The 67515-nt window shown below is 39.8% G+C and overlaps 1 protein-coding gene across 1 annotated transcript; it reads left to right on the top strand.

The window, feature by feature from the left end:
- Positions 1-39040: 39040 nt before the first annotated feature.
- On the top strand, positions 39041-65548 carry odad2 (outer dynein arm docking complex subunit 2). Its single transcript, XM_088283305.1, has 21 exons — positions 39041-39057; positions 39343-39558; positions 39756-39916; positions 40410-40578; positions 40678-40784; positions 40985-41121; positions 41820-41936; positions 44546-44640; positions 45137-45247; positions 45460-45613; positions 48824-48970; positions 49186-49395; positions 49933-50166; positions 50254-50364; positions 50498-50652; positions 53995-54175; positions 54260-54321; positions 56775-56889; positions 59638-59826; positions 60542-60763; positions 65423-65548. Exons 2-21 carry the CDS (start codon positions 39347-39349, stop codon positions 65546-65548), a joined length of 3015 nt encoding a protein of 1004 aa, XP_088139431.1. The 5' UTR covers positions 39041-39057; positions 39343-39346.
- Positions 65549-67515: the final 1967 nt, after the last annotated feature.

Raw genomic sequence — 67515 nt, 5'->3', positions numbered from 1 at the left:
CGCACACTATTGCATTTATTGAAAAGAGGAAAAGCTGTGAAATTTACTTCGTTGATAACTCATACTAGAATTTTCTTTGTGGCACTTAATCCAACATGCAGTTCCCGTGACTGAAGTCTGTGTACATAGTATGAGTATGATACCTACCTGTATGAGCTCATGGATGCCAATCTTAACACTTGATGGGGGGGGGGGGAGGGGATGCGCGTGGGATTTTTCTCCCGGCCTTTAAGTCTTGCTACTGCCTACAAACGCGTGCACACACTTCAGTGTGTGTTTTCCCTCGGCCGCTGGTTCTGCAGTCAACATAGCCCTTGATCCCAACTGAGCACAGACAGGTCTTTGTCCAGGACAGTTAACCCTTATTCTCTATACACTCACACTATATCTAAAGAAACAGCCATAAATCAGAGCACAGACGGCCGAAGCTTTACTACAGAGCAACTTGTCTCAGAACTGCCAGACATTAATCATGGATGCACTCCAGTTCAGTTACAGTGTTAGGAGATGCTTTACACATCCACCATTGGTTCTTACGCAACTCAACTCAATTTTATTTATAGAGCACTTTAAAAACAACCACAGATGCATACAAAGTTTTGTATATAACGTAAGAAATCGGTTATGGGAGCAAGTGAGCCAGTTTTTAAGTTGATTGCTGTCCTGGAAGTTGCATAAAGCAGACACACATTGAAAGCGGTAAGACGCCAGTGTCACCATATTATTTATAACAGTATTAACACTTTTTATTGGTCATAAAAGATTTTAAGATGGTGATAGTTTGCATGCAGATTTTTGTTTCCAAAACAAATTTGTGGTCAACTAGTATACCGGAATGTAATGCGTTTGACCTAAGAGGGTCTTCTGTCGTTAAAATATTTCCTAGATTTTTTTTTTTAGGGAATGCAGAGTAGTTTGCGACACACTGAGTTTGAGTGTGTTTAATGCAAAAGTCACGCAAAAACACAAAACAGGGCTTTTATGGAGTTTTATGGCTGCCCGACAATTATTGGCGCTATAGACGACAATCATATGCGACTTGTTCCCACCACAGACAGAGAGTTTAAATATCGCACTAATAAGCACAAACGTTCTTTGAATGTTCAAGCTACGTGTGATACAAACGGGCTCGCAAAAAAAAAAAAAAAATTGAGTGACAAAGTTGACCTCTTCCACTAACACTTCCAATTCCATCACTTCAAACATCTGTTGCCAATTGCGCACAATTTTTGTCGATTACATGCCTCTGTCATTGAATGTCGTCTCTGTGTGATAGTAACTCTACCACTCTTAATTATGTCTCAAATGCTCCATTCTCGTAGTATGAATATAAATAAAAAAACACACACATTCATTTCTGAGTCTGACCTGTCTGTCACAACCCTTTTCCTTCTCTCTCTGATTTGCACATGAATAAACAACTTCGGACCATATTATCACCCGTTCAACAAGACTAATATCGACAGTGATTAAAGTGCCAATTATTATGGCCAACTGTTTCCCTAAGTGGAAGAGGTCGTCGAATGTTTTGCACTTTGAGTAATGTGTGCCGAGTTACAGCACTCAAACAGAGGGGGTGTTGCTGTACTTCAGAAGCTGAACGCTCACAGCACGGTGCCTCCCACCCAGAGAAAGCAGCTACCTGCTGATCCAGCGCCGCAAACTGAAAAACGAGCACATCGGTGGCGGAGCGAGAGGCCTTAAATTAGAGGCCAATGCCAGGAATGTACGAGCAGGTTTATTTAGCCAAGCACAGTGATCTGTTTTTCCAAGTTCCCCATTATCCCTGATGAACACAAACACATGGGTCCATACAGGACACGATGGTTGGAAAACAAGGGTGGTTCCACTCGCACATCTTCGTGTCGTTCGCTCGTTCAGGTTTCAGCACATCAAGAAAATAGAAAAACACAAGTATCCGCTGACAATGAGTCATATCAAGACGTGTGAATTACGAGTGACCTGATTGATTGAGTTTTTCTGAGTTTTGGGCAATCATTTGCCTTGTGAGCAAAAATTCGAGACTCGATCAGTAGATGATGGCAGCAAATGCAACTGAACTAAAAATGTATTTTAAAAAGAGGCCGCGATAAAAGCTCGCCGCACATCAGTGACCTGTACCTGCGTTGCTGTACCTTCATGTCTATGGTCAGCAACCAGAGAACCTACCATGTGCTACCTATTAGCATACAGCTGTTTTAGCGACTTCCGAGAACATTTGTACAAGGAATTAGCAGTGGCTCGGTTACGGGTTGTTAGGCACGGCTATGGGGGAGCAATGTCAGATTTAAGGAAGTGCCATCGACGAGTGGACCTTCCAAGGTCAGGATGTTAGGCCTGATAGATAATGTTCAGCGGTTTCAATGGAAGTAGCAAGGCAGAGGAGGAAAGCTTGAAATTGGAATGTGCGGCACAATAATTCTTTGCTGTGGAAGCACTTTTACATTTGTAGAAAAATAAATGAGGCATCCATAATTCAAATGGATCAACTTACAAAACCACCATTTTAGTGTAGTTTTTTTTTGTTTACATTTTTTTTCATTTTTGCTTTAATCTGAGGCAGTTTAGTATTGAGACGTTGTCATCGCGAGGGTAATGGATATATCGTTGACCTGCTCGTTGCTGCCACACGGGTCAGGTCATGCGATTGATGGGAAAAATAATACCATTCAAATGTCTTGAACCTAAAAAAAAATAAATAAATAAATAATAAAAACTTAATGGCACAAATAAGCCATGTTGAACACAATAGTTTCAGGACTTCTGGTTGAAATCCAATTTATTCTAATTTAAGAACAAATTTTCAGATAGAAAATAATGTAACGTGAATTCATTTATACCAGACTCAAACTCCTGCAATAATAATAACTGTTCAGAATCAAAGGAAATTTAAGCGTTGGTGAGAAGAGTAACTGATAATTAATGTCGAAATGTTCAACATTAAATTTTGTATGCGTGTGAGCGTGTGTTCGTGATCTCGCAGTGCTTCTGTTGCGACTCCTGCTCTCATCTGCTCCCAGTTAACATTTTGGAGCATGCTCTCGTGCCATGAAACACACACGACTCTCCTTCTGTTGTTCCTTTCTTTCTCTCCACTTTTGTCTGGCACATGGAGTGGAAGATGGTTTTTCACTTTCTCCCCCCCACCCTTTTTAAACCACGGAAAAAGCCCCACGCGTCCAGTTGCATCTTGGTCCGGCCATGGAGTCGTTAAATAGTTTGAAAAATGAATGTCTCAATGGCATCATTCTTGTCTGCGCCCCATCTCGGTTTTTTTTTTTTTGTCTACTTGTGAACTTGTGAAATATTTGAGGTGTCTGAGAACTTCATTACATTGAGCATGCCAACAAACAGTGCAGAACATCTTTTCTCTGATCTCCAGCTTGCCCTGGAAAGCATCCGTATTGGAAAAGGTTCCTTCCACAAGTCGTTCTTCCATTCCCCTTGTAAGTGGTGCCCCAGGATGGAGGCTGGATGTCCTCATGAGTGACTAATAGGTTTTATGTATCAAAGTCATTTTCAATCCATTTTCCATGCCACTTGTCAAGTGCAGCATTCCAAAATCGGGAATTCCCACAACTTCTTCATAAAATGTATCATTTAATTTGTTTATTTATATCACTGACTTAAAAAAAAAACTTGCTTTTAATCACTAAACCTGTATACGTGATAATCTGCCATCATCGTGGTATCTAACCCAAATTGGAGCCAATACCATACATGCTTTTGAGTCGCTTGCCTGTGTAAAACCCAGCCCACAACCTTGAAGTTGTAAGCGCACCAAAACCAGACACACTTACCCTGAACTTGGCCATGAGTATTTTCAGACAGTCTAGGCTTAGTGTCTGCAAATGACTTCCTTTTCTATCCCCGGTCTCTGTTGCTCTTTCATTGTAAGATGTCGTTAAAAAACTGCAATCTTGAGATATCTCACCAGTCATCAGCAACCACTTGTTTGTCTGAGCTTTTGGTCACAAGTGTACAACAATGTTATGCTGACTACCATCGTCATTATCTGCGTCTTCTGACAGGCTAATGCAGGGGTGGGCAAACTTTTTGATTGACAGAGGGCCAAAAAAAAAAATACATTTAGTTTTAAATGAAAGTGAACAAAAGCATTACAACAATATTTATGTCTTTGAAAAACCACAGTATTTAGAAAATAAAACATTAACAAGGTTTATTCATTTAATTTTGTTCAAGTTTGGCGGGCCGTGTTAAAACGTTCAACGGACCGCATGTGGCCCCCGGGCCTTAGTTTGCTCACGCCTAGTCTAATGGCATATTTACGATCAATCCAATTAAACCGAATAGATAATTTGATATACTTTCATTTTAGCTCTTAGTTTTTACTTTTTTTTCTTTTTTGTGTGTGAATCTTAATTTGATGCGGCAATGGTAAACACTCCACCAATCAAGTCCAGGGCCTGTCAAGGAACCTCATCTTTCATCACCGTACTTTGTTGTGTGCTGAGGCCCCGCCCATCTTTCATGTGTGCCGGACATGTCTTGCCTTTATTTTCACTTTGTGGTTTTCACCCTGACCACCATCTTGGCTCCAGGCCGGTTCACTCCTCTCACCACACCCTGGGGAAAGTAGCACACACCTAAACCATTTCAAGTTCCTGCCTTGGTCATGAGCTGGAGGGTTGCTGAATACCGTAATGTGGCTTTAGAGGAATTCTTGTTGCCCTTCATATACCCTGTTGTGGGCACTTCTTGACCCAGGCCTCTTAAGAGTCCGATGTTTGCTATCATACCATGAAACCACCGAGTGATTTGTATCCTCCCATGTGTTACGTTTTCACTTTCACAGATTGATATGGCTTCTGGGAATACCTGAAACATACATTGGGTGTATTTTATTGGGCAATATTTAGAGGTGAATTGGGCTGTTATTTGTCATAAGTGCAGATAGGTTGTAGTTTTTCAAGTGTTCTGATTTGAATCAAGAAAAGATTCTTTAGAAAAACTTAGAAGGGATCAAATTGCATCTTTCTTGTTTTTATGAACACTGGTCAGCATGACTAGTTTTTGTTTATTTGTCATTTCTTGAATATTTTTTTCTTTTTAACCTTCATTAGTGGAATTTGGTCGTCACAAGACCATGACTTTGTGCCACATATCAATGAAACTTTAAATCCAGAATTTTCAAATCAATGTCAGCAACTATTCCTATTGAATTCTGCATTAATTATTTAATTAATTATTTGCTGTACAATTAAGTTCATTGGCGGTCTTTGAATGAAGAAATATCGTTATAGTTTTGGTAAAACCGCTGCACAGGCCATAGCTTGAGGTTTTGTGTAAAAATGGAACCATGCTCAAAGTAACTCTTAATTTTTTTTTCATTTTTGTATTTTGGGCCAGGCTTATCAATATGCAAGTGAAATGAACATGATGTGTTTGATTACAATATGAAATAACTGAAGGTTTATGCATGTTTATGAGTCTACAACCTTAAAATATATATGGTACGTTTGTTAATAAATGACCGTGCCCACAGTCTCAGCTTGACTGCCGGTATGATGTGAGAACATTACGGGCTGACAAGCCGACTGTGGCTGGCTCTGTTCCTCTCATTTGGTTGTTCTCAAAGCCCAGTGACGTATATGTTAATAGCAGATTCCTCGATGCTTGCCGCACATGCCATGCTGGTTTCACATTTGTTTTGTACATCAGGTGTTGACGTGTTCAATGTGAACTGGTTGGTCCGTGCTCTCGTCACCGTTGGAATTCTCCCACTCAGTTCATCTTCAAATGTCCTCCTCGTAGCACGCAATCTCTTTCGTGCTCCCACTCGCTTTGTTTCATCTGGTTTTGCTATCAGCCATTTTCCCTCACCGTGCTTGTACAATTTTTTTGGGTGAAGGCTGCTATTAGTACAAATTCTCGCATATTAGTGCATGTATTAAGATAAAGGCTGAAGTTTTGTTTTACTTTGCAGGCAAGTGCTTCTGCAATTTTTTTTTTTTTACTGTAGAGGACCGGACAATGACTCAGCATGGACATTATTCAAAACAGAGTATAATTCAGTATTAATTCCTTCCATGACCATGATCGTTATTCAATTTACAGGTCTTTCATATCAATAATCTCCATTAAAATGAATTGAAATTCTATTAATTAAGTACAAAAAAAACCACCAAAGAAGAGATATATCGTGAAAAAAAAAATATATATACGTATATATGTTTTTTTAAATTTCCTGTGTTTTAGGCCTAATTGGAAAAACACAAAAACAGTTGTAGTCTTGCCTGTGTGTATTTGTGTGGCTTCGAGAGTGACGTCAGTAATGTGGCTTGTTCGTCTTCGCGTGGGCGTCTGAACGTGACTTTTGGCCTACTCTCGTGTTCTAATTTTGTTTCTGTGTGTTTTGTATCATTCAAAAATGTATGACAGTGCATCAGCAACTATTGCTTTCATTTTTCCATTCCGTTCTATTTTGTAAGTTAAACACAAAGCCACTTGAAAATCTTTATTTTTTTTAAATCTCATTCACAAAGGTGCAAATGACGATGAACCAAAATGTGAAAAAAAAGGATAATCTTAGTGTTAAGTATGGTTCATGCTAACAAAACCAAATGCATTTATAAATTCTGTTTTCTGTTATTTCAAACATTTCTTCCACATGGTTTAAGAAATTTACCTGTATGATGGCTTTATACTGCATCCATGATTTTTTCTTTGAAGGTCAGTCAGCCTCTGTAAAAGTTCTGTGTTAGTGACATATTAAACTGCAAAATCCATCTCATTTCAAGTTGTGCAAAATTTGTCACATTCCGCAAAAAATAGTCAGTTCTGACATTCCAGAAACTATATTTTTAACTACATTGATTCTCATGTACCAGACAAAGAGGCATGGCTCCATGTTTTTTTTCTGAAGTGAAAACATTCTTTTCATCAAGCACTGGAAAGCACTGAGTCATGTTCTTTAATGGCCTTTTAATGAAGAAATATTGTCAATTCTTGCATTTGTGACATTTAAACCACACCAGAAGCCACTGCTACCTTTCTGTTTAAAACATGCGAAAAGGTTTGGTCATTTTGGACCGATTTTTTTTTTTTTTGTGGTTATAAACCTCCACTTTCTTTCATGCAAGACGTATCGTTGATTGTTTGTTCAAATGCAAAGGTCGATGCGATTATGCACAGTGCCCTGCCTGGCTCCAGCTAACTTCAATCAACATAGCAATACCACTTGTGGGCCCAAACATCCAGACACCCCAGCCGCTGGATACCAGTGGATCAGATGGATTTCCCATTATAGACCTACAAATAACATCAGTTCAGAGCTACAGCAGTTGCAGATGACATAGCCAGCATTATTATTGTAAACGCTCCAAGAGGATGATTGATGTCTGTGGATTTTCTTAATGAGGGAGTTGATAATTGTGACGAGTCAGGAAAGTCTTTTGATCGATACAGTTCGTGATGAACTTAGAATATGTTTTTCCATGAATGGTAGTCATTGGAATGAACTATTGGCACTTTGACATGCCATGCTTTTCTCATCTGTGGCAAGCGGGCTTCCTCTCTGACACAATTAGGGCAGTTGAATCACTGCTTCTCTGATTCCATTCGCCTGGGCGTCTTTACACGCAAACACTTACAGGTTGCAGACTGTCCTGTTTGGATGAATTGAATTACACGACATGATATTTTAGTATGCCAGATATATACGATGCATAATGTCTATGTTGCCTGTTTACATCAGCGTGTGGAAAAGCAAGGGAAGAAAGTAATGACACAACCAGAGAGCACCTAATGAGATTAAAGCAGGCAGCACACATGTTTGTGTTTTATAAATCAACTCTTGCTTTCAAAGCAATACATCTTTTGCTTGATGGATTAGACCTTGGTGAAATGGGAACATTGCAGAGCAAGATGGAGCAACATACTTAAGAAGAGAGAACGCTGTGGGTGCACTGTTGGGTTTTTTTTGTACTGACTACTTTTATGCTTGTATCTTTCATATTACTGGATCTATAAGGGAACAGGATGCCTTTGTTCACTGAAAGGCTCATTTTCGTTTCTTATTCTCACGGATGCCCGCTGAGACGCTGGCAGATAATGTGAAAATGAGCTACTGTAGTTATCTGTGACAAGTATGGGTACGTTTCAGTGATAGCAGCATTGGGCTCCTAATCTCACCCTTTGCAAACATGATATGAATATAAACATGTCCCTAAACATATCCTTTCCATTAATTAATCCCAGAGATTTTCACAAGGGGAAACCCTTCAATTCCAGTGTTTATCTGGGTTTTGAGAGGCCAACACAATATTGTGTTGCAATATTATAAAAACACGGAGCTATGACGTAAAAAACAAAAAACAAAAAAAAACAAAGACGTATAAATACGTCTTTGGGAGGCGCAGACTACTTTTTTTGAAACCGTATATGTATGTTTTATGGATTGAGTGAATTAACGTTGGAGCACTGCGGAGGCCAAGGGGTTCGCCCGTCCGCCTCACACCTGATTCAAATGATCAGATAATCAACGAGGTCTGCACAAGCTAGATAATGATGCTGATCATTTGAATCAGGTGTGTTGTATGTAGCAGGGCGATATTGAAAACGAACAGGACAAGGGCCCTCGAGGAACAGGATTGCAAGTTTAACGAAATGAGACCCTAAATGGAATTTTCTATGGCTATGTGTGACTTGTGATTTGCTGGTGACTAATTCAGGGTGTAACCTGCCCAAAATCAGCTGGGATAGGATCACTGTGCAAGTCTATTGTAACGTAAACATGAAAACATGTACTGCTTTTATAGACACATCTGAGGACGTTGCCAGGTCCTAATCATACATGCCTCTTAAATAAAATGTCTTCCTCCCATCATGCGTAATCATTAAGGCAGACACACACCTCTGCTCTTTTCCACTGAGCGTAAGCAAGCCCGAGGCTGCATAGCTGAATGTGGGCATTGTTTCCTGTTGGGCCGGTGCTGCTTCCTAAGCCACTTTGGAAATGAAAAGTGACACGTGAAAGTGCTGTTTTCATTTCTCAGGATAACTACAAGAAAAACACTAAACAATCTCTCAACAGAGATAGAACTCTCTGCATGACACAACAGTCTCTTTGCATGCACTCTGTTTATGCTGGACCGCGCGTCTGGCTTGGTCACGCTTTTAGCTAGCGGAGGATGACTCGGCTCACTTTACATGATGATTCATGGGAACAGTATGGAAAGTAATAGACACACCTTGACGCGAACAGATTTACACACTTGTATTCAGTAACACTTCAGAAGGTTGAAGTGGCTTCCTAAGTGGGTTTTCATAGCAGCTGGGTAATAGTTTGCTTTAACATTAGGCTTTAAAGAAGAAGGGGAGGGGGTGGTAGAAGACAAATGAACGTAAGCGGCTCTGTCACAAGGACGTCTGCGTTACGTTACCTGGCAGTCTCTCCTGGAATCCCTCTGGCTCATTGTAATTATCATAATAATGACCTACAATTTTCCTTTTTCTCAGTATACTTGTTAATTACCAGCAGAAGGTCAAGTCCAGGGTTAAGGAAATAAAAAGGGGAAACCAGAGCCCGGTTCAGTGTGAGTGGGAGTCTTGGTATGAGGAAAGCGAAGGGGAGGTGATTTACTTTTATTCGTTGCAATCAGAAGTCATTTAATCAAACAGGTGGAAATGCATGCGACGGGTCTCTTCGAGGCAACTGGCTTTTGTGAATTGCATCACCTGGTTAAGAAGTCTCTTGCCTTTCGTAACTGTATTTTCATCTGGTGTTCTGCTGATTAGCAAACGTATTAAAAAAATGCTTATTACAGTAAATTATTTATTTATTTATTTTTTTAGGAAGTACTACGAAATAATTTTTTTTTTAATTAAATTTTTTTTTTTATGAGCAATGGGTGGGAGGTTGCTATGCCATCCCAATGAGGTAAGATGAAATGACACACTCCCAACACCAGATATGATTGGACATAATTGTATTTTAATGTCCAGGAGGCCCATAACCACTTTGTATTTGCTTTTTCCATGGTCGACATCTGGTGTGAAGAATGCCAACATGTGTTTCCACTACACTCGTATTTATACCTCTATACGTAGTGGTCAACACAGCAGTCGGCACGAGTTTATTGTCGCCGTTACACTTTTGCTGTTAAGTGACACCATGTCAAAACACGTCGGCTTCTTTGCCGATGCCGTTTGCGTTTGTTTTGCCTTGTCGCTCTCAATTTAAAGGGAGGAACATGTTTGTCAAATGCCACAGTGCTCAGCAAAGTTCATAGGGTGATGTTATGAGTGGTCGTTATGCGCCACAAGCGAAATGGAGCGCCGTGCTTAATTTTGCTTGCGGGTTTGGAGTCATCGAAAGGCTTTAGTTGTGGTATTGGATGAGGTAAGACGATACTGTACAAGGATATTTCTGTTCCGCTGTTCTTTTCAAGAAAGGCCACACATAGGAAGCACCAAACACTAAAATGGGTGATTAGCTAACACGCAAGCCCAGTTGTAACAAATACCCTCCTCCAAAAGTTTTGGGACACTCCTAAAGATCGCAAATATTGGGTTTGACATCAACACATCAATTTCTCTGCCTAACCAGGCAATTTTGCCCTTTTGCTTGAATTAGCTCGTTTTTTATGTGAACAAAAGTATTAGAACACGTTTGCTTTCACGTGCATTTCGTTGCCCACTTGTGTCCAATAATAGTCCAAACAATAAATAGTAATCGAATGTTAATAACTCATCAGCAAGCTCTGCGGAAGCCTAATAAACGACCATGATCATTTTTTTTGTCTCGCTTTTTGAATTTTACGCAACATCTGTTCCCCTTACACGCAGAGTGTCCAAGGTTTCCATTCTGGGTCCCATTTTATTTTCTATGTATCAGCTGCCCCTGGGTGTTGTTATTAAAAATCCATCATTCCATCTCTATGCATATGATTCTTAAATTCACTTGCTATTGTAGGAAAATTAATATTTAGTTGAAAAAAAAAAAACTTGGATGTCCCTAAAATTCCACAGTCCAACAAAAGCAGAGTTTTACGGGCTATTTTTTTGCTTGTCGGTAGATAGGTAGGTGGGTCGGTCGGTCTTCAGGCAGGCAGGCGAAGATTTAGCAAAATAAACAATCTGCCCATGACCCTTAACATACACGCTCATCTGTGAAACTCAGTGGTGGTAATATCATGTCTGCTTCTGGGAAGGACTCATCCATCTTCTTAGATGACACAACGCATGGTGGCAACTGCAAAATATACCGAGAAGTCTCTAAAGATATTTTGCCTCCTAATTCAAAGGATGTTTGAACCAAAAATAACAAAGGAGTTGATCAGGGGTAAGACGAGGAAGGTTTGATACCGACCGTGTCAGACCTCCAGACTTAAACCCTATAAAGTATGCATTTTACATGCTAGACAACAAAGCAAAGGATTTGCAACTAACTATTCAATCTTTGCAATCTGTTGCGATATTTTTGCTCTCCTAAAATGTGGTCGAAGTTATGAACCGCATCCCGACTGCTGATCTCTTATCTCATATTCATATTTTGATGATTTCAGTCCACTGCAAAAATAAGGGAATTGGCCACATCGTTCAAATACTTTGGGATGGGAGCGCAAAGATTAAACATTTGTGTTAAAATCTGACCAACATTACCACCGAGAGGCGAATATTTATAAGCAACGCGAGAATAAAGCGGCCCGCATTAGCTGCATATGGAACTGATTCTACGACTAGCTGGCCACAACTAGACAGCCCTCCACCGTCCAAGATAAACTACTCTCGCCTCTTTTGGACTGAGGGTTTCCGTGCATTCATCTCTATGCCCGCCATCGCTTGTGATTTGCTTTTTGAAGACTTTTTCTATTCTTGTATCTTGGAACTGCTTTACCAGTAGCCAATGGGAATCCGTCCCTGAATCTTTCAGTAGTGTATATATATTTTGGTTCTCCTTTTCCAAGTATATTTTAGATTTGAGCCACTTGATGTTAAATGGAGTCTCATTTCTGATTGCTAACATAGCATGGCCAAATCATCAGGTGTACTAATTGTAATCATTCAGGTTTTTTTTTTGAGGTTCTCAACCTGAAACTTTGAGTTTTGAGCTCCTCTCCACTTCCAAAATTTAAAAATGGCTTCCATGTGCTTGTTGATGTTGAAGGTTTGGTGTAAACCTTGTAAAGCCTTATCTTAATGAATCTATCCTTGCATTGTTTACTTGAAAAAAAAAATCTGATTAGATTAGATTTTGCTTAGTTTAGAACAGATGTAGCTATACTTCATTGATCCATTCTCTGTGCTACTTGCACACTCTGGTCGAGGGCTTTCTGGAATTGATCCCAGTTAAGAGGCGGAGTACACCTTGAACTGGTCGCCAGCCATTCACAGTACTTTATTAAGCCCATGAGGGAAATTAAGAAAGGAGTATATACATTCATTTAGCAACCAAACAACTTTTCATTTATGTAGAGCTAGATGCCCAAAGGGGTCGTTGATGGCAAGTTCACAAAGTCACGGTTGCACCCCTGCTGCTTCTCAGTTCTTCCAAAGCATTTGTCAGCCCTCTAAGAGAGGCAGATGTATGAAGAGAATGAAATTGAGGTGGTGGGATATGTAAGACTACTTGGGCACGTTAAATGGTTGGTATTAGAATGTGTGACAAATTTGGTGATTATTCCAACTTCTGTCATTCTTATACGTACATGTATACATAAAAACACGAAAATCTTCTGTAATATCTTTTTCCATGTACGATATCATTTTCAAAATCTACATAGAAACCTTAAACAGGGGTGGGTGAACTTTTTGATTGGTGGGCCACAATGGGTTCTAAAATTTGACAGAGGGGCCGGACCAGGAGCAGATGGATGGAGTGTTTTGGTAACCAAAAAAATACATTTAATTTTAAATGAAAATGAAGTAAAGCAGCTCAACAAAATATTTGTTTGAGACACACCAGAGTATTTAGAAAATAAAACATTAACAAGATTTATTCATTTCATTTTTTTCAAGTTTGGCGGGCCGGATTAAAACATTTAACGGGCCGCATGTGGCCCCCGGGCCGTAGTTTGCCCACACCTGCCTTAACATCTATTCTGGATGCGTCCTCTGATTTTATTTCTTTATATTGAGGAATCACATTCATTTTCTCAGACTGAACTAATAATGACCAGATGTGTTTTTTTTTTTTATCTCCCGTTTGCCACTGCGTTTTAGTTTCTTTTTTTCACAGCAGACATTTGGCTACCGTATCTCCTCTGAGTTCAGCCTGCTTCTTGCCAGATTATGATCAACATAATCTTCCCTCCCTTCATAAATTCCCAGCTCTCTCTTTCTTTGGCTTGCCGGGATGTCCTCCCAGCATGTTGTAATGCATTAAGTCAGATGTAAATCACAAGTTTAAATGAGCTTTAAAAAGCTCCGTGTAGAGAGTTGTGAGTTGTCAAAAGGGAAAATAAATTGGTAAATGTGTCCACTGATAACAAGGTTTGTTTGTCTTTCTGGTGAAAAAAAAAAGACGTAAAGTGTGGTAATAAAATGGCCCACTCGCTTTCCAGAGAACTGGGTTCACGACCCGAACTGTTATTGTCTGCATTCTAAATGTGTAGCTCTATAATCACCATAGCCACTCGCAATAAAAGTTGTCAAAGCGGTGTTCTTAAATGGCATCAGCGTTTCGGTTTGACACAAGCCATATGTGTCAAACGCAATATGCATCTTCACTTCACGCGCACGTTTCTCGCCCATTGTCATGACCGAATCTGGGTTCAATTTTGCATCTGTTATTTTAGAGAGAACCCGAGGGACACAATACCCACAGCACTACTGTGTACCGGTCAACTGTGAAATAGAATGACACAAAGCAAACAAACTGAGAGAAATATTAAAAATATGATTTTGCTTTTGTCGATTAGCCTTCTCATTTCATTGGAAACCATATTTAGCGAGGCCGCACTGTGTGGTGGGCACCGGATTACATGTAGCTGCTTTAACTCACATGGTGGGGTTAGAAGCTCTGTCGGCACCTTGCCCTCACGTTGACCCGTTCTGCTGATTTCTCCAACATTGCAACCTCTCAAGTTTAGGCCAATTATTCTATTAGGCACGCAAACGTCTGTAAAGCTCACCGCTGTCCTTTCCTGGTGTCTTTGCTCGTTTTCATCCCCAACGCCAATCAGAAGGCCTTGAGGAAACCATTATCTAGGGGGGAAAACCATTAGGTGTTGAATAGGTTGTGAAAACAACTAGGATGACATGCTAATGACAGTGGCAAAGTGGCACAAACCAGAGGCTCCTTTGGTGCCATAAGTGTTTTTTTCATTTTTTTTACTTTCTCCTTCTGTAGTCCTCCGATGAAAACAATAATGGAGCATGTCATCAGGAATGAGACACCATTCTTTTTCTATCGCTGAAATATTACCATTCTTCTTAGGATGAAGAGAATAGCACAGAGAAAAGGTTGCAACCTTGACATAAGTGGCAACTTCAACAACTTACCCCTGAACCGGAGCGGGATCAAAAGTTGGATCGCTGCATGTGTGTGATTTCAACTTTACAACCAATAATCCATCCGGCAGACGATTATTTTGTCTTTGCTCTATATGGGTTTGCACTTACAGCTCATCCCATTTTGTCTTAAAGAAAAAAAATATTTAGGTGAAATAGCAACAAAATAACTCAAAGCTGTAGCAAGCCAGACGCAAACAGTCTTAACTTTTTTTTGTTTTTTTCAGTACTGGTGACTAGTAACCCATATTGAAAGAATTTATAAAGTGTATCATGCGTAATTAGGCTTGTTGGGCCTGAACTGATTGAGGTTGATGGATAACACCTCTTATTGGTGAGCATTGTCTTTTGTGACAAGCTCTGCCTTGTGTCCAATGTTCAAATGTCTTCTCTGTTTCAACTCAATTTTCTAGGCCAAAATCGTACTGTTTTTTTATGATGGCTAAAACGTTCTTCCACTTATCCAGGAATCTGGGACTCCCATCTCTGCTGTTAAACACTTGTCTCACTCCTAGAATTCTTTCTTCTTGAGGCAAGGATCACATACGTTTGTCATCCGAAAACTCTTTACACAAAGTGCCACCTCAAAAAATACGTATCAGCCTAACATCCAACATTCAAATGTTGTAGTGTGGTATTCATAAAAAAAAAAAAATGAGGCAGAGGTTTAATTTGTAAAAATATATCATAAACATCACCTTAATATTTTGCAAAGTTTGAACATTAATATTGTGCTTAAATATTGGTGGTTTTGGTGGTGGTGGTCGAGCCACTGACCTGATGCAGTTCAGTTTTACTGCTTAAATATAAGAACATAGAAATTAAGAAGAATATAGAAATTAATAAATAAAAAAAAAATAAATATATAAAATAAATTTAATTTTAATTTTTAATTACATTTAATTTTCCGTAAAATTAATGTACCAAAGGCATTGAGACTACTCCTAGCTCACTTTGAATTTAACCGGAAGGCAAAAAAAAAAATCATAGATGGACAGAAATCTTTTGATGAATACAGTTGGACATTATAGAACATCTGAAACATCATTCCACAATATGACACCCCCCCCAAAAAATAGTAAATCAGTAGAATGTGGAGAACATGGAATTTCTCATTCTCTTTCCCTGTGATCTCATCTCACACCTACGTACGTATGGTGTATGTTTTTCCACATAAACCGAAGTGTCTTAGAAGGGTTTCCTCATAACGACTGTATCTAATTTGAGCAGAAGATACAGAAGCCCCGAGCAGGAAAATGGATTGACTTGGATTGTTGCCAGTCCAACCCAATCTCTTTTGTGGTGACGACATTTTTCCCAGCCCGAGTGCCAAAATGTGCTCAAACCTATGGAAGAATATTGATATTCACACTTCATTGAAAATATTTGCTTATGTCTGACATCAAAAGGGTCTCGACATCAAAAACATTTCACAGTTTTTGCGTTCAGTACTTTAATTAAACGTACCTTGCCCGTGCGCAGATCAACCTTGCTATCTGCTGGGAAACGATTCCAACTTAAACAACCTGTCCTGCATCCCTCCCCATATTATCTGAGCTCCTACTGTCACTTCATATTTTTTTCCAATCACAATCCTGCCAAATTTCTCCTACTCCTAATTTCTGCGCTGCGTCTGGCCTGAAATGACTAATGACAAAAAATGATAGTCCTGGTCCAGATCCATTTTGGACAACAAGTGGATGGAAAATTGCAAATCAGTATGCGCTTGGGCGGCCACATTTGATATGTAACACAGAACTCAGAAGGCTCGTGCAGATGCAGTATTTTGGCACAGTCCAAGCAGCGGCCTCGAAGGTGAACCCACGTGTACAAATTAGAAAAAGCCTACTAAATTCTGAAACAATCCACCCCAAAAAGTTTTTACAAAATCAAGTATAGTTTTTTTTCTTTACCTCCACCCACCATCTCCCGTTTTCTGTCACAGCTCCAAATTTAAAAGAATGAAGCCGTTGGATAGTTGACGCGCAGGCTCTGTCTTTTATCTTTTTATTGCCCCTTTGTTGTTGTGAAAGTCTCATTGTCCTTTTTTTTCCCCCTTTCTATTCTCTTAACGGTGTATCCTAAAGATTCACATTGCCAAGACCTCTTGGAGTCCTACAAGTCCAGATTTCTTCGAGCTGACAGGCTTGATGTATATTGTTTCCTGTGACACATATAAAAGAACAGACGCACACTGTCGATAACTGACAGCGAAGCAGTCACTGAAAAAAAAGAGAAAGTGAGGAATGGACAACAGCCTACGCACACGTACTATAAGCTTTGTACTTTTTTTGGTGTTGTAATACCACTCGGATGAAACGTTAAAACCTCTCTCTCTCCTCCGAGTTGTATAGATATTTTATTTTATTATTTTTACGGAATTGTAGCAAAGAGTAAATGTGTTGTATATCAACTTCTTTACAAAAATGTTCTCAAGATCTGTTTACAACTTAGTAAGTCCAGAGGTCGTTAATAATGTGTAAGATACTGTTTTATTATTTGGTCCAGCTAATGAAATTGAATATATATTTAAAAAAAACTTTTTTTTTTTTAATTCATTTATTTTTAATAAATAAAGAGGGCAGGAATTGGCAAGCAAATGGCCAATTCTCACAAAAGTGAAATGGAAAAATAAAACAAAATAAAAGAAAATAAATAAATAAATTAATTAATTAATTATATATATAAAATTAATTAAATATTATATATATATATATATATATATATATTTATATATATACAGATTTTATAATAAATACTTATAAATACTATATTTAAGTGAAAAGCAACTGATAAAGAATACACACTACAAAGTGATGACAACTTGCATTTCTGAACCCTTTTAACTTGTCAGCAATCAATCACAGATACAGAAAACCATTCACACTCATGTTCATAACCGTTTTTCTGCAATGTCTGCACAGTAAAGTCGGGGATGTAAACCAGAGGCTAGCAGCAACTAAGTCATGGTGGCACATTGTGAGAATCAAATTTCTGGCAATAGAAGAGCATATCAAAACGGCTTAAATTCTTTTGCTTAATGTTATAAAATTCATTCAATAAATCCAAATAACTGCAAATATTATAGCAATAATGAATGCCAATTGGGTTTGAATAATTGGAGTGAAAAGTAGTCCCGGGGTTCTATTCAGCCTGTGGAGCAGCAGCCCAAAGATGCTCACTCAGAGGGACAGCTTGGACGGGCCCAAATCAAGTTCGGCCTCGGGGCCATGAACGAGTTTAATCAAAGCATTCCGCAGAGACCCCTTTTATTAAGAACGGCGCTGAAGATGGAGGTGGGGGTCGCCCTCTTGATAAAACAATATTGATCTAGGCAACGGTCTCATCAGAGGAGTCCATGTCTTACTCATGTAACATCCTTTGATGGATTTTTTGGGGTCGTGAAACCGGTAGCATTTCTTCGGTTTCGAGCTATTCTTGGTCTTCTTTTAACCTCTTAAATAATTTCTATAAAGTGTTGGGCTTATTTCCAGACTCTCTTTTTGCTCTCTCAATACTCAAGTAGCGTGGTCTGTGTTTCTGATTGTATCTGTCTGGCATCCAAACCTCACCACTGACTGTTTGGGTTGGTTTGCAGTCGGCTTAACACGTGGACGCACTTATCGCCTTTATGTGTTTCTCCCAAATGTATTACCGAACAGCATTAGCTTCTTTTCCATTGAATAAATCATTCAGAAATTGATCCCGGATATTGCTCATGAAACTTAAATTAAGATTTGAATTAGAATCATTATTTCCTGTTTCACATCTCATAAAATAAGAAAAGCAGAGCTGTTTAGGTTGTGCGTGGCGAATAGCTTGACGATTGACACTCTCTCCACACACTGTCTTTTGAAGGTGATGAAATCAACAATTTGATTTTTTTTAAAAATTTTTTCAAGAGACCCATCACATAGGGAGCAGGTTTTGACGCTGAAGGTTGTTGGGCTGTAAAGAGAACCCTCACCGAATCGTCAGTGTTTTTCCATTTTGTACTTGAATTTCGAACGTAATGAAATCAAATCATGTTGCACTTTATCATATAATCACAAACCGTTCAGGTATTATTATTATTGTCGGATATTGTTACTTGTATTAATTCTAGAAAATTGGAAAGCATGTCCAGATTGCTTAACGAGAAGACCATGCGTCTGTCGGATGACGCCAGACCCATTTACGAGGTTCTGACTCAGGTTCATTTGTGATTTTTTTTCAATTATTTATTTATTTTTCCCCTCCTATAGAAGCATTCTCCGATATTGATATTGAATATATGATTGATATTACTGAATGTCACGTAATATTCCATTACATTCAGAATGCTAGCGAGCAAGACTACAAGAGCATTAAGAAATGAAAAGCATATTTCCAGTAGATAGGCACCAGATGGAAGCCGACCAAAGTTGCAAAAAAAAAAAAAAAAAAGGAACCACGGATGTATGAGATCCGAATCTTTTCATATTGTCTCTTTTTTTTACTCACGTTTTCAAGTTTCCCAATCTTAAACCACACAACCCGATAGCATATACCGTCGTGCAAGGAGGAATGCCAGAATGATGGGGTTTGATTCTTTGCTCAAGGGCACTTTAACAGTAGTCAGGAAGCAGACTAGCATCTTTCCAACAAACATACTACACATTTTTTTTTTTTTTTTTTTTTACCAGCGGTGGGCATTTATGCATACATTGGACAAATCTTGCTAATGAGCAACCAACCTTGTGTTCTCTGGAACCTAAAAAGCTGCTGTAAGCCAATCCCTGAAATAAAATCAAAAGCCATACTATTTTGATTTAACAGCATTTCGTAAAAATTGCAACATGGGCCAGGATTGAAGTATCCCAGTCAGATTTTCTCAGCATCTCAAACTCCACACAAGCAGAACCGAACCTAAGTATAAACGGGCACTGGCAGGCAGTGACATAAATTTAAGAATGTAATGGTTATTCCTAGTCTGTCTCTGTAGCCTGAATTGGCTTTAGAGGGATTTGGGTTAAAAGGACAGCTTATTTGGCATTTTTTTTTTTTTTTCGGAGATTTCCGCCCCACGTCCGACATCATTGATGTGGTCCTGGTCAGACATGGCAGTCACAATTACCACGGGCCATACTGCTTGTCCAGCCTCGGAGAACACTCTCTCCAGTTTGCTGGCTTGTTCGGAGAATGCACTTTGTACACGTATACCCCTTCAACTTCTCCTCCCTAAGTTCAATAACCACAGCCTCTCCTTTACCCGTTGGCAAGCGAGACAACATCCAGCAGTGTCGCGGGTGAGCAAAATTTCTGTATTCCAGCTGAGGTTAAACTGAAATGAGAGAAAGTCAAAAAAAAAAAAATAAAACTTGAGTTATAATAACATCTTCGCTAAGCGAGTACTTGCTGCATGGCTTTTCAGCCTGTTGGATGTGGTTTTATGATTTAGAGTTGGCCCGTTCCTGACAGTTTGAAACCCTAGAACCTACAGATGCTTTTGTAATGCTACTGAGGTTGCATTGGGAAATAAAGAAAGCAGTGGGATAGGATAAGCATTTGTTTTGCTCAGGTTTAGGTAGTTTTCTCTTCATATCTCAGTGATGCAATGTCTGCAACATCAATTGCCAAAAAAAAAATGAGCTCGGAGTAAGACTTGGAAGCCAACGCATTTCTGTGCTCCGAGATGCTGCTCGAGCCAAGTGATGAGAAGAAAGCACATCCTGAATGGATTAAAAAATGTCTCCCATGATGCCATCCAATCAGATTTATCAAGGGAGAAGAGTCTGGAGTTTCTGTCGAACATGTTAACAGAGCAATAATCAGCCGCGTTTGAAAAATATGCACCAGGAGATTGTGTTTTCCCGATCATACATCAGACTTTATACACCAGAAAATCTGTACATCTGCCGTCAAATGGATGCCAAGGTTATGTATAAAAAAAAAAAAGAAACACACATTCATAATAAAAGATGAGTTTTTTTTCTGCTCCCCATCCAAAGTGGTCCTCATGTTCCATCTGATGTTTATTTCATCAGGTATAAGACATTTAGGTCTAATCAGAGCAAGACTAGCTGCTTAATATCTACTTGCGATAAAAACGAAGCAGCATCTGCGATCCCTGCATGTTAAATTTTTTATCTAATAAAATAAATAAATGAGTTATTTACCCTTGAAAATGTCTATTCTAATTAACTAATTCACTGACAGCCCAGGTAAAAATTTTTTTTAAAAAAGTACTTTTTGACGTCTATACCCGTCAATGGCAGTGAATGTTAATAGACATGCGGAAAGTTGGACGTGTGGATTCAAAAGATGCACTTTGCGTACAAACCAAAACGTCATCTGAGAAGTGTCTGCATGTTTAACTCTAAATAAGTTACCGTCTCTGAAATCAAGTGCAAATCAGTTTTTTTTTAACCATATATCCAAGACAATGAACATGTGCCAAAGTCTGCACTATCCCAGCTTTTTTTTTAAACAAGCCAGTGTTCAAGTCAAATGACTTTGAAGATCATATTTCAAGGTAGCAGTATGATGTCAACCTTTGTATAAGCACTTTTCCCTTGTGTGGTGAAGGCAATACTCCTATTGGGGGGCTGCGGGTGCCAAATGAGAAGATAAATCAAAGGATAAATGGCACGGACAGCATAAGCCCGAGCTTTACTCACGGTGGAACAAAGTTGGCCCTAATGATCGGTGTAACGTAATATTCCGCTCAGCGGCACGTGCAGATGCGTTTGCTGTGCAGATACATTGGCTTTTGTATAAACAATATTTTCCCGCTTCGCTGAATTTTACTGTTTCATGAGTAAACCGAAAAAGCTTATTCCCCTTATTACAGAAACTGTTTGGAGAACAAGAACATGAACAGAAGAATGCAAACTAATTATATGTTTGCCCAGTCAAACAGCCGGTTAAACATGAAGTGGAAAAACTTTTTTTTTTCCCCAACTTCTGACTTTCCAGTCCATCTATAATGAGAAGGCAGGGAATAACCAGACATACTTGATATCAGACTTCTTGGTTTCTATAGCTTAATCATAGTTTAAATGATTGACATTCCTCCAATGTAGGTCACATTTTATTTTTATTACATATAGATGATGAAAGATGTGCATAATTTTGGTTTGGTCGCTAAGGAATTTGAATATTATGGCTAAACTCAATTTCACACCCAAGAGGTTTTCCGCATCAGGAGCAGTGCCAATAAAGCCCATCTCAAATTTATTAAAAAAAATGAACGAAACGTGCTTTTATTGTATTTTTTGTCTTGTTTCATTAATTTATTAATTTTTTTAGGATTGTGTGGCAGGTCGACTCAAATGTATATATGGGCCGCTAGATTCACGGTCATGTCTTCCACTATGGGGGGGGGACACCGACTCACGTAACTCAGCCTAATGAATAATGACTTAATTTTCCAAAGAATGGCGCTTAACTCAGTTGGTGAGTACATTCTGGAACCTGATTCTTTTTGAAACAATGGCATGTGCCGACACATATTGTTCTGGTTTTCCATGGCACAATGTATGCCATAGGTTTTATCACCCTATAAAGAGACGCATGGCACATTTAAAAAATGACTCAATGTTTCACTTCAGGTGGCTTAGTAAAAAAGAAATAATAATTTCAGCAGTGTCGGGACTTAAGCAGAATAAACAGAGCAGGCATTCGATTCATTAGTCACTTTTAGTACATTCTTTAACTGCGCCACATGCTTGATGTCCTTTTTTTTTTTTTTTTAAGCTAATGGAAATGTTAACACTTAACACGTTGGTGTCACAAATCACTTCCTAGAGATTAATCATGTGCCAACGTCTTGAAATTAACTTAGTGGTTTCTCATTCTGCATTTGCGGCTGGATGAACTCTTGCCAGAAACTGGTGGAACAATATTTGTACCCAGGTGCATCAGAAGAAAAATACAACCAGGTAGCCCAAGAAATTTACCGTATTTTCTTTGTTAGGAAAATATGACAATCATGTCCCAGACCAAGATGAAACGTAATCGGTTTAATTTACAATGCACAAATCAATTTACTCCTCATTTATGTCAGAATTTGAATGTCAGAGACATACAGTGTCTTTGGCCAAGAACTTCGTCATCCCGAAGTATTAAAAGTTGTGTTTCTAACAAGCCTCGTAACAAAGTCTGACATTATTACAGCCATGGCAATTCACAACGTCAAAAGTCCACAGAGTGAGTCAGCTCGTAACGATATATTTTATTGTGGTACTGATCATGTTAGTGGGACAGGTTCACAGGCATAGCTTCTTTTCATTTCTGATGCGTCTTGGCCACCTTGGTAGTCGATGGCAACAGTTAAAATCATCGTTGCTATTCAAATAAGAGAAGAAACGTTGTGTTCAGTTCAACATTTCACACCGATTAACTACATTTGTGGGGAACAACGCCTTCCAGAACGTTCCTGCCAGAAAATGGCAATGTTTCCTTTGAACGTTGTTGTCTCTGCGTCTTCTTCTGAAAAATTGGGTGAGTTGATTATCTATTTGTTTTATAAAGCAATCCAAAGTTAATTACATTTTCCTTGAACAGGTTTTGATGCTGTAGTATTGCTTGCCCAGAACGTCAGGCATGCAAAGAATCTTCAATTCAGACGAAATGCTGCCTGCCTCCAAGCAAAGTAAATCAAAAAGTCATTTTTACAGATTTCTCGTCCTGTCATTTAAAAGACACCGATGACTTTGGATGATATAAAATAGTCAATAAACAGCTGTAAGAATGATACATTCTATCATATTAAAATCAGCAGAGACAATTATGAGCACTTTCCCAGACTTTTTATGACTGTCTGTCTGATGGATTTTATCACTGTAAAAGCCTCACAACCTTGGCTGACATAAGATCACTAATGGCATGCGTTGCAAACACATTGCCCAACATATGCGAATGATGCTGTAAAAAGATGACGACTTTTAGTGTGTTTGTTTTCTTCATTGTTGATAGCCACGCCATCTAAAAATAGGCCTGCTTAAAACGTCCATTAACTCATTCAATACCATTTCAAAAATGTAGTCCCCGCCTACCAAAGACGTATTTATACGTCTTATCTTTTGTTTTTTTTTGTGTCCTAATGGCATTAGAACAGAATATACTGTTGGCCTCGCAAAATCAGTCCAAATCCAGGAAAATGCTGGGATTGAGGGGTTTCCTCAAGTGAAAATGGCTGGAATTAAATGAGTTAAGTACAAAAAGTAGGCTTCCATGGATTTGCCATAGTTGCCGATTGTTTGTGTCCATCAATATTACATTCACGGCAGCCAAAGATTTTAAAGACAGTCTTGATGACTAAATATTGGAAGGAGGTCACAGTTGAATTAATAGTCACAAGTTCGCCTTTGGTGTCATTTTTCTTTCCAAGTTTCCTCCTCTGGGAATGTGATGGGAAATCCATCTGACTGACGGAAAACGTTATTGTGTCACATTACAATCAGAATACAACTAAGATTCTCTCTTATGGAACCAAAACAATAAATTATCTGCCCTTGCAATTCTTTCATTCGGTTGAATATTAAAAATTATTTTTTCCACCAATATTGTGAATATCTTTCTTGTATGTATTACCAAATATTTTTACGTAGCAATACACCAACATTACTCATGTCAATAGCTTTCCGCTTTCGTCGATTAAAGAACAGCGGCTATCATTCATCCTATTATTTACTGTACATCTGCTCTTTTGTGCCCGCAGTGACACTCCAGTCATTGAAATGTTGACCTTGTCATGTCTTGAAGAAAAAAAATGACTTTTCGCAAAAGCAGCATGTCGACTCTCACTCGAGATCATTAGCCATAGATCAAGTCATGTCAAGTTGTGTTTGTGCTGGACAGACTTGGCTTGTCTCGCGAGCTCGAGAGGAAAAGGTTGATCTTTGACCCCTCGGTACTTCAGTGTGACCATCCCATGAAAGTCGACGTTATTCATTTCCTGCCTATGATGAGCATCTGCTGCAAATCCCATTCATCAGTCAAAGCATTTTTCTCGCTCATTGTTCTTTTATAGCTGTGTACTTTTTAGAAATGATGTGCTTTATACATTGTAGTCCCCATAACTCTTTGGTCTGACTTGTTAAAGTTTGATAGTATGGCAAGAAGCCTCGGAGTGGGGACCATTAATTTAAAACCTCATAAGCTAAATTGCTGTTCCGTTCAAGATTAGACTAACGTTAATTCAACCTGTTTAACGACATACGCAGTTGCTGCATAATGTTTCAAAAGGAACTCCAACTCACTTGCAGGCCACATTTTTTTAGAGGTCATACTACTTTTCAGTTTGTGACACATTCACAGAGACTGCGCAGGTACAGTGTTTTTTTTTTTTTTTAATTCTCGGTTTGTCTGCCTCTTGAATTAACGTCAAGCCACACCAAAAACTGCATCTTCATTTCTGAGTTGACAATAATCTGACAGGAAACCGCAATGTTGGCATCAGTTATTGTGCCACTCTGCTTCGGAGGAAACTAAGATGAGATTTGTCGGAAATGTGAGACGCGCCGATATCCATGGCCATGTACGCCGCGTTTTGTCCGCCATGTCTGCATGTCTGACCTTAAAACGCCATTCATTTCCCATGACCGAGCCCTTTTTTTCCAAAAGGCCGGTTACAGTCTATCTATAATATAATAATAACACAACAGCTCTTAAACGTGACCTGTAATCGCGTGTTTAATACAGGCCAGATACAATCTTGGCTCTCACTGAAAGGAAAGCGACTCGGAAACTGTCTCATCGTCTCCTTTTTGAATATTTGCTGCCGGTGCACACATGGATGTGTTTAACACTTGCTGTTGTTTTAAATTAAGCCTAAAAGCATTACCCTTTTATTAAGTTTGGGGAACCCGTAGCAGCATTCTAAGAAACACAAGGAAAATGCCAATAAGTCATCACAATCGGGGGTTAACAGTTTGATTCCAGTCCAAGCTGACTGTTATTTTCCATGAATTGGGAATGACTATTATTTTTCATGAACAGTAATTATATTCTCTCCCACAGATGATGTTTGCCTTTAAAAATATTCATCGTCGATGTGTGCATTAAAGTGTTACACATTTAACCTGTTTTCCTGAAAGTGTGAATGGCTGCTCACGACCCCCCCCCCGGCCCCCTCCACGTGCCGCCACTTTATATTTACGAGTAAAGCTTTACTGTAGCCTCATAATGAGAGCGCTTAATCTCCATGTGGATAAAATCCCTGCTAAAGCATTGGCGAAAACACTTTAAACTATTTATTTTGAATAGGCAGCACTTATTGACACTGGCCTAACACAACAATATAAACAAAAGTTGGCATGACCCAGCGGGCGTTATTGCTCAGCATTGAGTGGCCTGTTGCCGAAATCCCACATGGATGTTATAATTCAAAAACAACATAAAATGACTACAGCCATGTGAGTGTGATCAATCGTGTGCAGTTGAGTTTGTTTATAAGCATCAGACTATTCAACCAAATTAGCAGTGAAACCGGCCGTGGGACTAGTCCTGTACTCGCAGCTACTGTTCAAACAGCGACTCCCCGCTGCTGCGTGTATGCGCGTCTCTCGAACTCAGTGCGAGTTGGTGCTGACAGCACTGGGCCTTGCATTGTTAACGGATCTCCAGACGTTGGGCCCAAGGTCTCCTGCCTCGGCTTCCTCTTCGCCGTGAGCACACTTTCTGAATTTGGCAACATTATGGATGTGGAAATCATATGTTCTAATTGTCGTGAAAATGATTGATGTCTTGAAAAGATTATCTTATGCAAACAACAGAGGAGGAGAAAAAATACATTTTGGGTGTGTTTGTCCAAAAAATGGATTCCGTTTTGACGCAAGCATGAGTGATATGATATCAAAGGATCCAGAGAGGAAAAGTAAAAGAAGAAGCTGTATATTTCGGACGTGGTGTGGTGTATGTCGAGGCATGCAACAATTTTCAGGGTGTGTGACAGCATTGTGAGGGACATGCTCAAATTATAAGGCAGCGAAGTAGATGATGAAATATATTACGTTGTTTGTGCAACCGAAACAGTGCACAAAAAAAATCATTTAAAAAAAAAAAAATCATTTAAAAGGAGATGACAGAGTGAGGCAAAATAAGTTGATCAACTTTCTCAAGGGAAACTCCGTCATGATGCCAAACCTCCCGAGACATGCCTTGTAACACACGAATCGGAATATTGTACGAGTTATAAACGGGCTTCTGTATTCCCTTAAATTATTTTCAAGCTGTATACCAACCAGAATAAAATGACCAATGAGCATAAAACCTTAACACACGTTGTCCGACATTCATCACCGGCAGGCTGAGTCTCACACGTCATTCTATTAGCTTGAAATTCTTTCCACGTCATTTCTCCGCAAGTCGATTTGCCTTTTCAACAAAAATACACGTTTGACTTACTTTCAATTCACGACAACTGATTGGTGTGAAAAGGAAAAGTTTGCTTGTGACCAAATGTCGGCATTCTGGGACTCTGCAGTCATAGTACAACTGACAGGTGTTATTGATTGAAAGGGTACATGTCCGAGATTATATAAAAACAAGCTGAGGCCAAAATGTCTGTTTTTTCCATTCGCAAAGGAAAACTATCTTCAGATCTGTCAGCGGTAAAAAAAAAAAAAAAAGTATAATCTTGAAGATTTGTAGGATTTTTGTAAATCATCTTGCTGATGGATTCCCTTTGTCTGAACGGGACACGAATCCAAAGTTGCTTCCAAAGAACATAAGTTCAAATGTGAATTTGTCAGGTGGAGGGGAGTATTATTGGGATGTTCCATGCAATCGTCTCAGCTCGACAATTAACTTTCTCTCAAGTTCAGACATTGCAATTAGAATTAGAATTAGTCCGGCACCAGACTGAAATCACCTCTAATGGACTCCCAGCCTTTACGTGAGTGACAAAGACGATTTATCGGCACCGCTTGCTGCAGCTTTGACATTTTCAATCGCCGTCTCTGTAGTTTGTATATTTACATATGTCTTATCAATCAAAACCAGATTTCACTTTCAGGCCTTTTTTCGAGGCTAACTTTGAACACAACTTCCATTCATCCAGTCCAGCGTATTTATTTCCAACTATCCCCAGTCCAGCTTTTTTTTTGTTTTTGTCCAGTGGATGATGACACAGCAGTACATCCAGCGCATATCATTATATAATCGTTACTCTATTTCGACTAGTTTGGCACGCTCCCACTCTACCACACCGCATTGGCCCGAGAAGTATTAAGAAGAAGTGTTTGAGTGCTTGCCACATATTTGTTTATGTACAGTGCAAGTTTGTCTTTGGGATTCATTTGTGGGGTTCTACAAGCCCAGGTTTATTTAGTTACAGTATATAACTGTCAAATTACGTGAAAAACATAAAGTGCTTCCACAGTGATCCTCTTTCTCTTCATGTTCAGTGACTTTGGAGACACTGGCCATTTGCGCAGAATGAATCCTAGTTGCAGCACGAGTGTCACATGAAAGCCACGAGAAAAATAAATCTGCCGTTCAGCGGTGCTGAATGACCCCATTTGCATATATTTTCTAAAAACGGTAAATTATGACAGCTGGAAAAACGTTTTCTGCACAGGCTTGGGACAAAGATTATGTAAAGGACAAGGTGAGCTAAATTCTGAATCACAGAATGAACATTTTACGTTCGGAGATTACGCTGCTTGCTGGCTACTGTCGAGGTGCCCTCAAACGAGGCACATTACGCACTCGCCTCGCTCAAGTGGTGCAGTGCTGTTTCTGTGTTTCTTTCACTCTGAATAGTTCCATGCATGATTGCATTTGTGTGATCTGGAGTTTATACCCAGCAAAGAAAAAAAAGACTATGGCTATGCTGTTTTGGTGAGTACAGAACACTATTCCCCGACAGCTGAGACTTGTTACATAAAACATTCAGATTAAAAAAAAAAAAAAAAGATCAGACACGAGACTCTCTCACCTGAAATAAACCTGGTGCCAAATCAAGACGCAATGTTATGCTTTAAAACATATGACACAGAATGAGTCGAAACACTATCTGCACCCCACGTCTATAGTATGTGGGTGATAAGGTCGCCCCTTACACACCTTACTCCCAAGCCCAGCGGCCATCCAGATGAAACTAATTAACTCTTGTTCACTGCTGCTGTGAGATGACAGCTCGGGGGGGGGGGAGAAGGTTGCTGGCGCTTGATGGTTTTCCCAGCCTTGCAGGTCTACCCCGTGCAGCCGCCAGCTCTGAGGGCGAGTGTTAGGTGTGCAGCACAGTGGGGGGTGACCTGACACCTGATGGGGCACCTCAACGTGAGATAGGTAAGAGAACGGGAAAGTGTCAGAGATGCTATCACAACAAGTTATAGCCCAGGGACGGACAAGGGAGGGGCGAGGATGATCCTCTTAAGATGGTCACAAAGTGGCGGCACTTCCCACAATAAAAAGTTATTGTTATATCTATTTGTTGTTCCTCTTCTGACCAATTGCCAGACCTGAAAAGTCCATGCATGATCAATTCCTTGTGTTTTTTTTTAAACATTCTCGGCCATTAATGATGAGTCATTCACTTTAACTATGCCCAATATTATGTGTTTTCAGCTGAAGCTACTGTGTTCGATTTGAGTTGACAGAGCAATTCCTTTCTAAAACATGGTTATTATTTACAGTATGAGTCTGTGGCAAGCGATGAAAGTCTCGCCGACTTTTTGTCCAATACGACAAAAACATTGTCCCACAGTGGAAACGTTTCCTCCGCAGGCTAACGCACCTTCTCTTCCCTGTCATCTTTTTCGTCTCACCCCATCATCCTATTAGTCTCTTAAGAGCCCCCGCATTCAGATTTTGGTTTGTATCTGGCTGGGTTTATGCACCTGAAAAAAAAAAATAAATAAAAAAATAAATAAATAAATAATTATATATATATATATATATATATATATATATATAAATGTTAAAGATTTATGACCTAACAATAGAATATTATAGCAGACATCTAATACATGATTTCGACAAGACAATGTCAAGCAACATACATCATCGCTTGGAAGTAAAAGACACTGAGTAGTAGACTGTCCCGCCTGCAGTCCAGACCTGTCTCCAACATTATGAAGCACGAAATATGACAAAGGAGACCCTGGACTGTTGAGCAACTGAAGTTGGACGTCAAGCAAGAATGGTACAGAATTCCACCAACAACGCTTCAACAATTTTTTACCTCTGTTCCCTAATATTTATTGAGTGTTGTTAAAAGGAAACATGACGAAAAATCTAATTCAAAAGGAGTTAAAATCTCCCACCCAAAAATTAAATAAATGTATATAATTTTCAAAACTGTTCATAAGTTTGATCACTATATCCATGTCTAGCTCGTATCTCAACATGGCAAAGGAAAATGTTCAAATGTCATGTTTCTCAATTTGTTGCCCTTGAGTGCCACTCAAGTTGCACTTTACCGAGTTTGAATTTTTGAGAAACCCCACCAGGTCCATCGATCAACTTCCCCGCAGAGGCTCAGTCTAAAATGCACATTTAGGTAAACAGAGCTGACACCATTCATCTTGTAAATGGCAGCGCTGGAAAGAAGTACAGTAAATTCCTGTCTCTCTTTTCGCATATGGGCCATCTGCATTCAATTTGAACAATATCACGAAGATTTTTGCTTCTCAATTAAATATTGGAAGTTGTATTTGGGTTGTATCCAAGTGTGTTTTTTGTTTTTTGAATCCTTGAATCAATGCACGATGCAAGAAGCAGTCCTACAGACTTTGGAATTGTCCACTAGAGTATAGAGCAGGCCTCTGTTTGATGATGGTCCAAAAAAAAAAAAAAAAAAAAAAACAATCTCCCCCCCCACTCGTCAGTCGACCAACTCGAAATGTCTAACCTTCACATTTCCCCTTTCTACAGTGCTCACTTTGATGGCTGTGTGGCTTGTGGCAGGGGGTGAATTTGGTGAACTCAGTGAGGAGGAAGTTGCGAAGAAGGTCAGGAAAAGGTAAAAACACTCACTCAGCCTGGGCGATTTTATTTGGAGGTACACCGTATCTCATGTACGACATCCTCTATGACGTGACAAAAGCTAATAGCGTTGTTAACCATTTAGTTTCATTGATTTAAAGTCTCTGCCCTTTTTCATACTATAATCTCTCGTTTTTTATTTCTCTTTTGAGCCCCCGCGTTCAGATTTTGGTTTGTATCTGGCCGGGTTTATGCACCTGAAAAAAAAAAATTATTATATATATATATATATATATATATATATATATATATTTTTTTTTTTTTAATGAATTCTTCCACCCCAATGAAAAATGTTTGTCTTGAAACTAAATTGCTTTGCAAGGGAGTGAACCTGCCCGGGTTACGTGTTACTAATGAGCAGCGTCTGACAAGGCTTCATCCCAGGCGATGACACTATCTTTTGTCATGTCATCAGTTTGCTCCGACCGAGACCCCTTACGGTCGACTAAGCGATGAGCGTATTACCTCATCGCAAATGAAATAGACAGAACCACGTTTGCAGATTAAATTTACTCAACATGGAAGAAAGTCGAAGCACTCGCCAATGATGTAGAATAACATGGCGCGAAAAAAGCGGATGCCTTTATAAACCTTAGCAGAGTTCAATAAAAGTTTGCCCGCTGCTCTGACAGATCGGAGATAACAAATCGCCTTCTTCCTCTTTATTATTCTATGTGTTATTCCCGGAAACGCGAGCTGGCGTGTGAGTGAAGCTCAGCAATGGCTTCTCCAGCTCAGACATGGATACTAACGTTCATCAAATCAAAGAGCAGAATCTAGTCTATTTCGCTTTCCAATCGTTCAACATAATGCCTTCTGTATTTGAAGATTTATGTGAAGTAAAGCTAAACCTTAGTTGCAGATGCTGGAGTTTTGTGTTACCTATTTTATATTGCAGCACAGTCTCATGAATTGCTCTTTGGGGCATTTTGGGAGAATTTATTTTTGTGTTTGTATATTATCGCGACATCTGAACCCATTAAGTGATGACGAGGGTTGAAAGCAGAAAAGTAGGCAGTGAGTACTCATTTTGATGTTGTACCATCGGAGCCACGTCGATAAGCCAATATAATTGTTTTCCCATCCTCAAATGCTCACAAATGCATTGTTAAAAAAAAAAAAAAAAAGAGCCAAACAAGGAACTTGGAATGAACAAAAATATCAGAGCAACAAAACAAAAACTTGAAGAAGGACTAGGCCATGGCCTGGACAAAGGGACAAGACTTTACGGACCACAGGACCCAAGGAACTAAATACAAACAAATTGACGATATGACGAGGAACACCTGGACAACACACAAAGGGTTGGAGGAAGCTGATTGGCTGACACTCGGGAATGGGATGACAAGCACAGGTGGCCACAAAAAGCTCGGAAAACCTGAAACTAGCAAAAGCAACCAAAACAGATCATGACACTTTCAAACGATTTGTATACGAACCATGAAAGTTTTCTATAATGTCTCTTGGCGTCTTTGTGTCGTATTGTAAAGGTGAGTCAAATGAAAATATTACACAATTTGTATTCTCGATCTTCCATCGTCCACCAAATGTCCAAGCCTGATCGAGAGGAACCTTAATTCAGGATAATCATGCGACTTTTGGAATCGAAGCAGGATACAGGTTGCAAAAGTCTTGAACTATATGCGAAGGGGCATAAAGCTGCTGTCTGTAGTTTCTTGAAAGGTTATGCCTCTGTCAAAGCCAGGGGCGTAGCTAGATATTTTTCAGTGGGGTGGCCAGGGTGACATAACACCATCCACAGTCCGGGTTTCATGAATTAAAATCCACACGGAAATGTATGCTTTAAAAATGCAGAAAGAAATTGAAAGAGGGTGGCAAGAGGTGGCCGTAGCCCCCCCCCGACCACCATATAACTCCGCCCGTGCTCAAAGTCATCTCAATTAATACGCCCACTTTAACTGACATTGTTAAATGTGCATTTATCTCCAGGTCGGAAATTGTGTCCGATGGATTTCGAATCAGTGTTCACCGCAGACGATAGATAAATGTCTCGTTTGAACGGTTGTGAAAAGCTCTCACTATGATAGGTTTCCATCAGAGCTTCCATCGGAACATCTTTGCACAACTTCAAATCCAACACATGCGAATGTAAGTAGCAAAACATTGTTTCTCCATCACTGAGCCATACGGCATACAAATGGAATGTCGTTGCATGTCCAGCAGGGCCGTGAAAGTCCAGCAGCAGTGTCCCTGCTGACCCGGTGGCTAATGACAGTAAGTGGATTACAAGAAGGCCCGGGGTCACTGGTTGCGAATATTTACTCCACTAAAGTTACCTCCATGTGGCCACGGGTTGAACACAGGGAATAGAGTTCTGGACCTCAAGGCAACCGAGAAGAGTCATAGAAGTTGATGGCGGTCAAGAAAAAAAAACTACGATTCTATTATTTTTCAATTTTTCAAGTGCGGATCAACGATCAAACAGCTTCTGTGGGCGATGTTTTAGATTTAGCCGGTGGATGACAACACTGCGACTTACAGTTATTAAATTCAAATATGAATGCTTTCTGTAGGAGTTTTTGGCCCCGATTAAGTATAATGTGTTTAGCTTCATGGAAGTAAGTTCACTTTTCCAGCATAGCATATGTAATAGCTTTTAGTCAATTATCTCCACTGTCCGGTGAATTCCAAATTTAAATTTAAATGCCTCTGCAGTCATACAAGTTGTCCAGCAAAATGTATTTTTAAATTATTACTCTAAAAGTATAAATAAAAAAAGGGTCTAAGACATCACACAAGGCCTCCCGCAAGATGTTGATGTTTATATTTCACAACCATGGTACTCTATGGAAAAATTGAGGTTACTCATTGTGATTTAGTAAATGTCATAGTGTTAAATATTAAATGTAAAAGATTTTTTTATGCTAGATCTGTAGTCTGACGCTGATTATTTATACTTTCATTATTACTTTTCATTATTATCTCATCATTATTTATTATTTTTTTTTTTAAATATGAACAAATCAGAGTTTGATTTCCTGGAATGGATTGTGGTTGACCATAAAGGTTCCATATGTCTGAGTATATGAAATATAAAAAAGATTTTGAGCATTTGTAATCATAAAAAAATAACAGCTTCCTCCTTTCATTTATTGAATTAGGAATATATTTTTGTTAAACGAACAACTGTACACTAAGTTCAATAATGCACTCGCATGAAAGCCTCGAGAGGGATCCAGTGTTTATCCTCGTGGAGGTGTGACTTTATTTTTGGCATGTTCTGGGAAACATCTTGACACGCTAGGTGGAGGAGCTCCTGGAAAAATCAGGATCAACGACGACATAGGGGGGCTGACAGGAGGGCTGGAACCTGACCATGACAGTGGCAGATGTATCCTTTAGACCTGGCCTCTCCGAGACCTGGCCCATGAACCTACATACCCCACAAACCATGTTTTGACACACTGTCAGTCTCTTTTTTTTTTTTTTTTTTATGTAGTAGTGGTGGGGCGGGTCTTGATATAAGGAGTAGCGCAAGGTGGCTGCACAAGTGTAAACTTGCTGTGGCCGTTTATGTTTCTAATCAAGCCGTAGTCCGGCCATGATAGCCTGCATTTCCCAGCTGGGATGCGTGATGGGAACCCGTGTGAATTATGGGATAGAACAAAACAAACAAAAATCAAGAGGAAAAAAAAAAGTTCCATTCGGGCCACATGACTCACTTTGCAAAAGATGTGACCTGACAAGTCCCCTTACAAGGTGATGCAAGTTAAAAATTTTTTTTTTTAAAAAAGGTCACATTAGGACGCTGTTCTACTGACCAGACAGGAGTCCGACCCAGATCAGACACGGCGGCTAGAGGACAGATCTGCGAAAATGTCCACACAACACATTAACCTGTCAATGTGGCAGTGAGTCACAAGAAAGAAACCATGTGGCGGGGCCCAAGACAAACAAACTGAAACGTGGTTCACCTTTTTGCCAACTAATAACAGTTAGCTTAACACTCAAGTGTGATGACTTTGGGATATCTGAAGTGTTTTGGAGGAAATGCAGCCCGAGGTCACGAAAAAAATGACAGCTATGCATCTGACAAGTAACGTGGCAAGAAAAGACAGATGTGTTGGGCTTTATAGTCCAAATGGTCAAACGTGAGTTCTCCCCATGAGCAGTCATTCGAAGCCTGTGGCTTATACGGGATGTTAGCAGGTGTTGATGTGGGGGGTCGGGCGGGTGTTGCGAGACTGTGACGGCTTCGAAAGCTGTTTGACTTTGGCTCTCGACGCAAAGATGCTAATGAGTGATGAGCCACTGGGGCTGCTTCCTAGCCAGATAGAGTCGAACTGGATCCAGAGGGGAATGCCCACAGGTCCAAAGTCTGGTTGGCTGTCTGGCACAATGTCAACGGTGGAGTCCTCCAAGGAGGAACCCGCCTAGAAGCCGAAGCAAAACCGTCTGTCTGAGCAGCGGGTCTCACGCGCGGGCTGCAGACAGACTGATTAGTCTGTCGGGCTTTATAATTAGACGACATTGTTAGCCTTGGAACAGCACAGATGTTGCTCTGACTCGTTGAAAGAAGCCTGTGGAGAAATGCTTTTCTCAAATTCAAGTCAAGGAAGGATATTATTTAACAGTTGTCATTTTATTTTGGGGTCGCTACCGTTTGGGCTTTCTTGTCATTTGTCCTAGCCTATGTCGACACCAAATTTTTTTTCTGTGCGTTTTTGGCTTTTCGTCCACGCACAAGCTGGACTGAACAGCAAATTCTTGGAAATATCAGAATTTTTAGAGTGAAGATTTTCCCTAAAGGTTTTTAAAGAACAGTTAGTGTTGGCATTTCCTCACGAGACAATTTTTGTTTCAGATATGAAACATATGCGTACTCTATCTGGCTAATCGGCGATAAATCGGTTTCCAGACACAGCCCCAAATTAGCCGTAATATTTGTTGATGTTCAATCTCTTCCAATCCAACATGTCTGCCATAGCTTACTCAATTTGTGTCTGATTGGAATAATGTCTGTAAAACATTTTTTTGCACAATTGTAATGTATTTTCATTTCTGCCCATTTACAGTAAGACTGGCCATTTTTTCCACAATATGGAATATTTCTTCTACAAGATTGTTCATGAGGAAGAAATGATAGGACAATTTCCTCTCACTTAAACAAAATTGATTGATGAAAAAAAAATAAATAAAGGAAAATCAAAACTGTTAATATAATTACTCGTGTTCATTTGTACATTATTCTTTAATTTAAAGGAAAATAAATACGTCATGTGGCACGACAGTGAATTTTCTTTCATGTATAATTGTGTGCTCGCTCCGACATCTCCGAGAGTGTGTCATCATTTCCAAGAAGTAGAGCTCCTCCCCGGTTCTCTTGTTTTATCGGAATGGCCGAGCAGATGTCGCAGCGACACCAACGAAGCACCTCCTCAAATGACGAGGCCGGCACCAACCTCCGCCTGAATTTGCCTTTCACTCGCCAGTCCCTGCCACCCTGTCTTACTTTCTCCACTTTTTCCATTATTTTCCACTTCAGCAGCTATCTCCCATTATTGTTTTTCGCTCCAATTCCCGAAGCAGAGCCACTCTTCTCCATTCTACCCCTTGCTCCTCGCTTTGCCCATTCCTTTCTCACCCCTTCATCCTCTGACAGGGAATCGAGGAACAAAGAGCTCCTGATGTCTTCCCAGAGAGAGGTTAAAATGCAAAAGTCAAATTTTGTTAGCGCTCCCCGGGTTTAACCGGATGAAATGTGGAAAGTCTCTCAGACCCCAAAAATAATTACACTGTTGAAGGTGAAGCAAGGGAGACAGATGAGCAAGGAGGTGAAGGAAGGAGGAAAGCAACATGGGGAAAAGATGTTTTTTTTTTTTTTTGAAGGAGCTAAATGTTTGAAAAAGTAGAACCAGCTGTTATCTCAGGGCGAGGAGGAGCTACGTCATCTCATAGACTGAATCATGCCTGCTCAAGTGTTGTCGATGGCTTATGTATTAGAGAAATGTGTTTCTCACATAGGTCAGACAAAAGACGTTCGGAAAAAGTAGAAGGGCCACGTTAAAAAAAAAAAAAATCTATTCAAAAGATATCTGAATATTGCAATGATGAACAATGGACCCACTCTCGCCCTTACCGTGCATTTTTTTTTTTTTGCAAGTGAGCTCTAAAGAAGGCGTGACTCAGACTTCATAAAAAAGCTCAAGCTGTTTTTTTTGTTCGCGGAAGACTTTTTGAACGCAGGTTACACTTGCAGATACAAATCACTTGCTAGCAAAAAATGATATACAATTATGAAAGTCAGAATTAAGTAAAAAGAAAAAAAAGATGAGCCTTTACCAAATGAACATGATTGCCGCATTAGAGTTTTTTTCCGCACGAGAACTTTTCATTCATTTGCTGTAACAACAATTGGTGTAAAAACCCGGTGTGAGTGCGGCTATTTTCATCAGCCCTACTTTTAAATGTGACTTCTTTCTATTTTAGCATGACCTAAAAAAACAGACTTACATCATGCTTCTTTTTATAAAAATAGAAAATCTCCACTCATGTAAGCTCAGCAGTGCAGTATTTCGCCGCAACTGAAATAACCGTTTCATGCCCTATACGGACGTTGTCGTTGGTTTTCCTCGATGGCCCCCCCTTCTTCATAAATCTCATCCGTCCTCTATATTTGACAGACATCCATCCGCTCCAAAGAAAGCACTGGCAGTAAATGATTGTAATTTGAAATACATACACTACACTGTATTTGAAAGCCACAATTGCTGGTTCATACCCATGAGAGCCTCAAGCTAGGTTATTCTTGCAAAAAAAAAAAAAAAGATTACAAATTTAGCAATATCACGTTTTATCTACAGAGACTCATTTAGCCAGAAAATAAAGGTTGTCTTACGTAATTAAACCTTTTATATCTGTTATGACTATGATGTCACCGCTAAGCCGCCGTATATCTTATACTTGTCCTGTTCTGTGCCGAGTTGGTTTATGTCGCGCTTCAAACGAACATTTTATACGAGGAGCCCAGTGCCCTTATCTTAAAATTTACTTTGCATCGAAGCCCTTGATTTTCCAGTCGGTGGTCGAGCCGCCGCTGGAGTGAATCTAGCGGTATTGCGGTTAGCCGAAGCTAGCAACATGATGCTAACTCCAATTTATGCCTGAGCGCCAGTCATGCGTCACGACATTCTGTTTAATCCACTTCCGATAATGAAAGAGTGTGTCAGCAATAAAAAAAATCTACAGCAGGTTCTGAATGCAACAGCGCAGCTTCTCTGATTAATCAAAAATTGAGGCTTGAAATAAAAGATGATCGATCGTTCTTCATCCCAACTGAGGAAAAACCGGCCCAAGGAGATAAGGACTACAAAATTGCTGACATCTGTTAAATCGCGGAATAAAACTCACTTTTACAGACTGGCTTTTATGTGACATCTTCTGCAAAGTGTTCCAGTTTTCCGCCAATATCCAGCGACGTCGCACGGTTATGGAAGCGCACCGGACCAACATTCCACAGGCCGCATTCAATGACCTTTTGGCTTCATCCAAAAATTTACTTTGCGTTCCCACTCCAGAGACAACGATTTGGATACGATCCTTTCAAAGAAAATTTTACATTTTATTTCCCTTTTTTTTTTTCTAACAAGCAGTGCCTACCAAGTGAACTCATACTTGAATGCGAGAAAGATGGAAAAAATGAGTTGTAAACCGACATATTGCTAAATCACTTATATCATGCTAAGAAGACATCCTAACAGCAAAACAGTAGTCGGCGCACATCCTTTTTAGCCTATGGCTGTTTATTCTGCGTGTTAATGGCCTGTTGTGGAAGTTTGTGAGCGGATGCAATCATGATATTCCCTACGAGGGAGAATAGTGTCCTCTTGTGTGTTACCATGTCGTTTAATCAAGGACTGAACGGATAAACCTCAGAGAGCAGTTGTGTTTATTATGTTGAATTAAGCTTTGAGTTAAAGAACATCCGAGGTGCTTCTGATGAAAAAGCAAATCTGTTTGACTTTGTAAAAGATCAAGGAAGGGGAAGGATTTCGTTTAATCTTTTCACAAACACCAACTGGGATTTAATTACTTGCTAATTAATCATTGTGTTGTCATGCTTTTCTTTTTTTTCTTACTTGCCCCTGGATGTCAAGTTTATGATTTTCTACTTGCAAACTCCTTCAACATTTTTTTTTAATTGCAGTATAGAAATCTAATTCGGAGGATGATTGTCTCAAAATGAAGATGGAACTTAACCGCTGAGCTGTATTTTCTGAAATATCTCCAAAATATGAGAACATCTTTATCATTGTTATTGTAAATAAATAAATATCTTTACCACGCATCATTTTACTTAGATTACTTTTTGTACGTCTCAAAATGTTAGATTTTTTTTTTTTGCACGGATCCCTAACGTTGTACCCGTTGAGTGATTTTAGTAAGAAAGAAAACATGACAAACAGACATCATTAGTGCTGCAAATGTAATGTAAAAGCGAATCTTTTTGACGTCGGGTGAAGTCATTCACACGTAGACTTGAGATTTCGCTTGCGCAGCTTTACTGAATGTTACGGTAATCCCGTCATCGGTAACCACGGCGACAAGACTAACAGGATGTTTGCTGTTTTGACGGCTTTTAACTACAGCGTGCCGATCGACGTAGAGGTATGTTTGCACATATTGCGTATCTAGGACTTAATACATTGAAGATGAGTTTGTTTGAAAATTGCACAGAGCATTAGGACCGATACTTTAAAATGCAGACGTTTTGGCTCCACGCCATGGTGGAATATGATAATACTCACAACCAAGACTCTGTATCTTAAAGTAACAGCAAAACTACTTGACAGAAACTACAGCTTACAGGTGTAAAATCCTTTTTGAAAACCGGTTTATTTCTGGTCAAATTTAAACTATTTTTTTCACTATTTCTGTTTTTATAATCTCCAGCATAATGGGGACATTACTGACCAAGGCGGCCAAGAGGTCCTCAGCAGACAAACTGGATTCCACGCCGCTGAATGGTCTGCTGCTGAAGGAAATTATGCTCTTTGTGGAGGATTTCAGCTCACTGCACCCTCATGAGGCAGACGTTTTGTTTGAGGAGCCACTGAAGTGGAATACCACTTTAGTAGCATCTGACTTCGAAACAGATTATGACATTAAGTTAGTCTAATCCTGAGCTTTCTGTGTTATTATGTCTGTCACTACAGTTAGTAAATGCATTTGAACGTTGCTTTCCTCGACGTGGAATTCAACTTTCTTTTTGGGGGTTCAAATATGTGGCTCACTGTCAGACATATATAATCTCACACAAATCATGTAACTAAGACTAGAAAAGTACGTATGATTTGTCCCCTCAGGGAATCAGGCGAAGTAGAGTCCCAGGAAAAAGATGAGAACGGCCAACCAACTTTGGAGCTCATTCCTCCGATTATTTCTGTCCGCAACTTCAACCAGCTCTCCAATATCATGAATATGGAAAATGACAAGCGACTGCATGAAGTTCAGGCGTGCATTGAAGGTAAGTGCCTCGACCATTTGGTGGGAAGTCAACCCCAAGAAATGAATGTTTTTAACCATCTCGGGGGCGGCCATTTTGTCATTTTCTGTCAACTGAAAATGACATCACAGTTGAGCCACACATGATTGTTCGTGACATAATGGCCACACCCTGAGATGTACAAAAATGGTTACATTTTCCTGCTTCACTCATATTCCACAAATGCAATATTAATTCATTTTCCAACTAGTGCACCTGCATAGAACATTCTTGTAAAAAGAAATTGGGGGGTTGACTTCCCCTTTAAGTTGCAGATCCATGGTTCTTTTTCCAACATTCTGAACATTTTCTTTTAATTATCATTGAATATTATGGACACATTGCCGGCATGAGTGGGTATTCATGGTGCAGATTTTATTTATTGCAATGTGAAGCATTTTCAAGAAATGTAGTCTGCACCCTGCGTTTCATATTTGCTCCAAATAAAATGTACAAATTTTCCCTTAATGTTCAGAAAACAGAACGCCTGTGCTGAAGATGCTTGGTCCAACTTATGCCAACATGCAGAAAGTGAAGATTGACAAAGGACAAGCCCAAGTTACAGACATCAAGGTCCAGCTTCTCCGTCTTTTACTCGATATGGGTAAACAGATCATTCGCAAGCTCCTCAAAGAAATATCCGAGTGGGTGCTCACTTTTTTTTTTCATCTTTCAAATCTCGTCAGATAACTGTTTTAAAAACTAGCACTAAACTGTTTTGTTTTGTCGTCTACATTTTTCAGAAAGTTCAAGCTCAATCCCTCGTTTGTGGACAACGAAGTGGAATATTTGCAAGGTTTTTGCGGTCCAGGAGAGAATAGAGTGCTAAAGTCGGTTCAATACACATCAGGTATGAATTCGATTCATATTTCACTGAGTTGCCATTAATTGCTCTTAAGTCAAATAATCATTAGTTGTCATCCCAGAATATTTGTGATCATGAAATCATTCCTCATCCTCCTGGCTCATTATCAGGTCGCTCAGTATTGTTAAAATGCAGTTTGCTTCTCCATGCATCCTTTCGTCTCTCTCTCTCTCTCTCTCTCTCAGAATACGAATTTCCAAACGGATGTCGTGCCCCTCTATGGAGGCAGATAGAAGGTGAGATGTGTTACCTGATGATCGAGCCTTATGACACAGAGACGCTCTACATCACCAGCAGCAGCGCTGGAGTTTTTCTCAACATGGTAAGTCGCGTGAGATGGTCAAAACGTGACGGACTTTAATTTGCAGTTGTGAATATGAATGAGAGTGTGTGAATTGTAATTATAATAAAAATACAAAATATCTCCAAATAGCCATATATATATATATATATATATATATATATATATATATATATATATATATATATATATATATATATATATATATATATATATATATAATTATTTTTTATTTTATTTTTTTACACCGTAGTGTTCGACAAGATAGGCTTATATTATATAGAAATAAGGTCATTTCGGCATGCTATCAGGAAACAAAAAATTTCCATACACAGAACATTGGCTCCCTTCAAATCTGTTTTCAATCATGCCACAAGTTAATTTGCACGCTTGCTGCAACGTTGACTCGTTCACTGACTTTGCTGACAAGCCAGAGGTTTCCTGTGTCTGTTTCTTCACCTGGAAATATTTCAGCCAAAGCGGAGAGGCGGCAGTGTAGAAACTACAGCCTGCCACCGAACAGGTGACATTGATGCAAATGAAACCTCAAAATACGGTAGTGACTTAAAACTAATTTAGCGGTTAACATGGCGTTACACTTCCCTTTCGGAGGCTGCCTGGAGATTCTCGGAGCTTTCTTGGCCTCCCTGACTGGCATGTGGGTCGCATTAGTATTGCGGTTTGGTCAGAATTAATGAAAGTTTTTTTTTTCACAACAGGGTGTCAAGAATGAGGATGACGATCATGCCTATGAAAGAGCGAGTGATGTGTTCAAGAATCTGGTTAATCTTCTGAAGAACAAATCACAACTCTTCGCTGAGGTTCTGAGCTCACAGGTAAAGTTGGAAACGCCGGCAAATGTATTTTAAAGGAGACTGGGTCTTGAGGTCACGCTCTTATATTTCTTGGGCTTCTCTTAACGAAGCGCTATTCTCCGGCAGAACACGACCCCTCACCTTAAAAATGAAGACAAATCGTCCACCACTTTTTAGTGGCAATGTGAAAAATGACTGCTCTCAAGAAAGTCGAATATTGAGCGGCACGATGCATGCCCCAGAAAAATAAGAACACCACTTTTGAAAAGAAACAAATCTGTTAAACTGGTTAGAAAAAAAAAGCAAATTCTTAAAACTGCTACTTTAATGCAGATCGTCTTCTGGTAAAAGCATTCTATTTTTTTTATGTTGATTTCAATATATGCTTTGGGCCTTTGTCTAACTGAAAAGTGAAATTCCTCTTTGAGCTTCAGCTTTCTAGCAGACATCGGAAGGTTGTGAGCCAAAATTGTCTGGTATTTGGAACCGTTGGTGAGTTCTTCCACCTTGACAAAAGCACAGGTTCTAAGTTGAAGAAAAACAACCTGGAATAATAATAACAATGCAATGACAAGGCTTCGTTATGGTATTCTTCTGGTCGCACAGCAAGTCGAGAGTTTGCTCGTGCACAGTGATGTTCAACTCGACCAGGAGCTTTTTGAACGTTCCGGGCATTTTGAACGGGCGTAGCCATAGGTTGCCTTGCCACAACTCCAGTCGGCCTTCTTCTCGTGCACATAAAAAATATATATATATATATTTTTGAATGAATTGTCTCACAAAGCAATTAACGGCTCCTTAACCCATGAACAAGGTTCTCCTCCATAGCGCAATGCTTTGCTCACTGATGCTGTGTGACTCACACGTGGTCTAAACACGGCGCTTTGTGTAATTAGTGTCTGTGCTCTACTACGCTGGTGAGCTCGTGTCTGCTTGGCAATATGTCCAAGTATTTGATCCAACATCAAACAGCTTCACACGCCAGACACACACACACGTACACGCACACACACGATGAGGCAACCTTCCAGACATTAAAGTCTGCACGATTTATTCAGTAGTCCTGCTTCGTTCTTTAGTAATTTGATGATGTAACAAATTGACTCAATATTCAGCACCAGCTCCACTCAAAAAATCTGTTCACCATAAAATTTTGATTGGAATCATCACAAAGCCCCTCATATATATATATATATATATATATATATATTTTTTTTTTTTTAAATATTTTTTTTATTTATTTATTTATTTATTTATTTACAGGTTATTTATTTATTAATTTTTTTTACAATGAAAATAGAAATGTAATTCCTATATCTGCATTTTATTTTATTTTATTTTGGCTGGAAGGACAGGCTGACAGACAGCTACAGTAAGATGACTTGAAATGAACAAAGCAGAAAGGGAGGAAGCAGATTTTCCTTCTCCATTTAGAGTTTTGGATTCATTTTGACATCCCAGCAAGATTGGAAATTGGGCATGCTGTGTATTTTGCAAGCGAAAAAAAAAAAAAAAAAAAGCAAATCCCAAAATTAATACCAACTGTTGTAGGCTGGAATCTGTGGTAGGAAAGACATTGACAGTTGTTTTCTGTTAAAGGCGGGCGGTCAGGGGCCTACAATTTACAACGATGATGAATTTGCTTCAGTAATTGTGATCAAGTCACTGAATATGCCCCAAAAAATTAAAACTTCCAAAAAGTGTCACAGACTAAACTTGACCTATTAATAATGTATGGGTTGGCAGTTTCTGGCGTCAGTCCTGCCTACGCGTCTTGAGCTTCTTGTGTCGCTTAACTTGCAGTAACTTCCTGGTAATGGCGCTTTTTATTGTGGCATGTCAAAGAAATTTGAGTGTTCCCTCCTGTGAGAGCACATGGACTTTGTCCATTACACGTATAATGGAATTAAAGGAGGTCAATTAGTTTGAATAAAGTCAGACTGCCGGGTCTGTGGTTGGTTGGATCGACTTGAATATTTCCAATAGCTGGTCACTTTATGTTTAAGTAAAAACAAGTCTTTGGAAAAGTGATTGAGCATGCTCGGCTCCAGCTTGTATGTGGACGTAGTCGGCTGAAATACATCTTAATTCTTTTCCTCAGCGTTTTAAAATGTTAAGCCCCTAACAGCCAGTGACAGTCTGAGCTATTTCTGCAATGCAGGTGTCTGTGATTAAAATTCTGCTGCCTGCAAAATGTTCAACAATCCACGTCTTATTGCCATCTATACATGTGCTTTTAAATATATATATATATATATATATATATATATATATATATATATATATATAATTTTTAATGAAGACCCTCCAAACTTTACCTAAAAATAATAACGGAAAAACTATGACACAAAGCCATGATTGCCGTCCGTGCCAAGCCTGTCCTAGTTTTTGGGTGTAAAAGTGTACTGAAACAAAGATTATTCCTCCAAAAGTATTTGAATATACTATTGAAGGGAAGTTAGCAAATCACTGAATAACATTTTAAAATCAATAATAACAATTATGGTCAAGTGGTGTTTGGTGGTTTTGAATCTATGTGCTTGCGTTGAAAACTAAAAGATTAATTTAACTGAAAAATACAAGTGTGTGACTTTATTTTATTTATTTTTTGTTCTTTGCCCATCAAAAAGAATGCTCAAGATGCTCCACGTATGCCAAAATTAGTGGACGCTCAGACACAACTGTCACTAAAAAGGATTAACAAGAGTTCGACACTTTCCCAACGGTAAGATCTCAGTTTGTACGAAATTGCAATTGTCCACAAAAATGAACGCTAGGAAATCCTTACTCTTTGTTGTTGGAATAGCCCGTTGTTGAAAATACTGCGAGAGCCGTAGAGGAAAGTGACGCTTGAGTCATTAACAGGCTGTGTCTCGTTAGCATGTATGGTTTAAGGGCAAGTGGAAATACCTGTGATTACACAGTCATCAAGACTAATAAATGCAGTCACAGCATGAAAACCCTTTATGGACAATTTAGGATACGACCTGCGGAAAGGAAATGCTTTTTAAAGTAACGCGATGTAGTAGTTGACCTTAAAATAATAGATTTGAAAACATTTTGATGGTACATTGGCTTGAAATAATGAGTCCTCTCTGTCATCGCCATGACAACCCTGGATCACCGGGTTTCGCAATTCTTTCGCCAAAAATATGACACACACACACACACACATACACGTATATATACACATAATGGGTCTTTATTTTACGTCGCGACAGTGAAGAAGACAAAACTTCGGAACTTGATGATACACAGAAGGGAGCCCGGAGCAAGAATATTTCCCGTTTCTCAGAGTCCTCATACGCGGATCAACTGTCCTCTATGAAACTGTGAGTATGCTTTTTGGTTTTCCTTCAACGCGATTAACCGCAACTTGTTCATTGTGTATTCACAGAATAGTTTGGAATTTTGTTCTTGAAAACAAACTGCAAGGTTGCATATGTTTGTTCACAGGAAATGCTGGACGGTTATGTTTTATGTCTTATGTGGGCTTTAGGGGTCCAAATGCAATATTTTCGACTTTTTTTTCTTTTTTTTTCAGGAAGTCCCAAATACAACCGGGCGAGGTTTTCAGTGAGACTTCGTCCGAGAGCGATCAGAGTTACGAGGAAGAAGAGCAGCCAGCGCGCCGACAACGAAATACAGATCATCCCTCAGACTACTGGCAGATTCAGAAACTGGTCAAGTACCTTAGGGTAGGGGAACGTCACACCACGCGTCTTCGAACGGATTTCAATTTGACATTTTACAAAAGAGAGCCGTTATCCCGCAAGCACAGACAGCCACAATTGACGGGAAACAGAAGATCTGTTCTTTTTTTATATCATCAGTGCCACAAATTTAACGCTGGCCCAAGTTAGTGTTCTCGGATCATTCGTGAATCAGATGGAACCGCAGTGCTGCATGTGCACCCATAGAGCTATAGGAAGATTATAGAAAGTGAACATCCTTTCCAATTATCCGACCTGTCTCGGTCATATCAAGCTACTGATCAGGAAAAGGGAAAAATGAAGTGCAGATTAAAGGCGATGCTTCTTTCAGATTTTCAGATTGAAGTGGTTGGCCGTGCTCGTGGATTCCTGGTTTGTGAGACAGGCCTGTTTGGTTACCTTTTGCGAGCCAAGGCAGAAAAGGGGGAAAGAGCTGTCTAACGGCACCAGCTGCAGGCAGTGTTTGCCCACACCGCAGCAGTAGAAAAATGAAGCGTGCCTGTGACAAGTCTGACAGGGCATATGGGGAATATTAATGTGTCAAAGGAGGAAAGGAAAGGAAATGAGACGAAAAAAAAAAAAAAAAACAGGTTACCCAAACTGCCTCGGAATCCCTCTGACTAGTCGAGTGCAGAGATTCTCCATCCTCAATCAGTGGATTTTTATTTTCTGCTTATTTGCAGGAGATGATAAAGACCGAAGTATTCGTTGCAGCATGAGATGGCGCATTATTATGCAAGACGATTTCTATTTTTGATTAACTCATTCACTCCCATTGACGGATATAAACGCCAAAAAGTCCATTTTGACTTTTTTTTTTTTTTTAATGCGCGTTTATGTACTTCCGGGTCATTTAATGAGCAAGTTTAATTGAATTACTTTGAAATTTGCTTGAAATGCAAAGTCAAGAAACCCGTTCTTGATATTAAGCACGCCTTCCAAATAAGACATCTGAAGCGAGTGCAAAGCAAAAGAGGACATTCCGGGCGTACTGCCGAGATGACCCAGGAGTTTAAAAATAAAAAAAAAAAAAAGGAAAAAAAACAATTTTTGCTTAAAGAATACATTATTTTTTTTATATATGAAGCTACGATTAAATTTAGAACAGTCGCCTAGAACACACTTAGGTAACTATTTAAAATCATTAAAAAAAAATAAAAATGGTACTTCGTGTCTCCTTCAATCATCATGAAACACTTTTGAAACAGCAAAAATACGACAAGAACTTCCCCATAATAATAATAATAATAATAAAAAAAAAACGATCACACAGGTGTACAAATATTTTCTTTGCAATGTATTTTTGTATCCGAGCAAATATGTGTCATATCATTTACACCCCCGGTTGCTTGCCTACTTTTAGAGTGGGCATTTCCTCACATTATATGAAAGGAGTGAATTCAGTCAGCGGGGAAGAGAATGAAAAATACTTTTCGGTTGTATTTTGGTGTGCAAGCTTTTGGGTAGTGTGTGTGTGTTCCTGTGTCAACAAGCTTGTGCGCAGCAGGAACCAACACATCCCAGCTATCTATCTGTCTTCAAACCACACCAGGCAGTTATTTATGGGCTTTGTCCAGTACTCATTTTTATAATATCATTACCACAGATGCTGAAACTCACCATGAGCCAAGTTAAATATTAGTTTTATTTTAGGCAGATCTTCACCCGTGGCATTTTAGGCAGATGTTTGTCCTATACAGGAAGTTGAATACTTTCTTGAAGCCACACACGATCTGTTTTGTGTTTAATGCAATTTATGTTGGATGATTTGGCCACATAACCTGTGTTTTTTTTTGTTTTTTTTTTAAACAACCACGACTGCACAATAATGCCTGCCAAAGGGTTACACGGCTTATGCAAAATCCAGCATTTGAAGTCAGGAATGATTACGTAGTTTAATGGTCTAATTCGTTTAATGTAAAAAAATAAATAAATAAAATAAAAAAAAAGATATTTAAAGTCAGTATGCTCCATGTCCTGTTGTACACTCAAAAAGTTAATCGGAATGAATTATAATTATTTGCATTTTAATTAGCAAAGGTGTGGAATTGTATTGCTATTAAACGCAATGCATCATTTCATCAATGTGATTTGGTCTCCTGTTTCAGATGGGTATATCAATTAAGTAGTCGATTGATCGTTAATCATTATATTTATTGTATGGAATTCATTGGTGATTAATTTTGTTTTGAAATAATTGAGGGATACTATATTACGCAACATAAAAATGATCAAACTAGATCAGATTGAGAATATCTCAGGGGGTCCACAAAATACATTTTTATATAGCACGAAAATTCTTCAGAAAATGCTGATAGACGTTCATTTTTTGTTCTTTGAATGTGCAATTAAATTAAATGGTAAAACAATGTCCATCCGTCTTTTAACGTTTGGTGTCCCTTGGGTTAAGAAATGCCTTCATATTCGTGCCATTTAAGGTTTAGGGTTAGGGTTACTATAGGTCACCATTGGGGGCTCGCTCATTCTTTATCTGTTTATTTTTTATTTTATTTTTGTCCCATCAAAAGTTTGGTATAATATAACAACTACCGCAACGTCGAAAGCTTTCATTTTAAATACTGGATTGTTTTATTCCAATCTATAATCACGGTGAAGAAAAAAAAAAAAATCCTGTTCGCCTCGTGGTCCACTTTTCACTTAATGTTTTAGTTAAACTGTTGCTGTTCGCTCGGGTACAGGTTTAAAAATAAATGAGCGTGTTTAGCAACTGTCATAACATATTTATCATTTGTAACGCCAGATCCACATTAGTTTTGGGGATTTGAATGCTAATAGTGTTCTTTCTTTTTTGGAGCAGTACCTAATGGCTTCTGGTCTTGGCACTCGAGTCGGCGCACAGCCCTGTGTTAGCAAATAATTTATTTCCATCAGCTTCCACCTCAGAGCTAAATAGTGAACAGGCTTTGGCAATAAAACATTTTAGCTGGGGTTGTTATGGGGGATACTCAAGAGGGAAGGAAATTTTTAAGCTTCTTTGATCTCTGACATTGCTGTTGAAAAATGTTAGTGATCTTAAATGTAACAAGGGAATCTCCGCAAAAGCTGGGACGTCTGAATTAAACAAGGTTTGACACGGCTTTTGCAGGTGCACCGGCGGACCTTTATAAACCCTCGGAAGGGATTATGAATTGCAAGCTTTTGATTTATCAGTACTGATCAGAATTATAATTCCAGGCAGGCGACCAGACAGCCACTTTGCTGACTCTGTACGCCTTGATGGACTACGACCTGACGCAAGAGACGTATCATTTGGCCATGCAGGACTCGGGTGGCCTCAAAGTCTTGACTAACATTCTACATTTGGACGAAGTCAATCTCCAAGTGAGTCATTTTGTCAAGTCTCCGACTTGGATGGCCTCCGATCTTTGTGTGCCAATTTGTATTGTATAAACAAATACCAAAGTGCTCGGTACAGTGCCTGACTTTAATTAAGTCATGGTTTAAAAATTGTCCTCCAGTGTGCCTTCTACAAATTTCTGCACTTTTTCATTTTTTTTCCAATAATACACATTCTTATTTATTTATTTTTTGAATAGCTTGGATCTCTGCGAATCCTCAGAGATGTCAGCCACAACGCCCAAACCCGCCGGACCATCGTTGACAACGGAGGCTTGCGAAGCATCGTTAATGTCCTGGACTCACGAAACAAAGATGTGAAGGCCTTAGCTGCTGAGACCATTGCTAATCTCACCAGCTTCCGCAGGGCGAGGAGAACTGTTCGAAAGTACAACGGTATTAGTAAACTAGTAAGTATTCACTCAAAAATAAAACAAAATAAATTAACAACTAAATAACTAAATAAATATATATATATATATATATAGTTTACTAGTATTTGTATGTTTTAAATTAAACACCTGTCCCTTCTGCACCGTCTTTTACAAACACCAGATTGGTTGCTGAAGCCAATCAGATAGAATGTCCCCCCTTGCACCCTTTGACCTGCATGCATGTTTGTTGACAGAGCTCCCTGTGATTAAAGGCTCTACACTCTTGTATATTTTCCTCAAACTCCAAATCAGATGTTCTAATGTGTGAGTCACTCAAACGGGTAGATTCATTTCACGCTGTGGTACAAGACCACCTTTGAACCGGACAGTGATAGCCTCGCCTGCTCTGTCTCATTAGGAAGTATAAATTGAAACAAAATGATGGTCATGAACTGGCTTTTCCGATTTAACATCAGTCTTCATCTGTTCGTCCAAGTAGCAGTAGAATGAATTTCTTTTATGTCTGTTTGCTCCATCCATATGTCATTTTCTTGTATTTTTGTCTCTAATCAGGTCAAGCTGCTGGACTGTGCTCCCGATTTAGCAAACGTGGATGCAAAGCAAGAGAAGGATGTCGAGGTGGCCCGCTTTGGGGTTTTAGCACTCTGGAGCTGTAGCAGGAGTCCCAAAAACAAAGAGGCCATCCACAAAGCCGGCGGTGTCCCTCTTCTGGGACGCCTGCTCAAGTCTCCACAGATGAACATGCTCATTCCGGTGGCGGGCATCCTACAGAACTGCGCCGATGAAGTAATGACGATTAATCGTCAAGACTTTTGGACAGCAACAAAATTATTGTTTGTAGTCGATTATTTATTTATTTATTTTTTATGACAGGAAAGTTGCAAGAATGCCATCCAAACGGAGGGCATAATTAAAGATTTGGTCCAGAACCTCAGCAATGACAACGACGAACTACGGATCCATTGCGGGAATGTCATTTTCAAGGTAGCAGGCCATATATCCATCATCATTTAAAACATCACTGTGCTGGAACAAATCCCACACTACCGACTCCAAAAGAGAGAGCCAATGAGAATTCTTAGATATCAAATCTATGTGCTTTTGATTTGAATTGCAGTGTGCCGAAAACAAGCGAACCCGCACCTTAGTGAATGACCACCGAGGTCTGCAGGCCCTGGTTTCGCTTCTGGGCAAGACGGAAAACAAAAAGCTGATGGCTGCCGCCACTGGAGCCATCTGGAAGTGTTCCCTCAGCCCGGAGAACCTGGATGTGTAAGTGAGACAAAGTGTCACCTTATTTTCTCCCGCTGGTATACACATGCATACACATGCGTTATTGTCATCATCTCATGGTGTTTAACTTTCATAAGGGGGTGGGGGGGGGGGTGTATCACTATTTCCACTAGCATGATGATGTCTTTACTATTGTGTCTGGATGATGTAATTTACTGCTTAAAATGTTCTGTGGTCTTTAGCACCCTGACTCGAACATAAGTAGTCACAGTGAGGTAATGCTGACAATAGGAAATTGTCCTAAAATCTGAGAATTGGAGCTTTGGGTTTTCATAAAAAAATGTTGCCTTGTTAATATCAACAGTTTTATCATGGACTTTTTGTCTTTTTTTTCTAAATTGTAGGACCTTTAGGGCTTTTGAATGCTGAGATTTTTCCGTGTTAACTCAGTATAAAGTATACATACATATAAGTACTCATATCCATTAAATGACAAAAGTGGGTAGATAATAAGCAATAATAATTTAGTTTAACATAAAATATAAAATGTCCCTCCTTTCGACTGAATAGTTAAATGACAGAGAAATTTATAGATTTTAGCAAAAGAAGAAAAGGCTGAGTCTCTCTTAAATGCATCTTTCAGCACTTCATATATCATACGTGACAGAATGATATCCTACATTTAAAGTCTAATTTAAGTCTTCCCTCTGTGTAGCTGAGCGTGAGCTGCCGCAAGTCGTGCAAAGCAGAAGCAGAAACATGACAAAAATGTTTCGCGCTGCAATATTAACTGACTCTTCTCACAAAAAAAAAAAAAAAAATGCCACCGAGAATTAAGCTGTAGACTGCGACAACTTTAATTGATTGTTGCTACACAATCTTTTGACAAAACACTGCAATAAATTGCATCCTGGATTCATATAAAACAAGTTAACTGCGCACGCTTTGATTAATATGACAGTTTGGTGCACTCCGTGCCAGTGCGAGCCTTATGCCATCTGTTCTTGCTTTTCAAAATAGTACGTCGCAACCATTGATAGTAGCGACGGGAATAAATCATCTCGTGCCCTCCGCCACTTGAACATCTCATTTAGTAACACTTACAAATGTACGAACAGCAAACTGTCGGCTTGCCCTCACCGTAAATCACGCTGTCACAAAGTTATCTTAATGATGGTGCCACAGGACCCAAATATGAATGGACCTCTCATTTTATAGCTCTTGTGGGCAGTTGGGTGTGAAAGAAGGGTCAGATGCGGTCACATCTTCACAAGGAAGTCAGCACGGCGCAGAGCAAATATTTTTAGGATTTTTTTTTTTTTTTCTCTCTCTGCCTTATTACTTAAAATGTCAAGGTCAGGCAAGAGCTTTATGGACTGAGGTGACTGAGCCATTACTGTCAAATCGTTTTGCAACAGCAAAGATAAAAGGTGGACATTTTTTTTTTTTTTTTGTTCGTCTTTGGTTAAGTGCATTCTAAAAAGGAAACAGACCTTTGGTTGTTGCTTTGTTTTTTTTGTTTTTTTACAGCGCTGATGTTCTCCACGGTCTGGACAGTGTACGAGTCTGAGGGACTCCCACTTAAGACAAGAGGAAGCATGTGTTAGCCATTTTGTCTGATTAATGTTTCATCAAAGTGTTTATTTTAAGACAATATTGTCTAGCATAAGCTTATGATTTTCAACGAAACTGCCAAATCACGGACTATGTGGGCCAACATTTTATGTAGTTTAGGAACGGGATGAAGCCTCAGCAAGTGATGTGTGGACACAATGGCGCTTTATTTAGTGCAGATTTATGAATGCATCAATGTGTGACCCGGTCAGTCTGCACACGGAGGTGTTACGGACACGTGTAAAAGTGTGGACAAAAGATTGAAGAACTCCTCCAATGGAATATTATGACTGCCAAGTTTGGCCAGTACTCTCATGTTTTGTGTCCAAATTTGTTCTCAAGTGGGCTTTGATTGCTTACCTAATTCATTAGATGTCATTGCCAAGCAAAAAGACCCCAGATATGTAGAAAAACAAGTAGGAAATGTATGCAGAACAACACACGGTAACATATTGCTTATTAAATATATCTAATGGCTTTCCTCTGACCAACCAATAAAGAGGGAAGACGAATGCAACAGCATTGAAGACCGGCTTGCAGATTGTTGCAAGAAGCAGTGCCATTGCAAAAATAATTTTAAGTATACTGTACATCTGCAAGCACGACTGATTCTGAAGGTTGTGGGAAGATTCGATTGACATGGCCCCATATAGAGGCTGAAAGCTGGACATTAAAAAAAAAAAAAAAATCTGCAGTTCTATCAAAAGACTTTCAAATGAAGATAATAGACTTTTGATAATTAATACAATTTAATGTAACAATTATTTGAATTGAGGTCATAAATGTGTCTCAGAGTGTTTTAAGCCTAAAGTAAAATTTAAATACTGTTGGCCATAAGGATATTGCATATGATTTAATTCAAAAAGTCGACTTGACATTTTGCCAAACAAGTATTCTTAGATAATTTAGCTTTCTGCACTTTTAACCCATAGCAGCTGAATTATTGGGTGAATTCTAATATAATTTTTGACCGAATATATTTTAACAAACTTTAAAAATATTTTAGTATGGAGAACATTTTTTTTTTATCTCTCACATAATTCTGGCTCACCAACAAAAAAAAAAAATCACTATTTATGTCGCTACTGTATGTCAAAAATTATGTCTGTGATTACTCGACTATACCAAAGTCAGTTCATCACACTTGGCTCGTCTTTAAGGTGAATTGCACCCAAGTTAGCTTTGGCAGCTTGTCTGTTCATTAGCAATGTTTTCTCTTGCAAGAATAGGCTCTGCTTCTATGGACCTTGACCAAACCCAAATGACCTTGGACCCTGTACAATCGCGTAAGCATCAGGGATGCCAGCAACCGTAACTGTGAATAAAGATAGTGAAACTGAACTGTACATCAGGAGTTTGTTGAGGTTTGCTTCCACCACATTTTATCCTTAAATGTGTGCTGTCGTCAGTTCCACTGGGAAATGAGGCACAATCACAAAAAAAAAAAAAAATTCAAGACTTTATGAGGGCAAATTTGTTACATAAGCATGTTTATCCTTAAATATCACTTGACAGCAATAAACTATACGGTAGCAAAAATAGCCAAATATTCCATTGAAGAAAAATAATTTGTGATTGAAAACCATCCCAAAAAAACCTATTATTCGCTTTTGATTATTTGTGAGGGTAATGCCGTACCACACCTCTTGCTCAAGATGTACCCGCATCCCGAATGATGACAAGTGACAAAAAAGATAAAAATTCCAAACTGCTTTAGTCACGTGATTGCAGCCCAAAATAAACCGTTCATTGCTTTCTTCTCAAAAGCTTTCAAGAGCATAAAGTCCTGGAGACCCTGATTGGCCTTCTGACCAATCAGCCTGAAGAGGTGCTGGTTAATGTGGTGGGAGCCCTGGCGGAGTTTGCTCAAAAGCCTGCAAACAAGATCACCATCCGCAAATGTGGAGGCCTCAAACCACTAGTCCACCAACTTGTCGGAAGAAACGAGGCATGCCCAACCACGCGTTTATGTACAAACTGCCTCCTATCTTTGTACGTCTGAACTTTTCATCCGTTCTTATCCTCCCACCAGGCTCTTTTGGTGAACGTCACCAGGGTGGTGGAGGCCTGCGCCTCCGATCTGGACAACATGGCGTAAGTCCGCCTCATTTCACCACAGTCCTGTATTTACAGTACTATTGACAGCATGACAATAGCCGGCCTATTTGATGTGGCTCCATTGTTAACACGATGCAGGGTGTTCCCTTTGAATCTTTTTAGCAGCTTACTCACGTCATCACTGAAATAACTTTAAACTATACTCTTGGTCATTTGGTTCCTATGACAAGAGACTGACAAGAAAATGCTGGACGGAAACACCGTGTCATTAACTTGTCACATGTTGATGTTTAAAGAAAGCTATGGAGATTTAATTTGTATTTTGCAGATATATTTCCCTTTGATCGCTGGTTTAATAATAGTTTTGTTTAGGCTTTGCTTATTTTACCTGCTGCTCTAAATAGGGGTTTGTTTGATTCCTGGCATTTTACTCGAGCTTTGTGGCCACTGTCAAGACAAATACATGTAAAACCTTTCCCATTTCCAAGACAACATGGCTGGGAATGCACAGCGACCCGCAGTCAAATGCAGTATTTACTCTGTTCGTTTACAACCTCACCCTCGATACAGGAGAAGAGTGTGGACCTTCCACCGGTGCCTCGTTTGTTTTACAATGTCGTGAGACACTTCTGAATTCGGACATAAATATAACTCAGAAGGCTGAGTTCGCATTGACTGCCATTGACGGATAAAGACGTCAAAGATCTTTTTTTTTTTTTTAACTCAGCTGATCATATCAGTTACTTGCAAGCCAAAGCTAAGTCATTTAAAAAAAAAAATACATAAGTGAATCGTGTGTATATTAAGGCCAGACCACAATTACTTTTTATAATTATCACTTTATAGCTGGAAACAAAAGTCCACGTCACTCGCTGTTATTTTATTTTAAGACACGTATGTACAGTAGTTTGCTGACCAATTAACACTAACTGCATTTGATAGTTTCCCGTTCCAACCCCCAAAATCTCCCGAGCTGCTTTCAATGTGTTTGACTTGTTAACAAATACAAGTGTTTATATACGTGAAAGTGTGCTTTTGTTTCGTGTCAAGCGGAATTTTTAATTCATCTGCAGACAAATCTCATTTTTTTCAAATATAACGCTCATAACACCAGATTTTTTTTTTCAATCTTTTCCATGAAATACTCCAGTTGCATTTTCTCCAATGAATCCTGTGTTGCTACAAGAAAGAACACACACTGTTTGATACCTCCAGGGTCTGCGGTGGCCTCCTCTAATCCATCAATGTCAGCTGCAACTTCTATGCTAATCTGTTTCATACCTGCTTCACAGGGAGACAGAGCTGTTCTGGCGGATGATATGAAGCTTCCTTTTTTTTTGGTTTTTGGTGCAGATTTAAGAGGCCCAGCAGACTGGAATGTGATGTTATGATCATTTGAGACTGATTTATGTGCAAACAGAAGACAGATGGGGGCGCCTCTGATGAGTGTTCATTCATTGCCGGTCACGGAGATACTGTGATTACCGAGCGTTTAAGTAATTATGACAACGTTCAATGTTGTCCCTGTTTGGTGTGAGCTCACACGAGGGAAACGGGCGCGTTCTTTGCACCGCAATGTGTTGTGAATTGAATGCATTCTGAACCTTGACTATGCAACATGAAATACAGCTCATGCTTCAGTAAACGTCTCACAAGCGCCATGGGATATAAAGCGACCGGTCTCTGACTCGGTTTGATTTTTTTTTTTTTTGGGGAGTGCTGTGCTTAAAAAACAAGCCAACATAATGCATACTAAAAAATTTGTCCCCATGTCTATATATAAATCTGTGCATGAAGCACTTTACACAGATGCCAGTTAACCTGTGACCTGAGCTTTTCCTTAGTGTGGGATTTGGAGGAAGCACAGCAGCTGAGTGAGTTTTACGCCTGTGGAGGAAGTGAGAAGTACTGAGAATGTGTTGTGTTGAAACGCTGATGCTGAAATTCATCAATTTTTATGGAGGCTGCTGCGAGCGGGGCGGATTTAGGGAAATATCACTGCAACTTGGTCTTCCTGTATTTTCCAGTTTTGTTATGTAATAATATAATTATGATTTGGGTTGGGAGTTTGCACCACAATGAGAGCTATTGTTTTGGCCTTCATGCTACATGACGGTAAAATAAATTAGGAGCGGCTACAGGTTTGATGCCATATTGTGGCTGGTCAGTGCGTGTAAATATTCTTATAATAAAAATCTGATTAGCTCATTCCATGAGTGTGCACTCCTTAAAACACGTTAACTCATTTACTCCCATTGACGGCTAAAGACGTCAAAGATCTATTTTTTTTTATTTTATTATAATTTTTTTTTTTTTTACTTGGCTGGTCGTGAATGAAGTAATCATAACATTCTGTTTTTGTCCTTCTGCTTTTTTCTTTTTTTTTCATATTGTATGTATTTAGACATCCTTATTTACATATTTCTTTGCTTATTCCTCTCTGTCTTCCTAACTTCTCACTCACATGATTTTTTTTTTCCTTCCAAAAGGATCATTCAAGAGCTTGATGCAATCCGCTGGGTCTGGAGTTTATTGAAAAACCCAAACCCGGAGGTTCAGTCCAGTGCCGCATGGGCTCTTTGTCCGTGTATTGAGAATGCAAAGGTACAGTGAATATCGTGAGTTTTAGTTCGTCACTGATGATTCCCACAAAATTATTTGTTTTCCACAACATATGGTGAATTATCTTTTAATTTATAGCCTTGTTTGACTCATTATGGAACCATTCCATTCATCCTAAAGTACAAAGAGCAGATTCACATCTGCTTAATGTCTTGTCAGTCTCCATGAACCAAAAATATCTTAACATCTAACAAATGGACAAACATGCCACACCATATTTTTTTTTCATCTTTGCAAATGTATTTTTTTTCTTTTTACCAGAGTTATGATAAGCTCCACCCGTTCCAGATTCAACATATATAATTCATCCTCTGTAAAACCGCGAGTTGATCTCACACGGCGGAGAAAAATAAAAAAAAATAATCGTAAGGCGCTCACCTTTACCATTTTTGTCAGCTACAAGACTCTCATTCTCTCTACTTTTTTTATTTTTTTGTCGCTTCAGAATGAAGTGTTACGTGAGCATTCAAGTCCACTCGCGAAGCAGAATCGCCGTGATATATCACCGTGCAACCTGCTGCTGGGTGGTTAGTGTTAGCAGGGGCAAGGCGGTGTCAGACGGGGCTTACATGAACCACGGCCTAATAAGAAGCAGAACAGCTCCTTTGGCACACCAAGGTTGTTGAAGTGGGAAGCAGGCGGGGAGAAAAAAAGACCCAAGTAATATCCTGTGGTGTTTGCTTCTGCGAAAAATCCTGACTCAACTTGCTACCTGTTATTGAGATACATGTGCCAAGTGTACAGCGCGATATCATTTTCACCGTTGATGAACTCAGCTTTGAAGATTTTAGTTTTTAACTTGAAATAAATAACTAAAAAAGAAATATTAATTTAAGAGAAGCCGATAATCTGAATTTCTCATAGCAAGCTTGGCATAATTAGAAATATAGAAGCTCCTTTTTGCTTTAGTTACAATATTCCCGTATTCACTTTCACACTGTTGAAATGAAAATCGCTTTGTACGTGCTGTGATTTTCTGTCCCCACCATGACAAGTCCCACTATGTCAGAATTGAGCGCTTGGATTAAGAAAAATAATTGTCAACCTGTCCGAAAGAAGTTTTCCAAAGGCTTTTAAATGAAGCTTTTACGAAATTTATTGTATTCCTTATTATGAGCATAAATATTTAATTAGTCTACATGCAGCCATGCAAAATGATCCATGAAGTCCATTTATGAACAACTTTAATCCCCCACTCAATATTGTTTTCCCGGATTATGACTGTTAATTCATGCAAACGACGCTTCATGGGTGGAATCAGTTCAACAATGAGAGCCAGACGGGTGAAGCCATTTTTTTTTTTTTTGTAAGCTTCCTGGAATTTCCCAAGCCCAGAAGTAGTGAGAAAATGATGCATGGCAACCAGCAGAATCACAACCTCTTACAAAATGTGATGTTTGGCTGCATATATTTGCCGTCCCTGCAATTCGTGAACATGTTTTTGCATGCATTATTCTACATTGCTGCTCGACGTTTCTTGAGAGGAACCTGAGAACACACAACAGAGAGTCTTATCTATTTTACTTGATCCTTGGTTAAGAGGCTCATTAATACAGCATCTGGGGGTCCATCCTTGCCATGAAAGAGATTCGGGGCCAGTCACATCGCAGCTGGTGCTTGAGAGAGCTTCCGCTGTCGCTGGGACTCCCGGCCAGCCATCATCAGTATTCCTGACGGAGAGCTTCCTGTGTGTGTACGGAAGGGTTCGCTTGCTGGCCTTGGACTGCATTTACCCACTCTCTACTTTTCTACCCTTCACTGCACGCATTGCTCATCCCCTGGCAAAGCATCACAGAACCCATAGACTCCATCCTGGCCAGAATTCAACTTTAGCTGACATGACACCGCACAATACTGTTCAAATCGAAGCAAACATGTCCATTCTATGGATGCATATCTTGATTTGTCATCAGAAAACATTTAATGGCTGCATCATTCTCGTGGGAGTTTAGTCAAAGCCTATTTGGCACCATTGCACAAATAAAGGCATGATTGGATGAGTTGAGTGCAGAAGAATTTAAAAGCTCTGCCCTCACCTTTGGATTTGAGCACAGAGCTTGAGAGCCCCTCTCAACATGTTGCGGATGAGCAAACATTCCCACAGACGCTCCAACAAAGTGTAGAAAATGTTCCCATAACAGAAGTGGCTGTATATTTTTTTAGATTTAGATCTGGCCACTTTTGGTCTGTTCTTCTGCAATCTTGTGAGTTGTATTTTTAAAAGAGTGCCCCGACGTGCCAAGCCCGACTGAAGCCCGTACCCGTGCCAGCTCTTCCGCTGTGGTTCTTTTAGGACTCCCTACCAGAGTCTTGGTTTGGTAAAGCATTGCTTCATAAGTGGGTAAAAGCCCTTGCGGTACCTGCCATGGCCATGAATTTGAATTTTGAGGCTTTTCTCACAATTCGACAGTTCTCTGGGGGGGAAAGGGATATAAATGTCACCTCTAAGCTTTAAATTCCATGTGGCAGCTTGAGGAGAATGCTGAAGAAGTAGTTGTGGAATATTTCAGGCTGATTGCTTGTTTTGTGCAAAAAAAAAAGGGAGGGGAGTATTTTCTGGGAAACAAAAACAAAAGGGGTTAGGGTCAGATGCTTTTTTAATTTTTTTAGTCAATCAAATTCCAATTCATTCCCCATAATTTATTTGACGTTTTTTTCTTTTTGGTATCAATTTCTTTTATTTTATCATCTCCGCTTCCCATCTAAGAGAACTTTTTTTTTTGTCATTAGGAGGCAGGGGAAATGGTGAGCTCCCTGATGGGTGCCATGGAGCTGGTCATTGATTTGCTGAAGTCATCCAATGATGATGTGCTGGCAAGCATGTGCGCTGTCATTGCCAAAATTGCCAAAGACAAGTACAATTTGGCTGTTCTGACCGATTATGAGGTGGTCTCGCTGCTGGCCAAGCTGACTGACAAAGTAAGTGCACTCCCCCAAATAAGCAACTGTCGTTAGAGTCATTACAGCAGGGGTTCTCAATCCTGTTCCTCGTTAGAGCCATTACAGCCGGGGTCCACAATCCTGTTCCTCAGGGGCCATTGTTAAAGCTACTTAAACCGGGATCCTCAATCCTATTCCTTGTTAGAGCCATTAAAGCCAGGGTTCTTAATCTCGTTCCTCGAAGGCTGTCAGGAATTAAAACTAGGGTCCTCAATCCTGTTCCTCGAGGTCCATTGTTAAAGCCACTAATGCCGGGATCCTCAACCCTGTTCCTCGTCAGAGCCATTAAAGCCAGGCTTCTTAATCTCATTCCTCGAAGGCCATCAGGAATTAAAACTGGGGTCCTCAATCCTGTTCCTCAAGGGCCGGTGTCCTGTCTGTTTCCCCATCTCTCCTTGCTACAACACACCTAATTTAAATGATCAAATAATCAGCAAGGTCTGCAGAAGCCAGATAACGATCCTGATCATTTAAATCAGGTGTGATGCATCAGAGAGAGAGAAATGGGAAAACTAGCAGGACGCCGGCCCTCAAGGAACAGGATTGGAGACCCATGCATTAAAGCCTGCCGCTTTGTAGCCATAGCGTCCATCCGGCTAATGAGACTGAATTTGTTGATGTTGCTAGGCATTAAGTAGCTTTGTGATCCCTTGACTGATCTTCGGGCTCTAATGGCATCCTGTTCTCCACACAGCCCGGTGACCTACTCCGCTGTCATCTAGCTCAGGCCATCGCCCAGTGCTGTACGTGGCGCAACAACAGGGCAGCCTTCGGGGAGGCAGGAGTCCTGCCCCACCTGGCGCTTTACTTAAAGTCACAGGACATGAAAGTCCGCCACAGCACAGTGATGGCGCTGCACCAGCTGTCCAAGGAGTCAAACAATTGCGTCATCATGCACAGCGAAGGAGTCGTGAAGGTCAGTCATAGGATTTTAGTTAGAATTATTTTTGCACTCGTTTTAGTCATGTGTGAAAACTAATAAACTAAAGCCGTGACTATTTCTACATCCTTTGACCGAAGAACCAGCAACAAAAGCGATTTTTATTCCGCTGAGGAAACACGGCTCAAGTGTCGAACCATCATGGGAGTTCAGTAAAGCAAACAGCGCAGTGTGTGCTAAGTGTCATTTCTCTGGTCGAGCCTACATGCCATTACAGCGCAAGTCAAAGGCTTGTAGCTGGTGGCAACGGTTGCTAAGGCCGCTTCCTGGACATCAGGGTAAAATGTAGCATCAGGCGGAGCTGTGGGCTTTGAAAAGAAAAACAGCATTCTCTTCTCAAATACTTTTTTTTTTTTTTTTTTTTTTTCCATCATCTTGGCAGCACTGAACACAGTCAAAAGGAAAAAAAAATATCTCTGTTAAATCAACCATATGTTGTGTACAGCTTTATTCAGCTCATCATCCATACGCACAGATCACTACTTACTGCAAGGCTGTTTTTTTTTTCACTGAAATAACATTTAAATTGCCATTTATAATCCAAGCCAAAGCAAAGCATGTTTCCCACCTTCATAAAATTGCTGTACTTCATTTTATGTTACAGTCTACGTGGTTAAGCACTTAGCTATAATTGGTTTATTTCACCGAACATTGGGTGTTCCGAAAACAATTATGTCGCCTTTGCAAAAGTCTCTCTTATATTGTTCCTAATATGAAATTGCCGCACCTTCTTTTCCGTGTGAGCTTTTGCTTTTTTTTTTTTTTTTTTTTGCAAAACTACCCCAGCATGTGTGTGCAAAACGCATGACATACCGCCCTCTGTAATCCGTTGCAGTATTTGACCTTATTAATGTACCAGTGAAGGATTGCAAAAATGCCCCCATAATGTATTTTGGGACTTTTTAAGAGCTTAACTGCGCCAAGTGTTGCATTTGTTGTTAATCTCAGACGTGGAAAGCCACCACAGGCAGCCTTCATTGTTCAGTCTGGTTTGAGTCTCAACCAGCATGAAACGTACCTGCCCGACCCCGAGGAGACATTACATTTTGAGAGCATGTCAATCACCACCGAGCAGCGGCCATTGTCAGGATCTGCTTGGATGACATACAGGCACTCCATAGAAAGAATTTGTTAAAAAACAACATTGTCCGTACTTTATTGACTATTGATATGAGTGTCTGTGTCTAATTTATGATCTGGCGTAAATTTATAGACCACCTCCGGTGTTATTGCGGCAGTATTTCAGGGAGCTTTTTCTGTGCCGTGGAGAAGCTCTCCAAACATGTTCACCCGCACGTCGTGTACAATTTCAAATGAGCGCAGAGTTCTTTTGACTGCGGAGCTGCTTTTCGAACGTAATGTACATGCTGTAGCGCACTTAATGATGTGTGTAGCAGCACCCCGAGGCTCGCAAAGGAAATTAGGCATCCAAAAGAAAGCATTTCGCTCTGGAAAATCGATTAGCCGCCTTTGTCATAGTTGTTTTATTCCTTCCAAACTGCTGAAATATCGGCTTTTTCATTCACGTTAATTCAGTTGATGCACATGCGAAAGCTTCCTTTCAATGTTTTCCGAGGAATCGATTGGTTGTAAACCAAGAGACAGGATCCCCTCAAAGCAGGGGTGGGCAAACTTTTTAATTGGCGGGCCACAGTTGGTTCTAAAATTTGACAGGGGGGCCGGACCAGGAGCAGTTGCAAGGTAATCTCACCTCATCGGAAAAAAAAACAACAAAATTTTAAATGAAAATGAACAAAAGCATTAGAACAATATATATGTCTTTGAAAAATCACCGTATATACAAAATAAAACATTAACAAGGTTTATTGATTTAATTTTTTGCAAGTTCGACGGGCCGGATTAAAACGTTTAACGGGCCGCATTTGGCCCCCGGGCCGTAGTTTGCCTACACCTGCCTCAATGGATATGCATTAAGATTTTAAGCCAAAGCGCTGGATTTCCCTTCGCCGTTTGATTTGACATCGACTCTTGGTATCTCACCGTTTTATACAGATGTGCTTCATTTTTTTACGACGCCTGCCATTGGTGCCTCGCATTGCTTCCAAATGGCTTGATTGTTTGCTCAAAGCGCAAATTCCCATGGACACTTTCAGAAAGATGAATGGATTAAAGAGGTTTTTTTGGTGGGAATTTGATGAAAATCAGTGTTCAAAGTCAAATATTCCCCGTATCTGTTCATTTGAAGAGTCAGTGGCATGTTGGAGTTGTGGTAGCTCCGGTGCTGGTCTAATCTTAGGCGTCTTGTTACATTTTTTTTTTTATTCAAGCTTTCTAACTTAAATTGCTAATTGAAAGCTGCCCCTTGCTTCATCCTCTTGAAAAAACAAAGTTAGCGCAACAATCTGTCTTGCAAAAGGCTGCCGGCAATGTTGTTTACCTCGTCTTCCTTGGCCAACTGGACTCAGCTAAACTTGGCTGCCTGTTTGGTGCCCGCACATCCCGGCGCTTGAATCATGGGAACGCTAGGAGATGATGGAGCCATTCATAATGGCAGGTCGGGGAAATGCAAGTCCGAACTACCTGCAGCTGGTCAAACGTGAGCACACTTAACACCGTGACACCTACATGTGTGATGGGATACGTGCAAGAAAGTGCACAGCCCTCCCAGACTCCCTGAGAGGGGAGGCGGGAGGCGGTTATATGAAGCGTGTACACTTCCTTTCCCTTTCGTCTCGAAGGTCAGTGGAGTTCTGTAAAGTGCAAAAAAAAACCTCAGAAGAGCATGATTCCCAATTTCAAACGTAGCGGAAAGTGTCCGCCACAGTCGGGGAATATCTAACAAGCGACGTTTTATATTCGACGAGATCCCAGCTGGGAGGGGAAGAGCAAGCTTGAGAGGGGCGGGGGAAAGAGGGCAGCAAAGAGAGACACGCTTATCTTAGCAGAGCCGCGTGCTCCGCGAGAACTTATTTGGCGATGTCTGAATAACATGCAGTGAACTTGGCAACATCTCGGCCCCTGGCACTTCTCAGGCATCCTCTCGTTTCACAAAAGAGACTTGTTAGCGAGCTGCATGTTTTCTCCAGCCTGTGGATGCGAGTTTACTCACCAAGGTGTTTTGGATGCTATTTAAAAATCGTATAAAACCAAAGCGCAAATGTTTCACATAATCCCAACACTGCTGCATTGACATGAGCCGCTGACACCTCTCTTTGCCGTGTGTGCCTTGAAATGAAGTGAGCAACATCCATGAGGATCGATGTTTTATATCCATGCGGCGTGATTTGGTCGTAATTAATGTTTCACTTTTATGGTCAACACGGATAAAAGCAACAAAGAAAAGCAACGGCATAAATCACAGCAAAATTTTGCAAGGGGTCAACCAACAAAGGGCCAACATGGTCTTCACTCGCATGTGATTGCTCAATTTACAAAAAATAAGAAAAAAAAAGTGGACTTATGCAAGTTTTGTCGGGTGCCACGCAGGTGACATTAAAAACAAACGTTGTGCCGAGCAAGAAGTGGGAGATGAACTTAACTGCCTGAGGGAGGACCCCTTGCGATTCCTGACGGGCACAGGCACTTAAAACTGAATAAATGTTTGGAGGTCTGTCAAAATAAATAAAAAATTAAAAAGTGATCGATAGAATTTAAATCTGTGAAAATTCTGCTAAAGGGGCGCAGACCCGTGTTAGACAGATAGTAAAAAGTTAAATGTATTCGGATTCAGATTTTATTTATTTATTTATTTTTTGGCGTACTATATGGAGATGTACCAAGTTCTCGTGTGGTATGTTATTACATAAGGGACAGGAAATTTTCAAACGCTTGTCTGACGAGAGTCATGGCATTTGCCTGCGTCATCAAGTCCATTATGTTTTAAACAAAAGAATTCTTGATTGTTTTTAACTTCCATAAGAGTCTGTTGCGACCTTGCATAAACAGGACGATGCGGTTCCGGAGTGACAACAGTTGGGAACCGATAGATGAAGCTTTGTCAGAATCGTGCGTCTCTCTGTTTATTTATTGAGGCTTTTTTACCTTTCGTGCTTATTTCGGGGATGCATTGTTGTCCCTTTACGATCAATGTAAACAATTCTTTTCAAAATAAAATGTAGGCTTGGTTAACCGCAGCGGCTTCCCATAGGGAATTTAGTAAAACGCACACATTGAATAAATTTAGCGTCATCCGTTGCGCCGGAGTATTTATGCTTACATTGACTTTTATTTTGACTCAATCCCACAGTCACCCGCAAACGTAATGTAGAGAGTTCACTCCAGATAAAACAAGAAGGGAGACTGAACAGTAAGCAAATCCCTTAGCTCATTTTTTTTTTGTGCTATCAAAAGCTTGAGATTGTGGAAAATCCAAGAGCGTGTCACAGTGCAATCTATAACTTGTTCCATTACACAAGCCACTAATAGTCAGATAGATAGAATCTGATCTGAGCAGCGGGAAGGTAACTGAGTGGCGTGGTTCACGCTCAAGTTTTAATGTCAAGCCTTCTCTGAGATTGTTTTGGGGAGAAACATAAGAAAACACGCACACAGTTCATACGGTACATGCATTGCAAAGTGTGTTTCACTTAAAGTGTCTCTTCCAGACGATTGAGTCCAATGTTTGTCTGTGTTCCTCCTGCCAGCCCTAAGCTCTCTCTCGTGTATTCGTTGCAGCCTCTGATCCACTTCATGGGCTCTGATGATGAGAAGGTTCGCAACGCCGCCGCCGACTGCGTGCGCAACATTCGTCTGCTCTTTCCAGGCCAGTCTCGGGCCAAAAAATCAACACCATGCATGTAATTGAAACAGGTGGCTATAAATAAAATGTTATGATTAAATCCAAACATCGGGCTCGTATTTATTTGCTGTTGTGCTTAATCTTTGTTTCGGATCCGTTGCCTCGTGAGCATGAGGTAATGCATGTAGCGATGACATCATCAAGCTAATTGTTGTACAAACGTTTTTACGATCGTTTTTCAACAATTGGATGCATACATTTATTGCATGTTTGGGTGGGGGTGTATTTTGGGGTTAAAAAAAAGAGCTTCTGAGCAGTAACATAAATAAACGAGGCCTCATTCAAATCAAATAACACGGACTGGGTTTTGGACTAGTTCAGTGTGGATGAAAAAGTGTGAAGGAAACAACCGACTACTGTACACTCAGAAAACGTCATTCACAAACAAAAAAAATCAATAAATAAATAAATTGTGATTTGTCACCTGGCTAAAGAAAATGCCCTTATCTCAAGTTAAACGCACATAATGAATTACGTAAAAGTTGGTTACTGTTCGGCAATTGTTGGTAAATTTCCAACTGTTCCACTTCAGTCCTGTTGGTGGCGCTAGCGAGAGTGGAAAAAGAATACCATAATGAGCCACACTATTCCTAATGCCACATATCGTCGCTGTCCTGTGAAAAAGACGCATGTCCAATTTTATATATTTTTTAATGGGATGTCTCCATTCACATAATTTAAAAAAAAATTAGCAGTGGATTTTTATTTTAGTTGGCTTGGATTTCTTGTTTAAATATGCTTCACATAGATACTTAGAAGCTTGTGATTTATTTTTTTTTCCCAGCTGAGATTTTTATCTGCTGGTTTGGTTGACGAACCCGCCCCACATTAAAATTGACTGCAGCACAACAGAATTTGGCACATTTTAGCCAGTTCTGTTCTCCCATGTTATTCATTTAACATTTCCCATAATTCCATTTATCTTAAGATTTATATTAGCTGTGTACAAAAATAGAAAAAAAAAGAACTTTGGAACGACACGGCCCAAAATCTCCATCCCTCTTTGAGGTTTAAACCACTCCCAGCTGTTCGACGGGGTCAAGTGGAGGAGCGTGATTCATGGTGGGCAATGCATGAATGAAGCAACTTCCTCCCCAAAATATCAAGCTCGACCAAACCAAAACGGATTAAAAAAAACAGGGAACCAAAATGCTGTTGAAAAAAATTCTATAACTCATTTACTGCCATTGACGGCTAAAGACGTCAAAGATCCATTTTTTTTTTTTTACTCGGCTGGTCGTGAATGCGTTAAATACTTGTCAATTTGAATAATTAACACTTGAGTTGCCAGGTGTGAAAAACAAGACAACCTTAATACGACATTATTTCCACATGATCTCAAGTACAGCAGCAGCCGAACAACTTTAAAATCATTTTGCTCGTGCACCCCCTTGTTGACGACAGCCTCTCATCATGATGTAATTAATAACATGGTTAAGGAGGGGAAAAAAAAAAACATTTACGTGTGTCAGAACCACATTGCCCTAAGCGATGGGCTTCAAACATTGTTGACAGTCTTAGAGGATGTTTAACATTCAAGCTGAAATGAAACAGTTGCCCTTCACTGTGTGAGCCTGATGTTATGGAGCAAAAGGGAAAGCATGGGAGGAAGTAGTAAGGTGGTCACCCAGTCTGGTCCCTTCAAGCCTTTCGGTCTTCAAGCCACAGCTGAGAGTATTAGTTGGGCCGCAAACCCTCTTAGAAAAAGAAAGTGCCACTTTTTCTGGCTCGCTGTCCGACACTGCGACATTATTCAAGGGAAATTAGAGGTTAGGCCTCCACGCCTCAGCATAGGCAGCAATTACGTCCAGTGCTGGCCTTCCTGGTCACCTTTCAACATCCCATGTTTCTCATTCGGCTTCACATGGAAATAGTGGAGGGATATCCCTGTGGATGTTGTGCCTCCCCCTTTGTAGGGAAAATGAGTGCCCTGCTATCTGCCACACCCCGCTGCTTCAACTGGCATGTC

This window comes from Idiotropiscis lumnitzeri, chromosome 19 (assembly GCF_059441095.1).
Source record: "Idiotropiscis lumnitzeri isolate Australia: NSW breed Sydney's pygmy pipehorse chromosome 19, RoL_Ilum_1.0, whole genome shotgun sequence".
NCBI classification, from domain to species: domain Eukaryota; kingdom Metazoa; phylum Chordata; class Actinopteri; order Syngnathiformes; family Syngnathidae; genus Idiotropiscis; species Idiotropiscis lumnitzeri.
Note: the sequence above shows the minus strand (reverse complement) of the source record. Positions and strands in the feature narration are given on the sequence as shown.

Coding starts and splice junctions, on each gene's coding strand:
- odad2 (XM_088283305.1), top strand. CDS start 39,347: ATGGGGACATTACTGACCAAGGCGGCCAAGAGGTCCTCAGCAGACAAA. Junction 39,917..40,409: donor AGTTCAGGCGTGCATTGAAG/GTAAGTGCCTCG, acceptor CTTAATGTTCAG/AAAACAGAACGCCTGTGCTG. Junction 49,396..49,932: donor ACAACGGTATTAGTAAACTA/GTAAGTATTCAC, acceptor GTCTCTAATCAG/GTCAAGCTGCTGGACTGTGC.